This window comes from Cajanus cajan, chromosome 8 (genome assembly GCF_000230855.2).
Source record: "Cajanus cajan strain Asha chromosome 8, NIPB_CcT2T_4, whole genome shotgun sequence".
Taxonomy (NCBI): Eukaryota; Viridiplantae; Streptophyta; class Magnoliopsida; order Fabales; family Fabaceae; genus Cajanus; species Cajanus cajan.
Genome location: NC_138524.1, coordinates 11,025,792 through 11,097,880, shown reverse-complemented (window position 1 = coordinate 11,097,880; position 72,089 = coordinate 11,025,792). Strand labels below are relative to the sequence as shown.

General features: G+C 30.4%; 5 protein-coding genes across 8 annotated transcripts; 2 read left to right on the top strand and 3 right to left on the bottom strand.

Annotated features, from left to right (window-relative positions):
- Positions 1 to 15,031: 15,031 nt before the first annotated feature.
- LOC109814257 (mitogen-activated protein kinase kinase kinase 18) lies at positions 15,032 to 16,729 on the bottom strand. The gene has a single exon (XM_020378636.3). The coding sequence runs from the start codon at positions 16,425 to 16,427 to the stop codon at positions 15,411 to 15,413; it is 1,017 nt and encodes a 338-aa protein (XP_020234225.1). The 5' UTR covers positions 16,428 to 16,729; the 3' UTR covers positions 15,032 to 15,410.
- Positions 16,730 to 25,485: 8,756 nt separating this feature from the next.
- LOC109814248 (putative WRKY transcription factor 31) lies at positions 25,486 to 28,749 on the bottom strand. Its single transcript, XM_020378621.3, has 5 exons — positions 28,200 to 28,749; positions 27,787 to 27,885; positions 27,095 to 27,661; positions 26,886 to 26,999; positions 25,486 to 26,464 (listed from the first exon to the last, which is right to left on the bottom strand). The coding sequence occupies exons 1-5, from the start codon at positions 28,557 to 28,559 to the stop codon at positions 25,772 to 25,774; spliced, it is 1,833 nt and encodes a 610-aa protein (XP_020234210.2). The 5' UTR covers positions 28,560 to 28,749; the 3' UTR covers positions 25,486 to 25,771.
- A 3,859-nt stretch (positions 28,750 to 32,608) lies between these two features.
- Positions 32,609 to 37,722, bottom strand: LOC109814265 (uncharacterized). The gene is made up of 5 exons (XM_020378646.2): positions 37,479 to 37,722; positions 36,807 to 36,949; positions 36,574 to 36,703; positions 34,651 to 34,842; positions 32,609 to 33,010 (listed from the first exon to the last, which is right to left on the bottom strand). The coding sequence occupies exons 1-5, from the start codon at positions 37,611 to 37,613 to the stop codon at positions 32,801 to 32,803; spliced, it is 810 nt and encodes a 269-aa protein (XP_020234235.2). The 5' UTR covers positions 37,614 to 37,722; the 3' UTR covers positions 32,609 to 32,800.
- A 2,255-nt stretch (positions 37,723 to 39,977) lies between these two features.
- LOC109814264 (cellulose synthase-like protein H1) lies at positions 39,978 to 52,581 on the top strand. Of its 3 annotated transcripts, none has more exons than XM_020378643.3 (9): positions 39,981 to 40,322; positions 40,994 to 41,324; positions 46,693 to 46,815; positions 47,941 to 48,057; positions 48,382 to 48,594; positions 48,742 to 48,850; positions 50,262 to 50,449; positions 51,289 to 51,639; positions 51,934 to 52,581. In XM_020378643.3, exons 1-9 carry the CDS (start codon positions 40,066 to 40,068, stop codon positions 52,486 to 52,488), a joined length of 2,244 nt encoding a protein of 747 aa, XP_020234232.1. In that variant the 5' UTR covers positions 39,981 to 40,065; the 3' UTR covers positions 52,489 to 52,581. The 3 variants fall into 3 exon arrangements, with proteins under 3 accessions (XP_082917914.1, XP_020234232.1, XP_020234233.1); XM_020378644.3 differs by having other exon boundaries at positions 39,982 to 40,322; positions 40,997 to 41,324; XM_083061788.1 differs by lacking the exon at positions 48,382 to 48,594 and having other exon boundaries at positions 39,978 to 40,322.
- A 7,156-nt stretch (positions 52,582 to 59,737) lies between these two features.
- On the top strand, positions 59,738 to 66,780 carry LOC109814263 (cellulose synthase-like protein H1). Of its 2 annotated transcripts, none has more exons than XM_083062784.1 (9): positions 59,738 to 60,061; positions 60,468 to 60,795; positions 61,857 to 61,976; positions 62,119 to 62,229; positions 62,512 to 62,724; positions 63,144 to 63,252; positions 64,309 to 64,496; positions 65,335 to 65,685; positions 66,062 to 66,780. In XM_083062784.1, the coding sequence occupies exons 1-9, from the start codon at positions 59,805 to 59,807 to the stop codon at positions 66,614 to 66,616; spliced, it is 2,232 nt and encodes a 743-aa protein (XP_082918910.1). In that variant the 5' UTR covers positions 59,738 to 59,804; the 3' UTR covers positions 66,617 to 66,780. The 2 variants fall into 2 exon arrangements, with proteins under 2 accessions (XP_082918910.1, XP_082918909.1); XM_083062783.1 differs by having other exon boundaries at positions 59,740 to 60,061; positions 62,119 to 62,235.
- The last annotated feature ends 5,309 nt before the right edge of the window (positions 66,781 to 72,089 follow it).

Here is a 72,089-nt window from a genome sequence, read left to right as displayed (position 1 = left end):
TTTATGTCTAATTTTCTATTTAAATCATATATTAACAATAATAAATGTTTTCATATGATTTAAGGTGGTCTCGTCCGATGGAAAAAACTAAATTCCCACATATGCAGTAAAATTGATATGTATCTGATGGAGTGAAGGAGGTGAAGTGATAGTTGATGTTCCTTTGCCTTACTCCTTTAACACAATCTTCTTCCTTCAATCTTGAATTCGGAAAGATGAACTAGCTATGAAGACAAGTTTAGAGTGAATCTAAACTAAGAAGGAAGCACTCAAGCTAGAAGCACAAATGAGTGCTCACGGCTACCCTTAGAAGCTTTAGGATTCCTTAAGCTAAAACGGTGACTTTTGGAGAGAAAATGCTTGAAGTGTATACTCAGATTTCTCAAATGGCAAAAGTGATTACAAATGTGAAGGAATGAACTATATACAAGACCAGAAGCTAGCAAGAGTGGCGTAAATCACAAGCTACACAATTGGCGCCAAGAATTTGAATTTCAAATGAGATTTGAATTTAAATTCTCGGCCACCATGTGCATGGCCGTGATCTTAGGAGCCTCCATGCATCTAAATATCATTTAGGATGGATTTGGGCGTGCACATATTCAGTCACACTTGGCTTAAAACATGTGACCCAAATTCATCTTAAATGACTACTAAATGAAACATAGATTTAGCCTCACTTACCTATTTTAGTATTTCTTCAACACTCACACTCTAATGGCCTAAATCCAATGACCAATCAAATACAAACAATAGGAAATAATAAAAGGAACAAAATGAGCCCAATATTGGGTATCAAAATATTCAAGACCCATAAAGCCCAAAAATAGGCCCACTAAGCCTATGGCCTAAAAACCCTAATCTAGATGGTCCAAAATACAAGACCAAAAATGTAAAGCCTATACTACATATTGGAAACAATAATAATGGTAGTCACTGTAAAGCCCATGTGAAGAGTACCCTAGGCCCACAAAGCCCATTGCGTCCACCAAGTTCTGAAGCAATCAAATCTTCATGTAATCTCCTGGCCATAGCTCTAGTGGTTGGACCTTTGGTCCATACTCTTCCATCAGTATCTTATTTGATCGATTAAATCAAAAAGAGGTTGACTTTATTTATTTTTTTAATCATTTATGTATTTATTTGTAAACTATATTGACCTCTTATGGTTTCTATGGACGCCATATCGAAAACCGCCGCTTAATTAATTTTAAGGTTTCTCTTGTTGTCCGTGCAAGGATATTTCTTATATGTTTTACAATTGTAGAGTGACATCTAATCGACAGGATATTGAGACAATTTAGGTTACAATAAAACATTCCACAAGACCTACCAAACTTGGACCAACTCTACAAAATTGATATGCATGGTAAAATAGATAAATATTGATCAGACTATCATCTTCTTTTTCATGTGTCTGGTAATTAATTTAATTTCTTTCACTTAATGTCAATTTATTTCAAGATGAAATCTATTATAATATAATAGTTTTATTTTGTAAATCATTTATAAAGTATCTATATTATTATTGATGATTAATTTTTATTAAAAAATTTAATTTGATCATTTTTAATAAGATCCGTCTTCTTAATTACTTTTTTTATTCACAAAATTTAAATTTAAAATCTTGAATCAACTAATATTAGATGACTTATTAATAGCTTTCTTAAAAGAACAAATCTAATTGTTTTGCTCAAAATTAGATTTTTGAATTTCTATTTTGTGGTTCCTTTGGTGATAATGTCAAACCCAAAATCTCTTGTACAAAATCAGAATCTTTTTAGCCATTTATAGTTTAATGTACTTAGAGGTAGCTATGAATAAATATAGGATGGATATCTTGGTTTAATTATTTCTTAGACTATATAGAAACAAATAAAAGTAGTGATTACCTTTGTGTGTACTTTTTGAACAAACAGGTTTGAAGGCCTCTGGTATTTAAGAAGGTCGATGAAGAAGTTCAATGTGGCATGGTGAGCTTATTCTTTTCCTCTTACGGCTTTGGCACTGGCTTCAGCAGAGTATGCAGATGAAGTTAAGGGAGTCGTGGCTCATGCAATTATGTTTCTCATATCTTCTGTCTCACTTTTGGTGTCTCTGATTTTAATGCTTATTACTGCTCTCAACATCATTAAATGTTTTCATCTAAAATATATATTCTATTTTATACATATATAAGAATTTAATTTTTTATACATATTTAATAGGAATTTATATTATTGCCACATCATCCTATTTATTAATATTATATAGTGGTGGAGTAAATTCTTATTGAATATTTGCGAACAATAAAGCTTAATTTTTTTTTAGAGATCAAAATAATTAAAATTATAATGTGTAAATTAAATCACATGTAATGAATTTAATAATTTAATCACTTATGAGTGAGTTTAAACATTTAATGATATTATTTAAAAAATAATAATAATTTTTATGAAAAAAATTGTTGAAACATCTGCTAATAAATCCACAAACATCTAACATGCTGATGTACTTATTTTGCACTTTCACACCCATGAACATGACATTCATACGTCTTCATGTAGTGGGCTCCTTCTGGGTAGGTTCATGCACTTTGTAAAGCCCAAACCGCTGTGGGCTATTGCCATTTTATTATCATCTTGTCTTTGTCCAAAATTAGATCATGGGCATCGCCTCATTAAACAATTGCTTTCTTGTCTCATGGATACAAGAGTAAATGTTGTTATAATTTCTAATAAAAACTTTCTACTTGAATTAGTTGAGGTGAAATTATATATACATTTTGTCGTAATTTGTCATTTTTTTTTCATTGTCATTTTACTAAAATCAATGATTTATTAATTTTTTCTTCTTTTTATTTTTACTCTTAATAATTAATGTATGTTTATTGAATAATGTGTTTATTTATTTCTAATATTTATTTATTTTTTCTCTAAACACCTAAATAAAGTTAATGTTGTATTTAAAAGGGTAATATGTTTCCAACAAAATACTATAAAAAAATAGAGGGTAGAATATAAAAATAAATAATAAATATTTTTGAAAACTAAAATATCAATTATTTTCTTAAGTTCTATAGAAAACCTTAAATGACTATAAATAAAAAATGAAAGGAATAATATATTCTCACATATTTTTTTTAGTTAAAATATGTTAGCGACTACGTCAACCTATGATCGTATTTCGTATTTTGTGTCTTTGTTCTCCAGAAAACCTCATGATTTAACATGCAATCAATTTCTAGATTTTGCTATCTTCTGAATCAATGCAAGCATGTAGCTAGCTTGATTGAATAGCATGCCATCATTTCAACGCCAAAAATTGTCGTGTCGTACTTCAAAAAATAAAATGTCATGCACTTTTAGTCAGATTATTGCTCCATATATATAACCTCTATTTAATAAATTTATTTTTTTAGCATAAATATTACAATTTTATACTGATAAAACACTGTATTAAACTAACAAGTGTTAATTACACAAGTTAATGGATATCAGTTGTTTTAGTTTAATTAATAGTCTCTGAGACATGTTTAGGTGCGAGATTTTGTCTGATTCAATTGGCAAAATTGTCTTCCATAAAAAACACATTTTTTTTATAAAAATTATTGCTACAAAAAAAATCTCTGCCAAAATCCAACACAAGAAAGGCTAATGATTATTCGGATAACTAGGTCTGAGGTGGAAAGGACAAAAATGGAATGGGGACGAGGAAAATACACGTGACTATGGTTGTGGAAAACTGATACGTGTGTCTGATTTCGTAGCAGAAGAAGGCATCTGAATTGAGTTTGCTTTTTCAGTTTTTCTTAAACATGATTTTTATAAAGATTACTTTTGCATTGAGTTGAAATTTGAAAATTTTACACCAAGTAATTTAGAAAATTGTTAAATTGAAATTAAATTTAAGGCCACTAGGCCAGTAGTATAAAGTTTTGGTAAAAGGTCATCAAAGTGATGTTAGGGAAGGTTTACCGAGGAAAATTGTGTAAAGGCTTCAACAGACAGAAAGTGCAACTTTGGCAATAAATAAATGTATCACATAATACAATTTGTTAGTGATATATTTCATGAAGCTAGTTAACCCAAGTGTGATTAAATTAGTATATGTTTATGTACTTTTTGGTCTTCAAAAAATGATGGATCAAGTAACTAGGGTTGTTTCCGATTTTCTACGATATGAGGGGTATTGCATTCCATGATGAGAGTGTGCTTAAAAGTGATGAAACAACAATATTATTATCGAACAAAAAAGAAAATACAAGAGAAAACCTTGCAACATAATTGCAAATTTTTAAATTCGAAATGTTTCTACTATAAGTCTGCTATCATCGGTGACACCGTATTCAAGGTATTGTCCGCTTTGACACTTGTTGGGCCGTCACGATTTTTTCTTTTAAAAGGTACCTCGGTGGAGCCCCACAGTCAATGTTAAGGGGCAAAAGTGGCCTAAGCCTTCCTTGTAGTGCCAAATGTTCCTATCGTAAGTTTGCTATCATTGTTAGGGTCACCAACACTTGTTGGGTTGTCACAGATTTGTCCTTTAAAAGACATCTCAATGGGTTAAAGATGGAGGATGTTTATAAACTACCTTTAGCCTGACTCCTAAGCAATGTGAGACTTTTAGGCATACTAGAATAATTTCTATTCTTTTACCTATTAAAAAAATAGAGGATATCAATTATCAACTACACTATTAAACTAGCTATTTCTTAGAGATTAAACAAGTGTCACAAATATATTTCAAAGAGTAATGTCAATTATCTTCCCCAGTACGAATTTAAGAAAGAAAAAAAAATAGTTTGAACATTATACAATAGACAAGTACCAAATTATTAGCTTGAACATTAACTATATACCGTATGGGGGCCGACCTGGCCGAATACCCGACCCCTCGAACACTTGGGTCGAACACCCGACCCCTCAAACACTTGGCCGAATACCCTAACATACCGACCACCTGAGAATCGAACGGAGTACGTCGGTATGCTCGGCCAAAACCATGTGCCGGCTCCAAGATGATTTCAAAGAGTTTAATTAACGTAATGCATTGGATTAGCCCCCTAATTTCTCGGGGCCCAGTCCCTAATCACGGCCCAATAAGAAGTCCTATAAATAGAGTCCCAACGAGGTACGTAACCAATTTTTCAACTACCGCATTTAATACGCCGAGCACTTACTTGAGCGTTGGAGTGTCTTTGCAGGCACCCCCCCTCATTTCGGACTACTCGGAGAAGGACGAGAAGACCTAGACCCTGGACCCGACCCGCTACAACAAGGATAATTGGAGTGTGTATCCTAACACAGGAACATTTGGCGCCCACCGTGGGGCCGAAGAGACGTTTTCAGCCCCTTTTAACTCTACGACTGAGACTGAGATATGGTAACAACGCGCAAAGGACAATCGACAACGACTCACCCGATTCCTAACCCCGAAAGCAATCCCGTCATGACCCACCAAGAGCGCTACCCGTACGGGATGCCTCAGACCCAACCGGAACCTGTGATACAGCAAGTCCAGTCGAACACCAGTCAAACTCAACCGAACTTTCAAGACGACTTGCGAGCACTTCGCGAGGAAATGGCGGCCATCCAAAGGCAAAGAGAAGCCGACGCCCGGGAGCTGGCCGAGCTACGTCGGCAAAATGCCGAGCTCCGGCATCTGAACCAAACATACGTGTCGTCCACTCCTACACTCGTGGAAGAGTCCGCCTATCACGCCCCAACAGACCAGGTCACCCGAACCCCGGTCACTTCTTTGATAGCCAACAAGGCCGACACCACCGTTCACTCCCTAAGGCATCCTTTTTCTAGAAGAATAATGGAGGCAACACTGCTGGACCATTGGAAAAGCATGCCGATTGAGAAGTACGACGGATCATCCGACCCAGAAGAGCACTTGAATGTTTTCTTGACTCAAGCAACTCTCTCCACTCAAGACGACTCGACTTTGTGTCGAATATTCCCCACGTCTCTGAAAGGAAGGGCCCTGGGTTGGTTCACAAGGCTACCGAGCTCTTCCATCGACTCATTCAACGAACTGTCGTCCCAATTCACTCTCCAGTTCGCAACGAGCAAGCCGTACAGGACGACCTCACTAGCCTTAGCGGGGGTTCGTCAGGAGAAGAAAGAGAGTCTGAGGACTTTCATGGACCGGTTTAATAAATGGTGGAGGTGAAAAGACGTCCCGACACCCAAGCCGTTCGATTTAGGTCATCCAACGGTCCAGATTTAGTAACCGTTGGACCCGTAACCGCTAGGGCTAACCTGGCAGGCCACACCCGCCGAGGCCTCGGCGCAAACTCTAATAGCTTGGGACCTCGGCGTAGGCTTTGTCCATCGTAGTCCTCGACATATCCCCATCCCTAAACCTCCACCTACATCTCTCTCACGTGATGTCAGAGGTCTCAGCCTACATTTATCTCACCATGAGATCACGATATTCGCGCCACGCGTCAGAGGTCTCGACCTAGATCTATCTCACAGGACGTCAGAGGTCTCGGCCTACATTTATCTCACCATGAGATCGCGATATTCGCTCCACGCGTCAGAGGGCTCGGCCTAAGATCTCTCTCACGTGATGTCAAAGGTCTCGGCCTACATTTATCTCAGCATGAGATCGCGATATTCACTCCACGCGTCAGAGGGCTCGGCCTAAGATCTCTCTCACGCGGTCAGAGGGCTCGGCCTAAGATCTCTCACGTGATGTTAGAAGTCTCGGCCTACATTTATCTCACCATGAGGTCGCGATATTCGCTCCACGCGTCAGAGGGATCGGCCTAGATCCCTCTCACGTGGTCAGAGGTCTCGGCCTACATTTCAATCACCCAAGGCCCTGACCCAGGCTACGCCATGCCGAGACTTGGCAAAATCGCCCCTGCTTCTCCGCCGACAACCAGGATGTCACACAATTCTTACCGTCTTCGTCTTTCACATCCTCAACGCTGCGGGGGTTGTATACCGTATGGGGGCCGACCTGGCCGAATACCCGACCCCTCGAACACTTGGGCCGAACACCCGACCCCTCGAACACTTGGGTCGAACACCCGACCCCTCAAACACTTGGCCGAATACCCTAACATACCGACCACCTGAGAATCGAACGGAGTACGTCAGTATGCTCGGCAAAAACCATGTGCCGGCTCCAAGATGATTTCAAAGAGCTTAATTAATGTAATGCATTGGATTAGCCCCCTAATTTCTCGGGGCCCAGTCCCTAATCACGGCCCAATAAGAAGTCCTATAAAAAGAGTCCCAACGAGGTACGTAACCAATTTTTCAACTACCGCATTTAATACGCCGAGCACTCACTTGAGCGTTGGAGTGTCTTTGCAGGCACCCCCCCTCATTTTGGACTACTCGGAGAAGGACGAGAAGACCTAGACCCCGGACCCGACCCGCTACAACAAGGATAATTGGAGTGTGTATCCTAACACAGAAACAAACTATAAACCAATCCTTGGTCTATTTCAGAAATAAATATTTTAGACATATTAGATATTTAGATTTATCTAATAATGATCTCTTTGGAAGTATTTCTCCATCATTTAACAATCTAAAAATCTAGTTTCCCTAATTAATATTAAGTTTGAGGTTAACGTAGGGCTTGGTGAGGAAATAGTTCATCCTTGCTACATCGGAAAAAATATGGGCTTGGGGCATCATTAATTTTACATATAATTTTGTGGGAAAATTTGGTAAACAGCAATGTTCTTGGCATAACAATTAACCTAAACAGAGGCCTTACTCTGTTTCTTGCAATTTATTTTGCTAAAAATGACAGAGAGGGATGAGGAGCTTAGCTGGCCTGCCAAGATACCTGAGGCACTTGTTTCTTTAAAATTGGTGCATTTTTGGAATTCAGATTGCATTGATCTCATAGCTGCATATTTGTTAAAATCCACAAACAATTTTAGCCCAGCAAATAATATATTTGGTTGTGATGTAGCTTGATCTTGGTCTTGTCAAGAGATCAACACGAGAACTTGTTTCTGTTAAATTTTAATTTTAACTAATAATTTTTTTATTTATATCTCTCGTCTCTTAAAATAAGATATACTCTCATTATATACCGTCTTATCTTATATTATACTTTTGGTCAAAGCAAAGTACATGGTAAATTTGGCTTAATTGAAACTTGGAATTTTTCTAGAAGATACATGCCTTGATGACCAACGTCTCTGGATCATTGTAAAGTAGAGGACCAACTACTCTGCAAGCCAGAATATAAGTTTGATTTATATATAGGTTGACTTGGTTCTGAATTTTCTTAAGAGATATCTCAACGTATAGTGGGGTTGACCAAACTGATCCTAATGCCTTTCTACTTGTTTTTGGGTGCTGTATTTAGCCTAATACACCTCACTAGAAGAAAAGTCATGATTATCAATTGATTTAGCTATCGGTCAAATACGTTTAACAACTGAATATGCTTAGATTGACCGTTATTGACGTGTTATTTTAATTTTTTTTTCAAGGGAGTGTTTTTCTTTTAATTCTTCGAAAAGATTACAAAGACATTGAATTTGAGTTATCACGTTTTTACTCCAACCCCTTTCACCTTTCACCTAATCACTAGATTAGCTGACATTAGTAGTCAAAGGAAGTGGTTGATGGGCAAAAACTCCACATAACGTAATATTTGTTGCATATTCTGTTAGATCCATAGAAATTGGAAGTAAAAAATATATTATTTATCAATAAATTATATTAAGATAAATATGAATTAAATTAATAAATACTAAAATAAATAAGAATAAAAATTTAGAGAAATTTGAATTGAAAAACGTTAAACATTATTCTTAAAGGAAAAACACTCTATTACACTAAAAAAAAAATAATAAAATTAAAATAAATCTCACATGATAAATCTCATAAACTTACATTAAAAATAAAATAATAAATAATAATAACGAAAATTAAGTGGATTGACAAGTCAACTCGATCCAGCCCATCATTTGGCCCAATAAATTAGATAAAACATGTTAGGGTGTCCAACTTGATCCAATAAATTTTGGTGAGATAACAAGTTAGTCCTTAGAGCACCTCCAGCCAAGTGCTTAGAGTGTTGCTTGTTGATAAGCAATGGTGCTTGTTAGAAACTGTCATTGGAGTGATCTTACGTGACATTTGAGTTGCTTAAATTTTTTTTGGTATTGCTTGTACAAGGCACGGTGTAACACCCCAGTTTTCAAAAAGGTTATTGTTATTATTATTATTATATGATATTTGATCATAATTATTTTAATAATTATATAGAAATACTATTTTGTACGTTTTAAATAATTATTATTTTGGACAATTATTTTGTACGTATTAAATAAGTATTTTTATTAGTATTTTTAAATAAATATTTATATGTTTTAAGAGAAGGTTGATTTTATATGATATTTTGTTATTGAAATTTATTATTATATTTTGGGTCAGAAATATATTATTATTATAGAGGAAAAATATTTTATAATATACATGTATTTATTTTATTTAATTATTTTGAGGAGAAAGAGAAGTGGGTTAGAAGAGAAGGAAAATGGGTTGGGTTGACCCAGCCCAATAGATTAATTTTAAGAAAGGAATCAGGTAGTGTTAACCCTATCTGCCTCATTTGCATTCTGAGGAGTTAGAAAAAAAAAGAGGAGAAACAAAGAGCTCTAAGGAAGAGTACTCAGGAACGATCTTAGATCACATCAAGACCATCCGTCTTCTGCTCATCCAGGTAAAGGGGGAGTGAGAAACCTCGCTCTAGGTGTGAGATTGTATGCTGGGTAGTGAGATTGGCCCCCAATCCTGTGTTTGTTGCATTTTTTGTATGCTTATGTATGAGGAGTTTTTCCCAATTGTATCTGTTTTGCCTATTGTTTTCTTATATGTAATTAATCGTATGAATTGAGATTTCTATGGGTTCCTATGGGAAACCCTAAGGGAATGCATTGATAATTGTAAGAGGCAAATTTTAAATGTTTTCTGTTTTACCTTCTGAGTTTTCTGTTGTGTTTCTTGATATTTGCTGAGTGTAAATATGTATATAATCTTGAAAATAAACAAGTTTTGATATGAATTAGAGTGCTCTGTGGGTTCCTGTGGGAACCCTATGAGAAACAGGCAAAATATGAATATTTTCTGTTTTGCTTTCTGATTGTTCTGATGTATTCCTTGTTGAATTAGATGTATAAATATGTGTTTATTTTTGAAAATAGATTAGTTTTGATATGATTTTGAGTGCTTTGTAGACACTATGTGAATATGATGAGATGATGTGAAAAATGATGATTATGTGAATATGATGAGATGATGTGAAAAGTGATGACTATGTGAATATGAAGAGATGATGTGAAAAGTGATAATGAGACATGATAATGTGATATGGGAATGAGAAATGATAATGAGATATGAGAATGCATAGAGTCTTGAATGACATGCATCATTTGCATAAGTGTTTTAAGGGTACGATATGGAATACACTGCCAGAGAAGGCCCCCTAGTGTAAAAGCTTTGGGGATTAGTCCTTGGGGATAACTCGGTTTGGAAGTCTCAGTCTCGCCCATTGTGTGCATGGGATGTATCTTGCGCGGCTTAGCTATCCCGACGAGACTCTGGTAGTATATCCTTCTAGTGAGAGTGCGCAGAGGGTGTGACCCGGCATGAACTCCTAGACTACTCTTCGTGTATTGCTAGCGGCAATATGCCATGTGATGTTTTACTGGCGCCACATGCATGATAATATGTAGTCCGTGTCCATGCATATGCATTCTTAATGTTATATGATAAAGTGGTGGTTTATGTCTTGGATGAGTGTGATGTTATTATTAATTTATCTATGTTATACTTATTTTGTTTGTGTTTGGCTATTCGGCGTATATTTCTACACTGTGAGCCAGAGTGAGATGTTTCTCACTCCCTTTTCTCGTGTTGTTCTGTTTTGACTGTTATACAGGTGGTCATGAGGCTGAGGATGTTAGTGATGAAGCTTAGGCTTCTATGTTGGGTTTTGCTCTGATAGGACATGTGACATCGGGACATAGATAAAATTAGTTTAAAGATGTTCTTATTAAATTATTTTAGAAAATTCAGTTTTATTTCTTTGTAATTTTACCGGCATGTTATTTGGATTAAGTTTATGAATGTGAACTCTTTACCCTTACGTGGTTGGAAATTTGATTTTTATTGAAAAAAAATTCTATTTTTTTATAATTACTGTATATGTATGTTGGGGTAGAGGGTGTCACACACGGTGCTTAGCACTGTCAAGAGAATTTTGATTGGTTAAAATGATCTACGTGGAATGTGGAGTAGATTTATGAAAATAAAAAAAAATAGAAAAAAAACATGTTCACCTCATCTTCGTTCGTCCCTGGAGGTCTGCCAACGCCGTACCGTGTCGCCGGTCGCCGTTCGCGCGTCGTCGATTGCCGTTCACGCGTCGCCGGTGGTGTGTCTCCGCGCGCGACCCCCTAAGCCCGCGATCCTTCCGCGCGCGACACCCTCCGCGCGACCCAGTCAGCACGTTCATCTCCTCCGTGCGGCCAGACCCCTCCGCCACGAGCGCGCGGCTCCATATAGCCAGACCCGCCACCGGCGCGGGAACCACCTTTGCCCCACGAGCGCCAGAAGCCCCCAGCCGAACCCCTCCGCCCCGCGTGCGACCACCTCCGCGCGCGACCCTCCGCGCGCGACCCCTCCACGCGCGACCCCTCCGAAAGATCAACACCTCCGCGCGCCGGTCGGAGAAGAGAGAGTGAAGAGAGAGTGCCGATCGGAGAAGAGAGAGTGCAGGGAGAGTGAAGGGAATACTTTTGGTATTTTTATTATTATGTAATATTTTTTTTTTATTTGTGATATTCACGTAGAGTTGTTTTTATTATTAAAATTTTTTATTTTTTTTATTATGTAATTTTTTTTATTATTACAATTTTTTAATTATGTAATTTGTTTTAATTATTAGTTATTCATATTTATATATTATTTATAATAATTAATTTTATAAATTTTTTTTTATAAAATATAATGTGAGGTGTCAAAAAGTGTAGTATGAGTTGTAAAAAAGTTGAGGTGCTTATAAGCAATTTGCATTGGAGCAAAAGTTGTAAAAATATAGTATGAGTTGCTTATGAGTGATGTGGCACAGTGGGACCCATTTAAAGTGGTTGGGCACATTGTAGATGCTCTTAGACACCGGAACTCATTTTGTTGTCTCTATATGTAATTAGTATATAATATCAATTAATCATATTATATATTTTATTATAAAAAAATAGATTTATTTTTTTAATTTGGCTAATTTGGTCTTATCACCTAACATGGACCAAGTTGGACAAAAAAATGACGGTCCAAAAAAATATAAATCAAACAAACTTAATCTAAAATAACATTTAGTCCGTGTAAGTTAGACTGGATTAGGCCAATCTGACCTGTTTGACATATCTACTTATTATTGAATCATATGATCTATCATCCATTAGATTGTCATTCTCCACTATCATCTTCATATTTTCACATGGTTGCACGATATATTATTGATTTCTCTAAGAAAAATTAGTGCATTTATATTTCTTTACAAGATGTTTATCTTTTAGCACGTCAAAACAAAGTTCATCAAATTATAATCAATTCATACCATTGAAATCTAAAGTAATAATTTCTATATTTTTTTCATCATAAATATATTTTTATAAAAAAAATATCTAATTCATAATCATCAAAGTTTTTTTTCCTAAGATTGTTAGATCCATGGAAATAGAAAATGAAAGATACATTATTTATTGATGAATTATATCAAGATAAATATCAATAAATGATAAATTAAATTAATAAATACTAAAAATAAATAAGAATAATAGTATAGAGAAACTTTAGTTGAAGCACGTTAGAGAAAAAAATCCTATTATATTATTATATTAGTTGGATTAATTTTTTGTGTCTCAACCAAAAAGTACTCTAAAATATTTAGTAACATTAGAAATAATTTTAGGAGAAAAAATAACTTTGACTTGTGTTATATCTTGTATTTTTATGTGTATTAATTCTACTAAGTAAGAGAACCATATTTATAGCTAACAAACAGCTAAAAACCACACAATTTACAATAACCCAATATAAGTTCAGTTGCTTAACTTGCAAAAAGGATAACAAACAAAACTAACCCGTGGTTAGTGCAACGTGCAGATAAAGAATTCGTCAAAGTAATAAAAAACATAACGGGTTTAATCTTTGAAAACGTTAATTAAACTAATTAAAAACATTAAAACATAATTTAATTAAATAAAAACATTTTAAAAAAAACATTTAATTAAATTTTAAATTATAATAAAATTTTCCAACATATTAGGGTTACTTTAAACTATGGGACCTGTATAAAGGTTTAGTGCAATAGAGTGAAATTCAATACTTGATAATTTACCTTTTAACCAACTTAGGGGTTAGGGAATTTCATCTCTAAACCTACCAATATCTTAAAAAGGGAAAAAAGACAAAGCAAAGCCACCAACTAAGGACAATGAGGGACATTGCTCCAAAGGGTGACCACGTTGGCTCCCTATGCTTATGTCCATTGGAATCAACCATCCCTAATAATTGAAGAGAGGTTGAGGCCAATTTACTACGACATGATGGGATCGGTTGGGTGTCTTTAGGAAATAGCCCTTCTTGCTTTGTTTTGTACCAAAACAAAACGATTGGGACATGCCTTGCTACCTTGTTCTCTTTCCCTGCCTCAATTTGTTTTATCCGAGTTAACTTACTTTTTCCACCAAATAAAAAAAATATATAAAAAAATTCAACTTCAAAGGCTCCCAACATACACCACCTACCAAGTTCCATTTTCATGCTTTTCTTACTTTTGAACAAAAGTTACTCTCTTGTTTTGTGAGGAAAGATACACAAATAAATCCAAAAATGTCTCCAAGGATGTTTGAGTACACTAATGTTACGGAACAAGCTCAAATAACACACATATTTCAATCTTTATTTTTAATTTATTTCCCATGTGAAAAACGTTTTTAGATTAATAATTATATGAAATTCTTCTTAAGATAGTTACTGCTAGCTATCACATATAAAAATTAAACTGCTAGCGTGTAAGGACCATATCAATTAAATAGAGAAGGACTTAGTGTATAAAACCCGATTTAATTCTTCTCGTGAAAATGATATAAAAATAAACGTGAAATATAAAATTAAAAGTTTAATTAAACACTGTACATTAAATACACCAAACATTAATAGAATTAATGTGCATTTAAGTTAGTTTATTTTGATAAAATATTTTTTTTTTGTTTTCAACTTCTAGAACTTTAAAATAATTACTTTTTGATTTTTTATCCTAATGCATATTAACAAAGTTGGTTATTAACATTAAGTTTTATTATTTCATAATTTTTTTAAATTATCCTTATTATAAATGTTAAAAAAATAATACATAAATGTTATGCATTAAAGTAAAAATATCACTAAATGATATAAAAATAATTAAATTTATTTATATTTAAGAAAATAATTTCTTGTAATAGAGAAAAATAAATAAATAAACCACTGCCCAAAGTGAAAAATATCCAACTTTTTGCCAAGACATATTAATCCTCTTATATTAGAATTTGTTTTGGAAAACTGATTAATCAAAGTAGATACAAGTGAACTTAATTTGATTTTCGTTTTCGACATTGTAATATTTTCTACTGCTATTAAATATAAGAAGAAAACAAATGGAACTAAAAACATGTTAAAAGTAATATAATGTTACACAGAATGAAAAAAAAATGAGGTGAAAGAAGGGTGAAAATATTATATACTCATGATTATGAATATGGTTGTTTCACAGCAGGGACGGAGCCAGGATTTCAATACTGGGGGTGCCATATAGGGGGTGCCATATAGTAATATACATATGAGTTTATATTAAAAATATGAGTTTATATTAAAAATAGGGGGTGCCATATAGTAATATATATGTATATAAAAAAAAATTAAAATTGTTGGGGGGGCCGTGGCACCCGTAGGTCCCCCCTTGGCTCCGTCCTTTTGTTATCCAAGGTTAATGAGAACTGATGGAACAGGGAGAATGAAATTTAGAATAATTGAATTATAGAAAATCTAATGTTAAGTGAAAAGAATCCAAGCACCCCTGTCAAAATTGAGATCACTAACTACAACCCTAGCACTCTACATTTGTGATCAGGACAAGCATGCCACTAATTCTACCACTGATATTGCTTTTCACCAACTCCTGCTGAGACACACCATGACTATCAGAAGCTGTCCCTGCCCCACAATTGCCCAAACCTTCAACTCCAATCCCTCCTCTAATTGTAGAAATTATTAATATCAAATATTTATGATATCCGTGGATTTTTATATGACATGTTAATTTACAAAAAAAATTAATAATCTTTAATTACATGTCATATAAAAACTAGTTAAAATTGCAGTCCAAAACTACTAATTTTCTGTTGGATTTTCTCTGGTTGTGATCCAATTCTCATCATCATCATCACCATGTCGTGCCCAACAGGGCACCCCTGAACAGAGAGCCAGCATTCTGACCCTCCCACAAGCCGAAATTTCAAAACTACTTGTGTTGTGAACCAAATTGCCAAAACTTTCTGATTCTTCCACACAACTCCAAAAGCCTTGCTCAAGAACACTAGTCGGGGAACTTGAAGAATTAGACCCCAAAACTTCCTTATTGAAACATAATTCCCCAAGAAATGGATGCTTCAAGAGTTCACTAGCCGTCCACCTCTCTTGTGGATTCCTCCTCAAGCACTTCCCCAAGAAATCCCTTGCTTCATGGGACAGAAAAGAAGGAATTGGAGGCACTTCACTAGAATATGAAATATGATAAAGCACAGAAAAAGGGTCTGCCACATTAGGCCATGGTGCACCACCAGTGGCCATTTCAATCAAAGTGCACCCAAGTGACCAAATGTCACTAGCACACCCTTGATCCTCCCCACGCGCCACCTCCGGCGCCATGAACATCGGCGTGCCGCTGATCGCCGCTGCCTCGTCCGCCACCCTCTTGGCACATCCAAAGTCACCAATTTTGGCTCCACCTTCACCAATTAAGATGTTGGAACCCTTGATGTCACAATGCACCAACCCTCTTGAATGCAAGTACTCTAGCCCTTGCACAATTTGTCTCGTATAACATGCGATGGCCGGCTCTTCAGGTCGGTCACCGTGATTACGAGAAGTATGTGCAAGGGTACCAAAGGGCATGTACTCCATGAAGAGATTGAAAAAGGGCTTGTTGTTCTCCATGGTAATGTCACACCCTTTGTATGTAACCACATAAGGACTACTTAGAGAGGATAAAATTTTTTGCTCCTTTTGTAGAGGCTCTGATTGTGACAGCTCCGACGACTTCACGGCGAAGACAACGCCGTGGCATGTGGCGGTGTAGACGGTGGCGGATGAGCCATGGCCTATGGTGTGGCCTCTTTGCCACTCCATATTTGTGAAGAGGAAAAAAAAAAGTTAAGGGGTTTTGTGGAGAGTTGTGAGTTGGATGTTGTGGCCTTTTATATGTTTAATTGAATAGATATAGACACTTTTGAGCATAAGGTTTTGATGGGTTGTGTTGTCTGAAAGGTTGTTTTTATTGGTTGGCTACTTAATTTGGTTGGCGCTCACTCTCTATCTTTTATTATTCTCTCTCTTGAGTTGTCAACGTGGCCAAATTTTGATGGCACAGGTTCTTCGTCGGCAAAGGCTAGATGGTTTACACGTGAGAATGGAAATGGGTTTTAATTATGATTGAAGGTTAAGTGTGTGCAATTTGGGAAAGGCTTTAATGTTGGTGCAAATTAAAGGGGGTGAAGAGTTTGGATGAGGTAGATGGGGTGGGAATCAAGGGTAGATTCCTTCTTTTGCATCGAACTTTGAAAATTTAATGTGGGAGTGCGTGTGCCAAGTTGGGTGGGTTGAAGTGTTGAACAACCCAAACGATTGAAAGTTTGGTATATTATTTGGAGTTAGTTTTGTGGTAGAGGGTTGAATTTTATTCTAGTTGTAGTGTGAATGTGTGGCCTTGACAAATTACAAGTCGTATATGGTGAGGAAGAGTACAAGTCAACTAGTGCACAGTTGTTTTTCATAGCAGTCAAAAACAAAAAGAGAAAAATTCCTTGTTTTGCCCTTTTATAAGATATTTATTTGGGATGACCGTCGTCGTGTCATGAGTGATTCCACTAATTTCCCATAAAAAATATGTATGAACTTTCATATATTATTATTATTATTATTATTATTATTATGAGCAAGTATGCTAACTATTATCAAATGATTTTAAATTTAATTATAACACAAGATTGATATATAATAACAATATATTTGTATACTTTAATTAACCACCAATTAACTTACATAAAAGCCGGTTAAATATGCAAAGCAACAAAACCCACTTCTAAATGCTTCAACTATATAATAAGGTCATCCCACTTGTTCTTACAAAAATAAGGAAAAATGGTTGATTACATATAAAAAAAGACTAATGATGAAGTTAGTTCTCTTTTGTGTGTGTATATATATATATATATATATATATATATAAACTTTTGTTAACAGTTCATTTTTAGTTTTCACCAGTTTTCTTTGCATTCCTTCAAGTTTTGTAACTATCAAACTTAGGGTGGTTTTTAGTAATTATAACCGACTTGTTCAAAGGTTGACAAATAAGTATGCGTTAGTTTGGTTAGTACACCATTCATATCTTAACAGTTTTTTTTTTTTTTTTTGTGATGGAAACAGACATTTATAAAATATTAATAAGTATTTATAATATGTGGACAAACTAATGCAAAGTTATTTAAATTTAACTAATTATATTGAATTTGAATCTTAAAAAATATGTTATGATAAATATTCAAAAGAACTTTGATGTTTATAGTTGTTGTAGTCCTAGCGGGTTGGATCAAAATTTTCTACTATAAAAAATACTTGTAATCTTGTGCCATAAAAAAGATACTTATGCATCCTATAAGACACCAAATGCGAATGAAAATTTTGTTGCATTCAAATTGATCGTGATTTCAACATATATTTGAATACAATGTTTTTTTTTACACGATACTTATTATTATGAGAAGAGAAAAATATTTTTTATTAAAAGTATTTTTTAAATTATAAAACTTATTGTAAAGATTTTTTTTTATAATTTTTACAGATCATGTATATCTTATATTGAAGACAGTTATATCTGAATCAGATAAAAAACTATCATTAAAACTCTCTCCAAATGTGAAGCGTTTTTAAAGTAAAAGAGCTTAACTTTGTTAAAATCAATCTTTATTTATCTAATTAAATAATAATAATAATAATAATAATAATAATAATAATAATAATAATAATAATTTTTTTTTGTTCTGAAAATTGTGAACAAAAGATTTCCTTTTCTGACTATATTTTATTTTTCATGTGTGAAACTAAGACCAATTTGCTGATTCAATTATGAAACTAATTTATAAATAAAAGATGCCACGTATACCTCAATTCGAGAAGTCCTTTTATAGAAAACTTTGAAACTTTGTTACTGCCTTATTGGGACAACTTAGTTTCACCCAAAGTGCACCCAATGTCATACACATTAGTTCATCCCTTCTTCTAGAAGCTCGACAAAGACAGTCATAAAATCATCTAAAAAATAAAAAAAAAAAACCCTTATGAACGGGTACTATTACCCCTAAGTAAAGTAATCAACTAATCATGATAAACTTAACCAAATAAAGATAATAATGATTTTCATAAGCACAAAAATGAAGTATCGAGTGTCACACGATATGATGGGATGGTTGTAAATTCTATTATAATAATACATACAATAATCGAAGCATGGAAAAAAAAAAATTTAAAATTAGAAATGAATGAAACAATTCAAAATCATTCGAATGTGAGTGTTCTTTTGACATTGATTAACACCCTTTAACCTAACGTGTGATTGTTTTCATCCCTTGATACAACATTACACATAGATGCCCAAAATCTTAGGCGTGAAATAAACGTTATCTTTTTGTGTAACACTCATTCACTCACACACACACACATATTCATGCATACAAGAGATGTGGAGAGTAAAGATTATTAACATGCCAAACATACCCAACTGAATGCTCTATAAAACACATTGAATGAAGGAGCTTATATTTTATAATAATAAAAAGGGGTTTGGTGACTTGATTGTGTGAAATGTAAGTTAGAGAAAGGTGGTATTTAAAGTGTTGATGAATTTTGTGAGTGAGGAGTAGCAAAGAAAAGAAGGGAGGGTTGGAGTATGAATTGGAATTTGGAAGAGAAAAGGATCATTTATGACATGTGTGATATATTGCGCAGCAAAAGCACAAGGGAAGTTGAATTGTGATTTGTGTTTTCTAGTTGTGCAACCCAATTCAGAGTTAGATAAGTTGGTTGGAGCAAGGTGTGGATTCTTAATTCAAGAGAGGCTTTCATCACACGCAACTCACGTGGTCCTCTTTTTTCATCCTCACTTCTTTGCAATGTGGGTCCCATTCTCACGAAATCAATACAACACGTGCGAATTAAGATCATAATCAGCACATTTTGTAAACCAGGGAGGATGTGGAACTGGAACTATATCTTTTCTTCTTCTAATTTTTTATTTATTATTAGTTCAGCAGTAACACTCACGGTTTCTACAATTACATTTCATAAAATGTTTATATGATAACGAAAACTCATCTTTAATTATATGCTGAAACAACAAAAAGAAAATCATAACAAAATTTGATATAACACAATTTTATTTAACCTAATTTGTTTTCATATATATAGTTACCATAACATCTCAATAAATATTTATTATTTAAAATTTATTTACCATGATCTAACTTCTCTCTACGAATTTAGTATTTCTTTTAGTCTTGAGAGTGCATACTTATTAATAGGAATGACATACATCAAGTGAAATTTTTTTTATTGTCAATGATTATCGGTTACTATTGTTGTAAAAGTTAAACTAGATAGTGATGTAATATATTTTTGTTCAACAACTTTTCATAACATAATCAATAGAACCTCTTTGTAAAAATTTGTTAGTAACGTATCTATCAATTTTTATAATAAATTTATAAAACTTATTATTGACATGAGAAACTTACAATTATCATTTATAATCTTTTTTTTTTTTTAAATGGATGCTTATAAATATATTTTTAATTTATGTTAAAAACACATAAATATAATTATTTAAAATAAAATTTAACTTTTATACATTTTTTAAATATATTTTAATTTTTAAAATTGCATCCTTCGACCATTTCATCCTAATTTCGTTTCTGTTTTTGGATTCAACATCCTAATATTATAAGAAGAAATTGATTCTTAAAATCATTATATTTTTTAATTCTAAATAATATCCTAATGATAATATAATATATTTTTAAATATAAACAATATCTTAAAGATCTAAAATTGAAATTTTAAATTATTTTCCTAATAATTCTTTCTTTAATTAAAATTTTCAAATTTTGTCTTCAACTTGTGTTATCATGTATGAGTATATTTCAAACTTTTTAGTGTTCCTTCCTTGGTTACACTTCATGAGTATATTTAGGGATAACAAAAAATTCCTACCTACAAATAAAATTCGCAATGAATTTTAAATAGACAATTAAATGAATATTCGCTTAATAATTAGACAAGGACAAATAATAAGGTTGGTAGATGTACATTTTAAAAATATTAAAAATACTCTTAATTATGTGTAAAATATTTTAGTTAAATTTATTTTTACACTAAATATATGTGTCATAATTATTTATTTTAGTATAAATATATGTTACAAAATTATTTTTAATATAAATATATGTTTTAACATTATTTTATTTCTTATCTTTTTATTTAAAAATTGTATATTTTTCAAATATCTACAAATACTCGTGAATACTTGCAAATATATAAAAATTTCATGAATACTTACTAAATGAATATATGCACTAAATGGGACAAGTGACGGGGAGTTATTACCTACCCCTTGTCCCACTTCGTTGTCATCTCTAAATATATTGGATGAACTTATATTGTTGTTAGTTATCGTCAATAGAACACGCTACTTAACTTCCACAACACTAAGAAAACTTTGGATATCAGGATCTTACGTTAGCTTCATTAAGTTTCAATCCTTGTATGATAGATCATTTGGCGGTACAAACCATCAACTTTAATACTATTGTTGATAACAAAACTTCTTTTTACACACATTAATGAGATAATAGAAAAACAAAACTATAAAAAAAATTGAGAAAGACCAAAAAAATTTATTTAACGTGGTTTAGCTCGTCATGTCTACATTAACAATAATTTCTCAATAAATATTCATTTTCTCAAATTTATTTAATGTACTTGAGTCCCTCATGCCTATATCTACGATAACATCTTATATGACCTTCATTTTTCATTTAGGATAGTAATCATTAATTTTCATTTTGATCTTAAGAGTCTTTATTTATTTATTTAGAATCCTAACATTATAAGAGGAAATAAATTTATAAAATAAATATATATTTAATTTTAAACAACATTATAATGATAAAATAATATTTTTTTTAAATCTAAACAAGATCTAAAATTGAAAATTTTGAATTATTTTTCCAATGTAACATCAAATTTGATTTTATAAACGATTTCTAGAATTAGATTTCATGAAATACTTATAAACAATTTCTAGAATTTGATTTCATAAAATGTTGGATATGCTACTTTATCCATTTCAAAAATATTGTTTAGTTTTTTTGGGTCGCAAAAACACACTAATCTATAATATAAGATAAAATATAAAAGCAGGTTAAAAATAATTTTTAGAGCAATCATAAAACAATTATGCACATGCAAAGCGTATTCGTGAATAATAATAATAATAATAATAATAATAATAATAATAATAATAATAATAATAATAATAATAATAATAATAATAATAATAATGTAAATTGTGGGATGTAATGCGACTAAACTAATAATATTTTAGCTTATATAAAGTGTTATTGGTTCATAAAAGTTTATTATTTTTATACATTGTATATAACTTTAATTGGTCTATATCTATAGTTGGCAAAACGGATTCAACTAACCAATTAGACTCAAATTGTTTAATAAAATGGAGAGATTCAACTTTTAAATTTTAAGTTCCAATAAAATGTAAACTATTCAAACCCAATTTGATCTTGACTTGATTCAAACTTGCAAGAACTCACTAAAATCCTAACCTTTTTAGCCTAGTTTGCTAGAGTTCACAATCTACATTAAAGTTTTGGGTTAAGTAATCCATTTTTCCACCTTTATCTAAAACCAATTCATAGTCCAAATGACATAAAATATGTCTTACACTCGGTCACAAATTTTCATGGTGACTTTTGGGGTCACCATTATTTTATAGATTATAGTGAATTATTTTCATAAAATTATTTTCATGGTCATAAAAAATAATTATGGCATACATTTATAGAAAAAAATAAATCAGACCAAATTATTTTATATATTATTAAAAGTATTTTTAGTAATTCCTAAGTGCAAGTACTTACAAGTATAATATCTTATTACTTGATTTCATCTCATTATTAAATGAATACTTATTTAATTATTTATTTTTAATCTATCGATTATAGTGATTTTTTTCTGTGAGTATTTATGGGTATAATTTTTTTCCCCTCCTGATACTAATAAAAAAATTCGAGCTTATATAAACACTTGTATGAGATAGATGGGCTTGTGCTCCACATATGATAATTGGGCCGATAGAATTGATGGATTTACTTATACATTTATTATTTACATTTCCACACACATTCATTAACTTTATTTTCAACACTTTTTTTATACATCTTATATTTAAACATTTATTAACGTTGAAATGTAAATCCAAAAACAAGGATAGTTTTTTTAAAAAAAAATCACGACTTTTTGTTTGTTTTATTGTGGCATCGCTGGCTTGTTTTGGACCTGGTGAATTGAGTATTTGTTGTTTACTTTTGTCAGAAATGTAAGCCCAAAATTGAGAGGCAAAATTCAAACCAAGTTTTCGTTTCAAAACATAAAGATTTGCCCACTAAAAGTTTCTCACACGTTTTATTCGATGAATATTTTTGTTTTTTTATATATATTATGTATTACTTGAGAGGCAAACGTATTTGTGAAAATTTTTAATTGTTTTATTTATTTTTTAAACGTTTCATGATACTGGAACCTTCTTTGCTAAGGGTATTACCGAGAAGATCATTGGCAACATTAGTTACAAGACAACATTTCAAGTTTTAACCTACAATTGCTTCGTCCACCACAAATGCAAAATAAATGCATTGATTAAGGTACACGATCTTATTGATAGTTTGAGTTTGTATGTGCATAAATCTATTATTGTTATTATGATAGTTTTAGTGCATTGAGTTTACCAAGAATCTTATATATCATATAAAAGCATATTGATGTTAGACTGAATTCATTTAATACGTGATTGAAGAAAAATTATTCTTCATAGACGTACAAACAAACAAATATGTTGATTAAGACTTTACGGATAAAAATGTTTATGTTGACTTGGTGAATGTTTGCATATCTTGAGATTCCAAGATGTGTTGACAAGAAAATTGTTCTTGGTTCTTAATGACTTGAGATTTGGAAAAATTCAAGTTAAAGTGAAGAATTGTTCAATATATAAGAAAGGAGAGTTATTCTTTATGAATGTTTAATATATAAGAAATGTAGTAAAAAAGTGAGATGTTAAAAAAAAATAGAGATAGAGAAAAAAAAAAGAGATGGAAGTGAGGTGGAAGAGTAAGTGAATGTATGATTATAATTTTTGACAATTCTTTTACTACATGATCTTAATATTAACATTTTGATATAAAATATGGTTTTGGTTTTTGTTAAAAGATCATCAACAAAAAGGCCTATTGGCTCTTGCCTACATAAAAATCAACCTTCGAAAACTAAACATAGAGAATCATATCATATAAATATAAAACGACGTGTAAAACCTAAAAACGGTAACGAGAAAATTTACTACACGCAATCACAAAAGCTAACGTTAAATAATCATCCATACCATCCAAATGAGAGTTTACCAATCAAATTCAATGATTAACTTATTCAAGTCAAAGTAGATATATGCATGTATATAGTAGCATGATAAATCAAACATTGAATTGAACGATCACAAAGGGCTCGTGCTGTAGTGAATTATAATCTTTGCTCATGATGGCACAGAATTTTGAAGAAAAAGGTCATGCTTACTTTTGATGCTGCGTAGCAACACGAGTCAGAAGCATGGGAATGGTCAATTAGCCTGAGCATTGCAAAAATCATAGCCTATTGCTTACTTGAGCTTTCAATTTGCCAGTGAAGGCATGCAACAAATAAATGATGAATCCCACAAGTCACAACCAACCCATCAAGACTTTACTATCACCAGTTACAGCAAAAGCATTGCACACAATCTAGCTACCATTCTCGAATACTATAGTGGATTCGGTAATGTTAGGCTTTGGCGTGTAGTACACAACGACAAAAAAGCTTCGATGAATAGTAATCTAATTAATAGCTTGATCAAAAGCACTATATATGTTGATGTTGATAAAATTGGAGGCATCTCTTTAGGTCTTACTACCATGTTAGGTTTAGTATAGTAGCTCTCTAACGTATACTATATACCCCTCATGCACCTTCACATTTTAATTTTCTTTATCCACAAATACTTTTTGCATAAGATAAAACAAATATTGGTAAACACGGGCTTTGGGCATTAAATTTCACTCTCTCTCACATGCATTCGTCTCCTGCAGAAGGTTTGAGAAGAAGATTACGTAGTATATTAGTCAACATTTCTTGTCTATTCAAAGTTTGGACTTGACAAAAGATTAATATGATCTTTGCTTTATCATCTTTTGTGGATGAATGATTAATGGGAAAACCCAAGTTATGTATGTTGGACGGGATATAGTAAATATACAGCCATGTATTCACATGGAAAATGATTTTTAGCGTCAAAATTGAACAACAAAATGCTATTCCATTTGATTTTGAGCTGTATTTTTGAGATCTAGGAATAAAAATAAATAAAAGATAAAATCATGTCCGAATTATATATGATGTCAACAGATCCATGTCTTATAATTAATGTTAAAATAATATTTTAATCTTTATGCAAATATAAATTAATTTTAAAATATTGTGTGAACAGTATAGATGAAAAAAAATATATGTTGTCAACTTTTTAACGTTATAGCTAGTGAAACTGTGTTCACATAGCTGTTTGACTAGTGATCTCACCATAAAATATCCTTAATTACGCGTCCAAGGAGTGACATCCTCTTCAACCACTCTCAGACGATTTTCTTGAATTCTTTTCCTTGTTATATAGTGCCATTTGTTACCCGCAACTACTACAAAGATCTCTTCTTTTGTCATCCCAATTTTTCTTTCGCAACAAGATAAAGTAGCTTCAACCACGAGAAAAATTACAAAGGAATAAGGACATACATTTGCATATATCCACATAAAAAAATGAGGAAACAAAAAAGTGATTTCTTTTATGTGTAAATTTTTCGTTGTTTTTGTATACAGTTTTCAGCGAACTACTGAGGGATAACAGCTGATATATATTAAGTCTATAACCAAATAAAAAATTGTCTATGTCAAATAGTAAAACTTTCCTGAATCCCAAGATTCAAAAGCAAATGAACAAATTAATTAAGAAAAAAGACATAAAATCAACTTAATTTAATCAAATTAATTTCGTAAAAAATAGAAAGGCAACTAATTCCCTCGGAGAACTGTTGGAATTGCTGATTTTATTGCCTTGCATTGGTGTTGTTGTTGCTACTACTTGAGATGTTGCCATTGCCATTGTTGTTGCTTGCTGTCATGTTGACATTATTGTTATTATTATTATTATTATTATTACTGTTGTGTTGTTGCTGAGCACCACCAATAATGGAAGTGATAGCAGCTGCCAAAGCTGCAGTGAAGTTTGGGTCAGCAGCAATGGCAGCACCAACTGTGTCAGCAAGGTGTGGTGGAACCTGCTGAGAGTGGCCACCAAACTGTGAAGGGTCTGCATCATGTGACATTTGAATACCAGAAAACTTTGATTGGTTGTAAAGGGCTTGTCCAAATATCTGAGGCATTAAAGATGCTGAGGAGCTTGCAAAATTCTGAGGGAGGCCTTGGAGGGGAATTTGAAGCTGGTTTGGATGCCTTGGGAACTGTAGAGGGTTTGGAGATTGAGTTAGGTCCAATGTGACAGTTGGAAATGGAGCAGATGCTGAGATAGTAGCCATGCTTGAAGAGCAAGGAAGGAGTGTCCTTGTGAGGAAGTTTGCATTCATTAGGCTGTCAGCACTTGACATTGACCCTGAAAGCAGCATTCTTGCTGCTGAGGAAGTGGTCTGTGCCATTGCCATAGCTGCTGGAGGCAAAGGGTGGTTGTGGTTGCCTTCATAGGTTGTGATAAGGACTGTTCTATCTTCAGCACACCTTTGCACCTGTGGAATTTAAGTGCCAAATATTGGATTAGAAAAACCACTTGTTTTTTAACCCTACCATTTTTCTTCAATTTAATAGGGTTTTGTACTCTCATCCAACATTAAATGAATCTCAAAATCATCATAATTATTACTATGTTTTGGTAATGCAAACTTATCTTGCAATACATAAAGGTAATAACGAGTCTAATGACTAATAATAAAGGTAGTGACTAATAATACAACCTATTTAATTAGAATCAAATTTTGATTTGTTCACTCCCCAATTTTACAACTCGTGTTACATCTTTCCTTAACTTTCTCTTCCTTTTCTATATATATTTTTCATCCAAAGTGTATTCAGAAATGTGAAATCATCATTTTTGCTTTAAATAAGGAGATTAATCAAGCTTTAAAGAGGACATCACATAAATATATATACCTGTTTTCTAACTGGACAACCAGCAGCCATAGTACACCTATAATAAGCTCTAGGACATGGGTTTCCTTTGGCCATCTTCTGCCCATACTTTCTCCACTGGCACCCATCAGTGATCTGAGACAATTAAAAACTTCTCTATCAGCTAAAATGAACAACAATTTACTATGAACAGTTTCCCAAAATTGAAGAACATGAACTCTTATACGTACCATGGGTGCCTCAGATCGAGCTCTAACAGAAACTCTTGCCTTCCTCATGGTAGCCTCAGCCTGATCAACATTATTATTATTCTTTGGAGGACTGAGCCTTGGAATTTTATTATCACCAGCAAAAGCATGACCTGAGGGACTATCCTCTCTTTCATTCACTCTACCATATTCCTTCTTCTCTTGTTCATACACAACTCCTTCATCATTCTTACTAGTCCCTAATTCCTTGGAAGCCACTTCTATGTTGTTATTCCCAGATGATCCTGATCTATCTTGACTTCTTCCCCCTGATGAAGACGAAGGCTCATCAGTGTCAGCATTAGTAGCCAACCCAAGATCCATAAACTGCCTTGGCACCAATACTCCACCACTCTCACCTTGCTTCTTCTCTTCTAGCTTTCCACCAAACACTTCTTGTTCTCCAACTTCCTCAGCCTTCTGCTGCTGCATCAAATCCATAAAATGAATCTGAAGTGCATTGTAATCCGCGTTAACCTGATCAAGCATGTCCCTCAGCTTTTGATTCTCCCTCTTCATTCTTTCAAGCTCAGCTTGAAGAACAGCCAGCTGAAAAAAGTTCATGACAAATGCTCAATTTTAAAAGACCCCCCCAAAATGAAAAGGTGAAGCACCCAGTGACATGTAATCTCATTAAATAAAACTACCTGTTAATTAAAAATACATATATTTACCTCATTCTTAGTTCTTTTGTCTTCTGAATTCGGTGATATCTCATCATCCACCATAGATTGATCGCTGCTAGTGTTGGTAGTAAGAAGATTCAGACCAGTCTATTAAAAAACAATTACAGATTCATTAGCACACCAACATGATGATGAGATGATCATACAAAAACTGATCGAGCTCAATTTTAGAACCATAAACCATATAATAAAAGGAAATACTTTTTAATCAGAATTGAAATTTCATGGGTATCAAACATTCGCATTAAATGTTAACACAAATAAACATAAATTATCGAAATAAAACACTAATTCTGGTCGAAGAATAACGTCAAAAACACGCAAATATCTGTATCTAAGTTTTTATACTTATAATATAATATATAATATTGAAAATATGATATAACGGGTCGATCACTCACGTTTACTTTGAATTCCAACGTCGGTGGAGTGGTGGAACGATGATGATCATTGTCAGGTACAGAAGCAGAAGCGAGAACGTTGTCATCTTTGAGGATGTTTTTGTCGGAGAAGAAGTCCATCTCGGTTCTCATGTGGTTGTGAGAAGGAGGAGAATTGGAGGCATGGTTGTTTGAGGAAGAGCTAAGGTTGACTTGGAAGGGTGAAGAAGAGGGTTTGGTGGCGTCCATGTTATTACTAAGTTTCCACTTGGGGTGGTTTGTGTCTTCTGTAGGGAAAGAGTTGAGAACAATTGGCTTATTGTGGAGGAAGAAGCTCCCAATTGGATCTGAATCCATGGAGAGTCCACCACCTCTAACCATAAATTCCAACAGAGACTGAAGAGAGAGAAGTCTGCGAAGTCTTTATAAACGATGCAATGGACTCGGCAATAAAATGGGACAGCTGAGACTTGAGAAGATGACCAGAACTGTTGTTGTTGTCTCTCTTACCTTTGAACGTTCAAGTATTATTACATTTCACTTTTACATTCACATGTGGACAAATATATACTTGTCATGAAAAAATATATTCTTAGTTGTTTTAACCTTGCGTACGTGTATATATGTAATATTTTCATTTCATTTCTTAGCTGAATATTACTTTCTAATGAATAATGAATGGAATTTTTTTAGTGAGAAGATAAGTACGAAAACTGTTAATGTAAAAATAGACAAATTTAAGAAGCGAGATTATTGTTAACCGTTTGCGCAAAGGGGGTAACACGTAAGAAAATTCATGAGAATAAAAATGTATTTAATTAATAATAATTATAATTATATATTTTATAACTCCCATGAATATAGGTTTGAAAAGCAGGGATGATATTGCTTTCCCAAGCCTAACAACAACATAGGGGAGACTGGGTACCCATACCCTTAGTTATCGTATAAAATAATTACAAGATTTAATAAGTTGGAAAGAAATTTAGGGTTAAGTCCCGGAAATTAAGTTGGTTGACCAAACGATATTCAAGAATTGCGACCAATGAGATGGGAAAAAAATTGTGGAAATTAATATGGGTAGGCGTCTAAAGAAAAATTGAATTTGCTTAAGAAATTGGAAGATTCCGTGAGAAATGCGATGGTGTTGTTTTGATGGTGTAATGAAGGCAGGAAGAGGAAGGAAGGAGAAAGAGCAAAGGAAGAGGAGATTGACGCGTTCCCAAAATTGAGAAGCCCTATTGGTCCGGCGCCTCAAACTCGTGAAAAGTGCAGACTCAGTCAACACTTCTAGTGGGGCCCACATGCTCACCACTTTCTGTGGGTCCCTGCATCTTTCTAACCTTCACTTCGATACATACACACTAGATGCCACATTTCATTCAATTTATTTTATATATATATTCAAATAATAGATCCGGAACAACTTCCCATGACTTCTTGAAAATAATTCACAAATAATATTATTTATTTAGTCTTTAGTCATAATTTAATAATATCTAACTTAATCTAAGATTTTTATTTGTTATATTGAAGTTTGACAAACACTTGTGAGAGGTATTTTAAGTTTGATGTTAAGGGATTTCTTCAAAATGTATGTAAAAAATAATAATTTTAATTAATTTTATAATCATTTGATTTTCAACAATGTTGCTTACTTGAGTATTATTTGCTATTTGAAATTTGGAGAGAAAAATATAAAATAAAAAAAAAGAAGTATAAATATAGAAGTTGATATGAAGTAATAAAAAAAAGGAGAAATAAAATGTGTTAAATGAAAGTTTGTTTAAGGATGTTGATATATGATTGTTATTTGATTTTGGATTCTCCATTTATTTTTCTCTTTTTCTTCGTGAAAAGAGTAAATTGCATTATTGATTTTTTTTAATTTTAGAAACTATATTTCTTAACTTAAAAAATTAGTATATGTTATAGTTTAGTCTATTTTGATGTTTTTTATACAGTAGTCTATTTTGATGTTAAAAATTAATTTTGAATTCTTATAATAAGCTTTGAACTTTGAGTAATCAAACCATCATTTCATTTATTATAGATAGAAAATCAATAATTATAATGTTCAAAACTGCTTACCGGTGACTTTCAAAGTTGAGCAAAAATAGAAAATATTCTTAGAAGGTTCGTTCATAGATATTCACAATTACTAATTCATTTATGCTAAAATAGATTAAAATATGTTAAAATAAAATAGGTCTAACTTCGTTGATCCAGCAAATTACATGAATTTTTGTAAAATTTTTTATAATGTGTTTGATTCTCACAAATAAAAAATAAAATATCATAATATATCACATATTAATTTTAAAGAGATGGCGAAGGATAATATAATATTTTTTATTTATAAGAACCAAAATTAATACCAAAAGATTTATAATACTTAGTCAACATACTCAATCAAGTAGATAAGGTAACAATTTACTTAAAAGTTATAAATAATTATGTATTAAAGTGAAAATAAATATTTCAATTTATTAATAATATACTTAATGATTTTTAATTATTAATTAAATATTTTAAGATATTAATACTTTCCCAACGAATGATTAAAACCTAAACTCAAATTTTAGTTTCTAAAGCATTTTCAACGAGTTTTCTAACTTTGTGCTTCACTTTTTGCTGAAAATAAAAACGAGTTTTCTTTCATTTTCTTAAATAAAAACTTGAGTAAAACTTTGACTCTTTTTTTTCCCAAACTTATAATCTAAGGTTTTTAATTCACTTCTCCCACCAGAATCCTAGTGGCAAGATCATCTTGATTGCTACCTATAGGCTTTAGTAACATGTCTTTGTAGGACTTAGGTGCTTTGTTGCCACGGTTGATGCTTTCATCCAAGGCTACGTGGTCACCAACAAGGCAACAACAATCCAACATCGTGTTCTTCTTTTGAAATATTTCCAAGTAAATAGTATAAATCTAAATATAGTACGTACTACGCAATAATAGATTTACAAACAATTATCTCATACACTATGAATTTATAACAATTCTCCAACTGAATTGTATTAAGAATCAATGCAACTTTTTATGACTCCTTTTGGCTTATTATAAATAGAATATGAGTTTATGTTGCCAAATCTAGCCAGCTAATTTTTATTTTTATTTTTTTATTTTGATTATGATGTATTGGTCGGTTTTACTTGTTCGAGTCTTACATCACGGAAAGAAAGTGAAGCTCATAATATTTTGCCAACCTATCTGAAAGTGATACTAGCTTTTGCCTCGTGTTTTCCTCTTATAGTCCCTCTAATTTCTTGAGAGCGAGGTTATAGACGCGTAGCCAAAAAAACCATGTGCTTTGGCTATGTAGTTCAAAGAAAATGGATAATGTCCACTCCATTTTACAAAGTATATTTATTTATCATTGAAATAAGTAAATAATGGTCTAGACTTGATTTATCCTCAACGTTTATAGTATGTTATTAACACAATATATCCAAAATTGAATTCAAAATGATCAATTTGTCATTATTATGCATAAAGAGATTGGTCGAATTGTAGCTGTTTTAAGTTCTATTTTATATTAGTCTTTCCTCACGTGATCCTTTCCTTCTAATCAAAGTCTTCAACTCGTCCTCACCATGTCCATGGCACTAGCAATGCGTTCACACTCTCACACAGGCACCACAAAAAGCTAGAGTACCCACAAAAGTGCCAACATTTTCTTCCAAGTGCAATTAACATATCAGCATAATAATCAAATTTGACTTCAACTTTGGTTTCCAAAGCTGTCGGAGAAGCCGAAATAATTGGTTGTGAAAAGTTACGTCGCGTCATGCTGAACCATCTTATGACAAATAAATCAAAGGTGGACCCAGGATAAGCTCTTTGCATTAGATCATGAACAAACCCCGTGGGCCGTGGCTAATTTGCACGTTGAACTATTCGATTCATACACTGATTGGATTATCTCTTAAGATAATATTATAATGTAAATTCAAATTAAACCAAGGTTTATAAGTAGTAGTCACCATTAGTCAGCTTAAACAAATAACTCCCTATTTGCGGGATAAGAGTGAAAACCAACGTTGTTTTGTATAATGTCAAAGTGTGGACGTAGCATATTACACGAAACTCAAACGTATCCACAAGCTATCCATCCACATTATGACTTTGATTTTGATGTCGTTTCTTCTCTCTCTACCACAAGATTAGGCACAAGGATTGATAAAAATAGCTAAACCAAATTAAATTGCTAGCCAAAAAAATTGTTTAAAAAAGGACACAAGTATGGATGGAATCATAAATCCGATGATTTGTTGAAATAAGCAATACTTAAATGGTGTCCCAACTGTTGAAACCTGTCCAACACTCAAAGGATCACCAGCTTTGATTCAATTGTTATTTCATCAAAACGGTCGGTTCTTGCACGCGTTAAAGCTAGACAAAAACGAGACCATAGAATAGAAAGAAGTGACACCAATAAACAAAGACCATATTTACTTATTACTATAGTCTAGACAAACTTGGACCATTTCAAAATTATTAGTGAAATTTCCCAAGGGTGTATCCACCCTAAGGTAACAAGCACCATATTTAGAGTTTATGGGGCCATTATGTGTTACACTAAATTACTACCTAAGAATATAGAAGCATATCATACCATTTAGGCAGTTAAGTAATGTGTCATCCATGACTGGAAGCGAGACCAGGCAAGCTGAACCGCAGCTTCGTCTTCATCAGGCATTCCCATGCTCTTCCTCCTCTGGATTCCTTCTGGGGATCTGTTCATGAATGCATGTGCATTGCCAGGATATATGTGTACCTCATGTGGAACACCAGATACCTTCAGCTTCTCCTCCAAGGCCTTCGTGGCCTGAGACATCAAACAATGTCCAAACATGATATAAATATTGCTTGAATTAAAGAATTTGGGATTCAGAACATCTACAAGTGTTCCCTCCCTCTCCCCGTTCCTATTTCCAAACGAATTATGGAACTGTGGTAGCAATTAAATGGCGAAAAAGGCCTGAAAATGTACAACTAGAGGTTGCATATAAAACTTAATAGTTAAGGGATTAGCTATTATCAAAGTAACCAAATTTTAACATTTATAGCATTTTACATCTTGTGTATTGGCAGCATGGGAATGACAGGAAGGTTAGAACCTATTAGGTTTTGTTTCTTTACAAGGTAAAGTTCTAGACTCATAAGGTGGGAAAATTCATGGCCAGTAGACTTCATAGTTTTGTACTTTCTCAACTTTATGCTTTGCTTGGTTAAGAAAAGTGAAAAATAAGATGATTAATATGCTTTGCTTGGTAAAGAAGGTGAATAATAGAAAAATGGAAAAATAGAGAGAAGAATGAAAATGAAAAGGATAAAAAGGTAATAATCTTAACTTGTTGAAGCTTGTTAAAGAAAAGGAATGTGCATGACTGAAATTTAATTTTGCATCTTGTACTAATGTTGATGAGTTGGTACAGATGAAAGTAAGAAATATATTTGAAAGATGAAATATAAACAATGGACAAATGTATGAAAAAATAGAATGATATTGATTTCTCATATTTAGCCCTCCACTATTTCACTAGGAGACATCAAAAGCTGGTTTGTTAGATTTAAAATAGGAGTGGCAAATGGATGGAGTGGATAATTTTTTAGACAGATCATAATGAATTGAATAAAAATAATTCATTGATCCATTTAAATTGATTAAAAATTCACATAAAAATTCAATTCATCTAATTTATTTAAAGCAAAAAAAATCATCTAATCCATTCATTAATAATTTTTTCATGGATGAATATCCAATCCATCAATAAAAGTAAGGTTTTAAAAATTAAATAATTTTTATTTTTAGGGTTTAGGGTTTAGGGTTTAAACCCTAAACCCTAAACCCTAAACCCTAAACCCTAAACCCTAAAAATTCAATTCATCTAATTTATTTAAAGCAAAAAAAATCATCTAATCCATTCATTAATAATTTTTTCATGGATGAATATCCAATCCATCAATAAAAGTAAGGTTTTAAAAATTAAATAATTTTTATTTTTAAAATATTTTATTTTTCTCTCTTTTCTTTATTAGTCATTACATTATTATATAGTCATTTAAAATCCACACTTTTTTTAATGTCAATATAATCTCTTAAAATCTCAATCTAATAAACATACCATATCTAATCTAATGGATTATGAAAAATTGGTAGATGGGTCACTAAGTATCGATAAAATTAAATGGTAGGAAACCATCCATCATTAACCAGAAAGCAGATCATAATTTTCACTTTTCATTTAAAACCATCCATCATTAAGTTTTATATTAAGAACATCTGTGTAAGATCAAGAGTCCCTCTGCATATTGATCCTCACCAAAAGAAACTACATGTATGCTTTAGAAGGTAGGAAACCCCACCTCCACACAAAAAGAAGCAGAAGAAAACAGTGATATTCAATTGGGAAAAAGCCAGCTTAAAAGAGGTCAGCAATGAGTATCAGAAACATATTATCATACCGTAACATCTGAAAAGCCAACAAAATTATCCAGCTCTCCAAAGTGGGCCTGAACGGGAGCCTTGGCTTTGGCAGGGTCTGCAAGCTCAGAAGAAGGAACTCCATAGAAAGCTACAACAGCATCAACATCTGGAACCAAGACTGAGCTTGCAATGGCGAGAGCACCCCCCATACAAAATCCAGTGACACCAGCCTGTTGCAATTAAAGATAAATTCACTTTTTTTTTTTTAAATCAATTACTAACCTCTAATTTAAGTAAAATGGTATTTTAAAATTTAGGAGGGAAGAATTACAAAATAAATAAACAACCAGACTCCGTTTTATCTACCCTTTTGGCATGTAATCTATGAAAAATAGAGGACTTGGACTATCTGATTCATAACAGAATTAATAATTAAACATGCTCCCTATCGATAAAAATTACCTTTAATAAGCTCTTTTACTATCAAAATACATTAATAAACATTGTTGATAAACTTATCATGTCATCACATGACAGTATAACACACAAGCTCATCAAAATTACATACTATACGTGAAATGTTATAAAAAGAAGTCTGGAAAATAATTCCCACCTATTCAGATGAATCCATTGTCATGATTATAATGCCAACTTTTCCAAATAAAAAACAAAAGGTAGATGGATCCAAATTACCATAAGTAAATTACAAGTTCGAACAATGGTTATGGGACTAGAGGACTAACCATTAGTGCCTCACTTTAAGTAAGACTCCTGACCTATTAGATACACATGATAAATAAGGCCAGATATTATACCCACTTGATAGCACAGGGCTTGATAAATTTTAAAACTATCAGGAATTGGGTTTTCAACTTTTCATGGGGAAATTTTTTCATGAATTCGTACACCAAAATGAAATTAAGCTCAATCCCTCCCTCAAGTCTAAATTAAATTGTCTCACAATTTTAATGTATAAGAGGGGTTTGATGAATAACCTTATGTAATACTTCTTGCACCAAAAATAACAAACAAAGTACAATGTATTGTATTAGCTTATACCTATGATGCACCAATACGATACGCGTATCGGATACGACACGTATCCGATACGGCGATACGATTATTTTAAAATATATAGGATACGATACTTGTAAGATACGTGTCGTCATACATATCAATGTTCATACAATATAATAATTGTGTACTTGTAATTTTGATCAAAATTTATAAACATTAAATATATAATTGCTATTTTGCAAATCCAAATTAAAAACATACGTATTGTACATTACTAAAAATAATTATAAACCATTTCATCATAAATTAACTTTTATTATTTACAAATAGAAATAATATTACCAATTTCATTCATTTCTTAAAATTATCTATGTAGAAGACAATTTTCATTTACAGTTTATCAAGGACCAATATTTCTATGTTTCTATATTAAAAATGTTTATATATCTTATTTAGTTGTAATGGATATTTCATAATTTTTCAAAAATTTGAATACTTTATCGATACGTATCACCAATAAATATCGGTGAAGTATCTGAGAGTATCGAGATTATATAAAATTTTCATAATATTTTCAAAAGTTAGGATACTTCATTGACAAGTATCGGTGAAGTATCCAAGAGTATCGTGTCGGATACGTATCGGATACGTGAAGCAAGTTGAAGTATCGGTGCTTTATAGGCTTATACTATGCCTATTTCACACTATCAAACCCTCAAGCCAACTCAATGAATCATAACAAAGACTAGTTTATGCCATCATGAGTTGATAAAGCAGAAGAACCTTCTGCAATCACAGAATGGCAATAAAAACAGAATGATCCTTCAGTTACAGGTCAACATATAAATATGTCCATATTAACCAGGGCAGTGTGGTTAAGACTTAAGAGGGCATTCTAAAAATAAAGCAGATTTTATCTTGACAACATATGAACAGGGAGAAACCTTCTTTGAACCATTTGCCTTAAGCCAATTAACTGAAGCATGGATATCTTTCACAGCACCCTGCCAATCAAGACCATCAAACAAATGTTGTGCTTCTGCAACATCCAGACCAACCTTTCCTCTGTACAAACTGGGAGAAAAAGGCAAAAACCCATTAGAAATCCACAGAATACGCTACTGCTCAACACACAAAGACAAAATACTAGGAAATTTAGATGAAACAACTATCTTACTCCGGAATAAGAGCTTTGAATCCGCGACCAAGTTGAGAAATCATCACAGCATGATTTTTAATTTCAAAGTCCACTCCCCACCACTCCTGAAGCACAACAATTCCAGGTGCATCGGTTTTGCCAACGACATATGCATCGAATGCCTAATCATTGAAAACAGAAATTACATAACAGAAAATTAGCAATGAGGTCCCACTACAGATAGCAAATGGCATAAGAAAACTCCAGGCCTAACATCATCACTAAAAATGATATCTTATCAATCTAGTCTAAATCACAACTTTATTCTGCAAAGTGAAAACCACATTAAAGTTGAAATGCACAAAAATTTTCAGCTATAGTCCAGGATAAATATTGGCACATCATTAAATAATCAGTTCTAAGTTCAATTCATTGTTTCCAGATAATAACTATCCCAACACATTGATGATAAATAAATAAAAAAGTTCCAAAATTTATCTTTTTCCCTGCAGAGGCTCGTCAATACCCTCCTAGTTCAATTCAAAAACCCATTACTCAACCCCCATTCAATGGGGAAAAAAAAGTCACAAAAATTCAATTTTTCAGACAAAGGAAAATGGAAATTTATGAACGCGGCAAAACAAAGCAACCCCATGAGCGAAAAAACTTGATATGAAAGAAATGGAATTGGAATGGGTTGCAATGACTGACTGTGTCATCCCTTTGAATGCGGATTTTGTTGAAAGGAGCAGAATCAGCGATAGAACGAAGTGAGAAGCGACATGCAAAGGGTGAAATGGTCCGAAGAGGGACACTGCTGAAGAATTTTGGGGCAACACGCAACATTACTCACTCACTCACTCCACTTCTGAACGACGCTAAGAGAATAACAGTCTAAATGAGAATGGAGATTCGGAGAAATGTGTCTTACAATTTGTCTGGAAAGAAGAATTAGTAAGAAGAGGAAACCAGGAAAAAAAAAAACCATTTAGTTGTTTGATAAATTATAAAATTAATAAAGAAAGAGTGGAAGCAAAATAAAAACTAATATATTTATAAAATGATTAAAAAAATATTATCAAATAAACTAAAATATATTAATTTTATTTATAATTAGTATTTTAACATTACAATGTATATGATAAATTTTTATTTTATGTGATTAAAATTTATAATAATTAATAATTTTGAATATATAAATTATATTATAATTAATATTTGTAATAAATAATATTTTGATCATATTAATTATAATTTAAATTTATGATAAATAATTTATATTATAATATAAGATTATATTTATCTATAATTTAAGATTATTAAGTACGTAAAGAAACATCCATTCTCAAAATCTTATTTAAAGATACTTATTCCGAAATTGTTAACTTGAAACACTAAATTCAAAAAAAAAATATCCAAAACAATTATAAATACTACCTTCATGATCAAATAAATATTTCCTTCAGTCCTAATCATAAATAACATAAAATAAATCATCAATTAAGTTTATTATTTTTAATTAATTTTGTCATAAATTTCAATTTACTAAATATTAAAAATACTCTTTATTTTAAATAGATGTTATATTTAATGTTATTAGTTATAAGTGAATACATAAAAAAATAAAATTTAAAATTAATTATAGGTATAAAAAAAATTACCTTTAGATAACTTTAAAAATTAATAATTATCACTTAAGTTTAAGAAAAAAAAATGTTATTTCTAATTAGGATCAATTAATACCATTTTTTAGAATATCCATTTTGAATAATGAATCTTTTTATTTAATTTTTTTAAAAATTACTTATTTTTAATAAAATAAATACTTTTTATTTTTTATATGTTTGTCTAATTTTTTAAATATGTAGATTTCTGTTTTTTTTTAAAATAACTCTTATCTATTTTTTAAAAAAATACTTATTTTTAAATTTATGCAAATAGATCCATTATTGTTCCGCATTGATTGTTTCGTATAAGCATTGTTCTCGATTGGGGTGTTTTGGAACAAATAAAATATTGGATAGAAGGGCATGAATGGGAAGAATAAGTGAAGGGTGAAAGGACAGAAAGGGTAATTTGGGAATTTGGAAAATTTGAAGGGTGTACGACGCAATCTGTATGGTGCAGGGAGCAATTTTCGGTGTGTTTGTCAGCATCTAGATTGGGCTTTCCTTCACTTCCGCCCACTCCAACCACTCAAAGGCTCCTGGTATATACACCTCTTTTTTTTTTATAAGTACATCTCCTTTTAAAAAAATATTATAAAATATTATAATTTTTTTTTAAAAAATAATTTTATATTTTAAATTTTTAATTTGCTACTTTCTTCTTTTTATTCACACACTTTTTTTTTTCTTTTAATTTTCACATGTTACCAAAATAGGTGGGGTGAAGGAAACATAAGGGAATGTATGTAAAAATTGAAAAAAGGAAGAATATTAAATTAAATGTTGTGGATGTAAAATTAAAAAATTTAAAACAAAAAGTTAAAAATATTTTAAAATTTTAATTATTTTTTTAAAAGAAGGTGTGCTTATAGAAAAAAAGGAGGTGTATATATCATGAACCCCACTCAAATTGCTTTCAAAAGCCCAACGTAATTGCTTGACATGGTCAGATACTATCCTTGTTATAAAAAAAAACAACACTTGAACTTCAACTTTTCTGAATGAATCTTAATGACAAACAAGTCTAAACTCGTGGAGTAATGAATAATGATTAACCTCTCACTCATTTACCGTCCATCTCGACATGCAATTGATTACATGATTACTTTTATAAATAGTAATTAAAAATAAATAAACATAATTACATATAATTATTGATTTATGTGTGTTTCACTGTTCTTGTGCTACAGAATCGTTGGCTAAAAATTTACGAAGAAATGTCATGGGTCCCAATTTTTTCTTTTGTATGGCATGTGTCTATATTGTTTCTGGTCTATCATATGTGGCTGGGATGCTAAAACTGGAAAATCAACAGTAAATAACTGGAAAATGCTTGGAAGCAAATAAATCAACAATAAAACCTCCAATAATTGAGCTCTAGTGGCATAAAAAAACAAACGAAAAAAAATCTACTAGGACTGGCCAATAAGCGTTAGTATTATCTGTCATTTCTTGTCTCTTAAATTACTCACAGGTGAGATAAATCAAATTTTTTTACCAGCTTATACAAACCACCCATTTATATAGTATTTGTTATAGATATGGCGCATATAAACACCTTGGTTCACTATCATCATATATATCATATATTATAGAGTGTTTTCTTATCGCCTTGCTCAAATCAATGTTCAATGGCCAACCAAAACTCTCTCCCCCTCTATGAAAAATACTGGTACAAGCACAATTACAAAAGGGTAACAGATAGTTTGCTCTTAATCCTCCTCTTACTGCTGCTTGGTTATCGCGTTATCTCTTTTAACAGCTACTCTTTCCCTTGGTTTGTTGCCTTTTTGTGCGAATCATGGTTCACCTTCTCTTGGTTTTTAACCCTCACCACTCAGTGGAATCCAGCTCTAATCACAACCTACCCAGATCGTCTTTTGCTAAGGTATCTACTATCTAATTCTTGACTCCCTTTAATCAACGATATCTATTATTCATTTCAATTTAATGCTTTCCAGTTTAATTATCAACTGTTCCTATTACTATCATTAAGAAATTCATATACGTACGAAGGATGAGATATTAGACTTTATCTGACAGAAATAAATTGAATTTTGGTATACGTATTAAATTTTTTATATAAGATAGTATAAGTCCAAACTATGTATACTGTAATACATTTGCCTCTATTCTATGGAAGTAAATGCTGGGTTTTAAAGGGATATTTAAGAGAAAAGGATGAGTGTTAGTAGTAATGGAAATGTTAAGTTAGATGTGTGAACATATAATAATTAACAAAGAATAGAATTCGAAATAATTGTATACAAAGAGATATTAATATGACAGAAGTAGTTTAAGGTGTTTGAACATGTATAAAGAAACTCAATTAAAAGCACAAATAAAGAGATCAGTATATAGCATGAGTTTTACTCTTATGAAAAAGGAGACTGATTAAGAAGGACATTGAAAAAAGTTAAAATAATCTTATAAAATCACAATGCTAATTACTAGTCATTAAGTCCAATAACATCTTAAAATCCATGTAGCCGAACTCAGAATGTAGGATATTATATATATCTGTTATGTACTTATGTATCTTTGGTACATTATGTTTAGCAGCGTGCAAGAGCTTCCAGCAGTGGATTTGTTCGTGACAACAGCAGATCCTGTGCTTGAACCACCGATTATCACAGTGAACACTGTATTGTCTCTGTTGGCACTTGATTACCCATCTCATAAGCTAGCTTGTTATGTTTCTGATGATGACTGTTCCCCTCTCACCTTCTATGCTCTTCAAGAAGCCTCCAAATTTGCTAAGTTTTGGGTACCTTTTTGTAAGAAGTATGAGGTGCAAATTAGAGCTCCACTTAGATACTTCTCTGGAAAGCCTGAGTTCTCCACAAACAACACCACACCAGAATTCAGACAAGAATGGTTACAGATGAAAGTAAGTTCCACTATTATATCGCAATGCAACATGGATTGCAAGCTTTAGATAAGCATTGAATTTGAGGACAATATGTTAGGAAAAAACAAATCACGCTGATCTTTCTCGTAACTTCAGATTTGAAAATGGAACAAAATAACTGTGGACTAATAGCACACACAAAATTGATAACGGAGTTCGGCCAACTCTGCCTACGTCTCCGGGCTGCTGCAGATATTTTATTGAAAAGGGAAATATAAGCAGTGTTTACAAAATACTCACAATCTCTCTCCAAATACTCACAACCCCTCACAACCCACAACCCAACTATACCCAAGAATTAAGAGTTTCTCTCTCAATTTTTCTATTAACTCTCTAAGTGTTTTTGCTTTTTGTTGGGATCAACCTTCAAAATGAATGGAGGGGCTTGCTATTTATAAGGAAAGATTGTAGTGTGAACGCTCCACATTTTGGTGCCTCCAATTTTGATTTCTGTTGCCAAATTCAATTTGATTTTGGTGGCTGTCTCCAAATTTGATTTTGCTTTCTCTTGCCACCAATTTTGACTTTTCAACAATCTCCCACTTGAAGACTGATTTCAATCTGTCTTCACACTTTGATCAATGCAGCAGCCTTCCCTGTTCTGTTACTCTAGCAGGCCAACTGAAGTTGAGCACAACTTCAGTTTGTCAACGGTCACCACCTTTGTCAACATGTCTGCTGGGTTCCTGCTTCCTAAGATCTTCTTCAATGTTAACACCTCATCCTCTAGCAGAGATCTGATAAAGTGATAACGAATATCAATATGTTTTGTCCTAGAGTGAAATGCTGAATTCTTTGCCAGATGTATTGCACTCTGACTATCACTATGCAAAACACTCCTCTCTTGAATGAATCCCAGCTTTGTTAACAATCCCTGAAGCCATATCAATTCTTTACTGGCTTCTGTTACTGCTACGTACTCAGCTTCTGTAGTGGATAAAGCGACAATCTTCTGTACCTGCGACATCCAACTAACAGCTGTAGTACCAACGGTAAAAATGTAACCGGTGGTACTTCTTCGGTGATCGACTTCACCTCCATAGTCTGTATCTACATATCCTTGCACCTTTATTTTACCTTTACCAAAGTGCAAACATCTTTCTGTGGTGCCTCGTAGATACCTCAAAATCCATTTAACTGCTTCCCAATGAGCTTTTCCTGGATTCGACATAAACCTGCTAACAACTCCCATTGCATGGCCAATATCTGGCCTTGTACAGACCATTGCGTACATCAAACTTCCAATGGCTGAAGCATATGGAACTTTAGCCATAAAATATCTTTCTTCCTCCGTCTGAGGGGACTGATCCTTGGATAGGCGAAAATGACTAGCCAAAGGTGTACTAACTGGCTTGGCGTCGCCCATGTTAAATCTTTGCAAAACACGGTTGATGTACTCTGCTTGAGATAACTGCAAAATCCCTCTTTGCTTATCTCTAGTGATTTGCATTCCAAGAATCTTCTTTACAGGACCTAAGTCCTTCATGTCAAATTCTCTTGACAACCGCTGCTTCAAGCTTCTTATCTCATCCATATCTAAACCAGCTACTAACATATCATCAACATAAAGTAGCAGAATGATATAACTGGACTTATATCTCTTGAAGTAGCAACAGCGGTCAGCATTGCACTTATGGAAGCCTTCTTTGTGCATGAAGCCATCAAACTTCTTGTACCACTGTCTTGGAGCTTATTTCAGACCATACAAGCTCTTCTTCAACCTGCACACCATATTCTCTTTTCCTTTCTCTGAGAAGCCTTCTGGTTGGTGCATGTATATCTCCTAATCTAGATCTCCATGAAGAAATGCGGTCTTCACATCCAACTGCTCTAGGTAGAGCTCTTCACTAGCAACAATACTCAACACTGTTCTGATTGTATTGAGCTTCACAACTGGAGAAAAAATCTCTGTGTAGTCAACTCCTTCCTTTTGCTGGAATCCTTTGACGACTAATCGAGCTTTGTATCTTTTGGAACCATCATGCTCCTCTTTTACTCGATACACCCATTTGTTGTGAAGTGCTTTTTTATTTCTGGGTAACTCAGCTAGTTCCCATGTCTGATTGGAGATCAAAGACTTCATGTCGTCTTTCATGGCATGCTCCCACTTGCTGGCATCTATGGCCTGACATGCTTCATCATAATCTTCAGGCTCTCCTCCATCAGTCAGCAATATATAGTTCATGTATCTCCTGTTAGGTACATGAGGCCGAGATGATCTCCTTACAGGAACTGAAGTTGAAGACTCTGGTGTGTCAGACTGTTGTTCACAACTTTGTTCTGTTGATTCCTCTGGCTGAGAAGTTTCAACTATAGGACTTTCTGGGACCTCATCCACCTCTGCATACACTGGCCAACTCTTTTCTGACTTGCTGGCATCAGTGCTATGTTTGTCCTTGTACATCACTTTCTCATTGAAGATTACATCTCTGCTGCGGATCATCCTTTTGTTTTCATCATCCCATAGGCGATAGCCAAACTCATCTTCACCATACCCAATGAGAGTGCACTTCTTCGATTTTGGATCAAGCTTATTTCTGCCTTGATCACTGATGTGCACATATGCTACGCAACCGAAAACTCTAAGATGTGTGAGTTTTACCTCCTTTCCGCTCCATACCTCTTCTGGTATTCTATACTCCAATGGTACCGATGGACCTCGGTTGATCAAGTATGCTGCTGTGTTGACTGCTTCTGCCCAAAATTGTTTTGGTAAGCCTGACTGCATACGCAAGCTTCTGGCTCTCTCAGTCAATGTTCGGTTCATCCGCTCAGCTACACCATTGTGTTGTAGTGTACCAGGCACGGTTCTCTCCATTCTAATTCCGTGCTCATAGTAGAACTTCTTGAATCTGGTGTCTTCATATTCACCACCATTGTCGGTTCTGAGCTTTTTAATCTTCAATCCTGTCTCATTTTCAACCATGGCTTTCCATATCTTGAAAGCCTCAAATACATCTGACTTATGTTTTAGAAAGTATACTCATACTTTCCGAGAGTGATCATCAATAAAAGTCACGAAGTATTGCTTCCCACTGATGGATAAGACAGTTGTTGGACCCCACACATCTGAGTGAACAAGCTCAAGTTTCTCCTTCTTTGGGATTCTTCCACTTGTCTGAAAGCTGACTCTTTTCTACTTTCCAAGTATACAGTCTTCACACATTTCAATTTCTACTGACTGAAGACCTGGTAATTTTCCCTTCGAGTGCATGATCTTCATCCCTTTCTCACTCATATGGCCAAGTCTCTGGTGCCATAGATTGGGATTGTCATTTGCTGCAATTGCAATTAAATGATATGCTCCAGCTGTTTTGTAAAGAGTACCACTCTTTTTACCACGAGCAATCGTCATTGCACCCTTGGAAATCTTCCAATTATCACCATGGAAGGTCGTTGTGTAGCCTTCACTGGCCAACTGGCCTACTGAGATTAAGTTCTTCGTCAGGTCGGGAATATGTCTGACATTCTTCAATTCCCATACAGACCCTTTTAGCTTAATCTTCACTACACCTTTACCAACAATCTCACAAGATTGTTCATTACCAAGGTAGACTTTACCAAGGTTTTCGGGAACATAATTCTCGAAGAATTCTCTCTGCGAAGTAGCGTGGAAAGATGCTCCAGAGTCTAACACCCAAGACTTCTCCTTGCTCTCCAAAGAGCATATTAATGCATCATCTCTTTCTGAGGTGGAAGCAATATTTGCCTCTACTTTCGCCTCCTGATTCTTCGGTGCATTCTTGCACTGATTTTTAAAGTGTCTGGTCTGCCCACAGTTCCAACACTTGATAGTCTTTGAGTTGTTAGAATTACGATGATTTCTGGATTTGGACCTGTTATTCCTTGATTTTCCACGTCCATTTCCTCTGGTTGGAGTCCTCCCTCTTGACTCTGTATGTAATACTGAAGAGGTTGAGGATTCACCCGACTCTCTCCGTCGGATCTCTTCACTGAGAACCAGATCACGAACATCGTCTGATTTCAACTTATTGCTTCCCGATGAGCTACTCACAGCTGTGACAGTAGCATTCCAACTTTCTGGTAGAGAAGACAAAAGTATCAATGCTCGTACTTCATCGTCAAATTCAATTCCAACTGAACTCAACTGGGTTGTGACTATACTGAGTTCATTTAAATGTTGCGCTACTAATGCGCCTTCCGTCATCTGCAAGTTAAACAACCGCCTCATCAAGTGAACTTTGTTTGAAGCTGACGGCTTTTCATACATACTGGAAAGAGCCGTCATAAGACCCATCGTGGTCTTTTCCTTTGCAATATTGAAAGCAACATTACGAGATAATGTCAAGCGGATAACTCCAAGGGCTTGTCTGTCAAGAAGGACCCATTCATCATCCTTCATGCCCTCTGGTTTCTTTCCTTCGAGAGGTTGATGTAGCTTTTTCTGGTACAGATAATCTTCGATCTGCATCTTCCAAAAGCCAAAGTCCGTACCATCGAACTTTTCAATTTTCACCTTTCCTTCATCTGCTGCCATTGCTCCTACTCAAATCTGACTTCTCGGATCGCTTCTGCGAACCAAGCTCTAATACCAGTTGTTAGGAAAAAAAAATCACGCTGATCTTTCCCGTAACTTCATATTTGAAAATGGAACAAAATAACTGTGAACTAATAGCACACACAAAATTGATAACGGAGTTCGGCCAACTCTGCCTATGTCTCCGGGCTGCTGCAGATATTTTATTGAAAAGGGAAATATAAGCAGTGTTTACAAAATACTCACAATCTCTCTCCAAATACTCACAACCCACAACCCAACTATACCCAAGAATTAAGAGTTTCTCTCTCAATTTTTCTATTAACTCTCTAAGTGTTTTTGCTTTTTGTTGGGATCAACCTTCAAAATGAATGGAGGGGCTTGCTATTTATGAGGAAAGATTGTAGTGTGAACGCTCCACATTTTGGTGCTTCCAATTTTGATTTTTGTTGCCAAATTCAATTTGATTTTGGTGGCTGTCTCCAAATTTGATTTTGCTTTCTCTTGCCACCAATTTTGACTTTTCAACAGACAAACGGTAAATTGAGAAATAGGATTAATATATTTAAGCTTCTGGTTAAATTAATAAGGTTTAATTGTTACTTATTAGTTCATATACTTACACTTTATGTTAGTTAAATTTTTATAATTAATATTATTAAAATCGACTCAATTAAAATAGTGGATAAATGAGTTCCTAATTAAACCGAAAGATTACTGATTGAATAACATGAATTGAGATTATTAAATATGTAAATTTTATGTAGAAGACATTTTATATATTTATAGCCAAGATTTACTCCACACAATAAACTTCAAATTGGCTTTTGTCTTGGTGTGTGTTGACAGGATCTGTATGATCATCTTAGCCACAAAATAGAATTAGATGAGTTACAAAAATCAGATCCATGTCATGGAGACTTTGCGGTTTTCTCAGATACTGAGAAAACAAATCATTCAACAATAATCGAGGTATAACTTCAATACTCCATTAGCTTCATCACTTGTTTTGAAGTTTTCAAAGATATCAAACAAATGTTATTCTTTCTAGAAAAAGATAATATAATGGGTAAGTTATAAGGAGACAAAAATAAACTAAATAAAAAATATATATTAGAATAAGAAGAGTGATTTCCAGATATTTATAAGCAAAAAAAAAAAAAAATGTGTGCGTTAAAAAGGATATTTCTTTTATGTTATTAGTATAGATAGAAATAATATACCCAAAAAAAGTATAGATAGAAATATTTGTTCTTGTCATAATTGTTTTAAATCGTAGGTCTTATTAGGGTAAAATGTTATTGCTATAAAAATGGTTTTATTTTATTTTAAAAAATAGTGATTTTGATCCTTTTAAATTTTAAAATTATAAAAACAATCCTTTTTATCACTTAAGTTTAGATTTAGCCTTTTTATTTTTAAAAAACCCATCTTTAAACTGGAAACATAAAATAAGAGTTCTAATAATAAAGTGAAAATTACGTGGCAGATTTTATTTTTATTAACTTAAAATAGATAGGATAGATACAAGAAATTTGAATCTTTTTTTAAAAACATCTTCACCCCTCTCTCTATATATAGAGATAATAATAAATAAATAAATAAATCAAACGCCACTACCTTCACGTAGTTAACTTTTTTTTTTCTTTCAATTTTTTTTATAGAGAAAACTTGCTTAGTTTTGAAACGTTTATTAAAATTGCATTTTACTCGGCTTCCTTTTAAGGAAAAGAAAAAAATAACGGTTAGATTAAACAATACCTTAGCAATGATATGATAGGTAATATAATTATATACCCAACCACATATCACATTGTTGATATAATATGATTAGATACATGTCATAAATTCTGTGTAACGATAGAAGTTATTTTTTTATAAAAAAAATTAAATTGTGATGATCAAAACTAATAAAATAAATTAAAATAAATAAAATTATGTTTTTAGAACTAAAACTTAATTTTTTTTATCAATGGGAATGACAACTAAAACTTATTTATTATTATTTATCCAACCATGCATGCTCTTTTTTATAAGTCATAAATAAAAGAAATTACATTTAACAAAATATTGCTTACAATATTATGAAATTTTAAGGTGATATGGGAGAACAGGGAATACCTTGTAGATGGATTGCCACATTTGATTTACATTTCTAGAGAAAAGAGGCCGAAACAGCCACACCATTTCAAAGCTGGTGCCATGAACGTGTTGGTGAGAAATTCACTTTCTTAATTTCTTGGCATTTTTCATATATGAATCTCACTTTAATTAACTATTTTACCATATATAATTAGAATTTGGTTAGTTTATAGTTCTTAATTTGCTGAATTAGCTAGTTATGTAGTTGCTATATATATACTTGATAATATCATTTATTCAATGTAAGTCGCATGTTGTATGCATTTGCATATTCAGTTTGTGATTTATATTTTTTTTTCTTTTCATTTCTCTCATCGTTCTCTGCCATGTTTTTCAACACAAATTCCATGCACCTTTTTTCTTTAAATTAACTTCCCCATTTTATATATATTTCAGACAAGAGTTTCCGGGTTGATAACCAACGCTCCCTTTATGTTGAACGTGGACTGTGACATGATTGTAAACAATCCAAAAATTATTCACCATGCATTGTGCATTTTGCTTGATCCCAAAGGAGAAAAAGAAGTTGCATTTGCTCAATTTCCCCAACAATTCTATGCTACATTGAAAGACGATCCTTTTGGAAATCAAATGGCAATTTTTATTAAGGTGATTGTAATTAAATGCTAATCCTTAATTATAGAAGAAAACTCATTTCACTCTTATAAGTTTTAAAAGTCAATTAACTGCTTCTTTAAAATATAAAAAAAAAAAAAAAAAAAAAAAAAAAGTAAAGCCATTTTCCAAATAATGCAGTACGTAACTGCTGGAATAGCTGGACTTCAAGGACCTTTCTACGGGGGAACAAACTGCTTACATAGAAGAAAAGTTATTTATGGTCTTTCTCCATGTGACATGGAAAAGGGTATGTTATTCTACAGACATATATTTATGTTTTCATTTATTTTTATTTTTATTTAGTGGTATGTATGTCTATTATATTTATATTGTATCTTGTTTTAAAATAAAAGTAAAATTCAAGTGTACACTATAGCCTTTTAAATAATTGTAACATTACTACTTTAATCTCTCAATTTATAAATGATAATTTGATCCTCTAAAAACTATTAACTTATCTGAATAACAAAATATATTAATATAAAATCAAATTTCATTAATTATTTAAGCTCCAACTTCTTACATGAACATAAAAACATTTTTCATGACATTCTTCTTAATCAAAAACATTATGGCACATTTGGATTAGAGTTAATCATCTATACATTGTTAGTGTAAAAAATTTTACACTGACAACCAATCATATCTTTTAAATTATTTTATTTTATTTTTTTCATTAAATAAGTAACTGACATGACACTATTAAGAGATATGATTGGTTGTCAGTGTAAAAAAATTTTACGCTAGCAGTATATAGGTGATTAACTCTTTGAATTATATCAATATTTAGGAAAAAAATTACTTTGACAATAAAACATTTCGACAAACAAGTATGTAGATTAATTAGCGTAAAGTTATTTTAATTTAACCAATAATTTCAAATTCAAGTTTTAAATATATAATTGTATTAAATATTTAGAATTTGAATTTTACTATCCATATAATAGTTTTAATGAATTCGAATAAGATTTTTTCACCGTAAAAGATACCTATGATCTGTACAAAAATAAATAAAAAATTGTACTTTATTAATAAGTTTATTATTATTATTTATTATAAGTTGATTGGAATATGTGCTAATTTAATTTAAATATATTAAATTAATATCAGAATTATTTTTTAAAATATATACATATAAAAAAAATTGAGTATTCATCCTTAAACGTGAGAACCATTAATTTTAGCAAATTCATATTCGAACCATTAAAAAAAATGTAATTTTTGAACGTTAAAGTGCATTTTTAAGCGAGTTAATCATCCATACACTGTAAGTGTAAAGTTTTTTACACCGACAACCAATCAAATATGTTAAATTATTTTATTTTATTTTTATTTCATTAAATAAGTAACTGACATGACATTATTAAAAGATATGATTAGTTGTCAATGTAAAAAACTTTATATTGACAGTGTATAGATGATTAATTCGCAGCAAAAAGTTGTCATAAGTGTTTTTCTTGACGGTTAAAATAGTTGTTACTTATATATATATATAGGAAAGTCGGAAAGTGATTGTAACAAATTTAGAATAGTTGTCTGGCAAATTCACTAGGAAATCTTATAAGTTTTATTAGCTGCTGGTAAACCCAATTAATTTAATATAATCTGTTGTTTTCTATTGTTTATGTATCTTACACACCTTCAAGCTAATTTTTCAGGAAACAGCATATCGGAGGAGGAATTAAAAGAAAAGTTTGGAGTTTCAAAGGAGATTATGAAATCAGCTGCTCGTGCTTTGGAAGGGAAGACTTATTTGCCAAATGATATTAATATTTCGAACGCTGTTGACATAGCAAGTCAAGTTGCTAGTTGTGGATATGAATATGGCACTGCCTGGGGCAAACAGGTCTTTAAAACAAACATTTTACAGATTTTTTGAAAATTAATTATTCCTTAAAAAGATTTATCCAACTAAGCATGCATAAGTATAGAATAGTTAAACAATAAGTTGTTGGTTTGTGGGAAATTGGATTCGAATTTTTTGAACAAGATTATATATTCAAGTGTTGTGCATAAAAAAAATAGTTTGAAGGAGAAATCTCATTAAAGATAGGAAATCAGATTCTTTAAAGAAGATTAATTATTAACGAAACTAATAAATATTTTGTATTAATAATATAATTAATATATATGTGTAAAAAAATCTTTAAAATTAATAAGGATCTGGACCATTTTAACTTATAAGTGGTCAATATTAATTGAGTGTGTATGCATGTGAGGGTGTGGGGACAAAATTAATTGTTGGTGTAGACAAATAATTATTTCTTTTATAACTGTTTAAGATTAATTTTGTGTGTAGAAAAATAATTTTTCCAAACACGATGCATTAGTCGATCAAGACTATTTAAACTTGTAAGTGGTCAAGATTGATTGTGTAAGAAGAAAAAAAAATTATTCCAATCTAACTAAACATGTATAAGTCTAGACCTTTTAAACTTTAAGTGGTAAAACTTAATGTGTTTTAAAATTAAGATGAATTGATTTTGATTATATAATTATAAAAATGTTGATCTTATTTAGAATTTTAGTATTAATTATTTAATTTAATTATACATTGAAATTTGGTCTTTTCATATTCTCATCTATCATCTAATATGTGCATATAGAGAGATACAGAAGAAGAAAAAACTATTTTTTTTGTCAAATTGTAATTGAAATTCAATGTGGGTTTTATGCAAATTTTAGGTGGGTTGGATATATGGATCAATAACAGAGGATAAGCTCCTTGGGCTGACAATACACGAAAAAGGTTGGAGATCAGAATTGTGTACACCAAGCCCAATTGGGTTCACAGGTTTCGCTCCAGGAGGTGGCCCAACTGCAATGATCCAACAAAAGAGATGGGCCACAGGATTGCTTGAAATCTTCTTTTGCAAGCATTCTCCTATTATTGGCACCCTTTTCCGTAAGCTTACTTTGAGACAGTGCTTAGCATATATGTGGATTATCAATTGGGGCCTACAGCCAGTATTTGAAGTATGTTATGCATGTCTCATTGCATATTGCATCGTCACCAACTCCAATTTCTTACCCTTGGTGAGCATCGACAAAATATACATTGAGAGATAAAAACACATAAATAAAACAAAGGCTACTGCTATCATTTAATTTTGTTAGAAACTATACATTTTTCTTGAAATTAGTGTTATTGCATAATTATTTTTTACTTCAAAAACCATAAAACATCTCTTATGTAGTGAATATATATATATATATATATATATATATATATATATATATATATATTAGTATCAAATCTATATCTCAAATTCATATTATGTTTATTTTTATTATATAAATGAAGTTTAATTTTGTATTTTCTCAATGCAGGACATGGGCATATGTATTCCTATTGCGATTTTCATAATTTACAAAGGATACACTATATTAGAGTATTTAGAATCAGATTTGTCAATTCGAGCATGGTGGAACAATCAAAGGATGTCAAGAATAATATCTATGAATGCTGGTTTTTGTGCATTTCTTAACATTCTACTTAAGTTATTAAGGATATCTGAAACTGTGTTTGACATAACAAAGAAAGATTTACCCCCAACAAAAGATGTTGAAGATGATAAAGATGTTGGTAAGTACACCTTCGACGAGTCCCTAATTTTCTTGCCAGGAACTACCATTTTGTTGTTGCAATTAACATCAATGATTATCAAGTTACTAGGATTGCAACCACTAGTGTCAACTCTAGGTGGAAATAGGTGTGGACTAGGTGAGGTTTTTTGTTGTGTATATTTGATAATTTGTTATTGGCCATTTTTAAGAGGATTATTTGAGACAAAAAAGTATAGGATTTCCTTGTCTACTATATGCATATCAACTATCTTAACATGTCTCTTTGTGCATATATGTCAAAGGATCATGTTGGTTTAGAGGGTTTAGAAATTAGAAAAAATAAATTATGATTATCAATATAAGGATTGTTTTGTTAAAATTTAAATGGACAAATTTCTAGTGTTATTGTTATCTACTTACACATTGTTAGTTACTGAGATGACTAAGTAAAAACTACCTTAGCATCTTAAATGATAATAGATCACTTTATACAATTTTTTTTAGTGTTTTGCAAATTCACAACCACCATTAACCCATTATACTCTAACACTGAGGCACTTCCATCACACTTCAAACCATCTTCGAAACCACCATCATGTATGAAAAAGACCACCTTAGCACCTTAAATGATGATAGATCACTTTATACAATCTTTATCTTAGTCTTACTTTTGCAAATTCACACCACCATTAACTCATTATATCCCAATACCAAGACCCTTCAATCACACTTCAAACCATTTCTGAAATCACCATCATATAGCCATATATGACAAAAGAGGAGTGGTAGCAAAATACATTTTAACGCACTCCTCTTAATACACTTTTTTAATTAGTTAAAATTTATTGAAAATTACAAAATTAAAAAAGAGAGAGTTATTAAATAAGATGTAGAACCCACAAACTTTTATATTTTTCAATAAAATTTAACTAATTAAAAAATATATTTAAAAGAATGTATTAGAAAATATATTCCTAATCTTTTATATAACAAAATCATTGTCTTCCTCGTCTCCAAAACCTAAACACTACTAAAGCACCTTTACTTTTCCTTAGTATGGTGCCTCCAACAAGTCTCTGTTGATGAAGAAAATCTTGGTATTATTTAAAATAATCAATATTTTTTAAAGAATGTGAAAAAATTAGTAGCATTCAATTGAATTTTTTTTTTAATTATAAAAGGTCTTCTGACATTTAAAATCATATTAATTTTTGTTTTCTTAATTACTTACATTTTTTAATTTATTATTTTCATCTTTATTTCTAAATTGAATTTTATTTTGTTTTTATAAAAATATTAAATATTTAAAATAACATTATATCATAATATAAATTATTTATAATAAATTAAAAATATAATTTATATGTCAAAAAATATTTATTTATTATGAATTTTAATATGATATAATTTATATATTCAATAATATTTATTTATTATTAATTTTTGTTATACAAATATAAATATATATATACTTGAAAATTTTAACTGGTTATCTATTAAATAATCTTCTATCATAATATAAACTAGTTTTTATAAAATATAATTTATATGTTTAAAAATATTTATTTATTATAAATTTATCTTAAAATATATTATATATGATCACAAGTTAAGATATTAGTTATTAAATAGTTTAATAACATCTATTCTTATGAAATAAATTAGAATATATAATTTGAAGTTATTATCTCCTTCAATCTATCATTATTTTCTTTTTGAGTAATTTATTACCCCTCATCTGAGAGATAAGATTTAAGAGTATTACATTATTTTTTTCTTTTATGTTAAAATATATAATTTACTTTATTTAATTTAATATCATTAATATAAATTACATTTTTCTCGCCTAAAAAATATAAGTATTACATTATCTACCTTTTATATATTAACATATAACACAAATTACACTTTTATCGCTTAGAGATACAAACATTATATATATTATTACTTTCTTATCATATTAACTTAACACCACTAAGAATCACCAAGATCAACTTATAGTGGTGAAAGGTTGAGATAGTATACATAAGGTCTTAGGTTTGAAACTTAATATTATTATTATAATTTTGATACATAAAAAATTTAACGTCACTATTGAATAATCATTATAAGATTTAAAACATATTTATAATTTAATTATTTATAAAATTATACTTGTAATTTAATTATACTTCAAAAAAAATATTCAAAAAAATATTTTGAAATACTTTTAGTTCATTGTCATACATTCACTTAATTAAAAAAATTATAAATACACAATTAAATTTAAATTAATATATTAAAATCATAAATAAAATAAAAATTATAAAATAAATTATATATGTCTATTTTTATATTTACGTCAATATATATATAAATAATCTTTTATTAATTATATTTTATTTAATAATAGATTTTTAATATAAATAAATTTATTTAAAAATTATGTATTTAATATATATATATATATATATTTAACATTAGATTAATTAAATATAATAAATAATATTTTATCATCAAACACGAATTTATTTAAATATTATTAAAATATTACATTAACGACATCAATTAAGTAATACCTTAATAGTTACATATTATCTTTAATATATATATATATATATATATATATATATATATAATTAATACTATATAATGAAAATACTATTTTATTTAAATGTTTATAAAAATATTATATTAACTATATTGATTAAACAACATCTTAAGATTTTATTATACTTTTATTTATTTATATATATATATATATACATATATATAAATTTAAAATATTTTGTAAAGATAATAATTGAAATATATTTTTTAAAATATATATTTAATTTTAACAAAATTTATAATAATTTTAAAATAATAATTAAATATGTATATTAAGGGATAAATTGTTAAAGTGAACATGTTTGAATTTGAAAAAAAAAGTTCATTTTAACATAAGAAGGAAGACTAATGTAATATTTACATTTTAAGAGAATTTTTTGAAAAGGATATTTTGGTGATAACATTTTTTATAATAGAAGTTAATAGAACTTTAACAAAAACTTTAAAAATAGGTAAAATGTCATATATTAGAATTTATCAAAAGAGAACTGTAATTCTTAACATAAAAAAATAATAATATAATATTCATATTTCTTAAAAGAGAAAAGTGTAATTTATTTTTCTTACTATTAAAGCTATATGTCTGGATAAAAGTTAAAAATGTAGATTTAGAAAATTTCTATACACCTAAATAAAAATACTTTTTTTATGAACATGATTTACGCGGACCACTTCCTCACTCTCGCCCGAATTTAGAACAACCCACAATGTCTATTCAGTTAAGTCAGCTACACCCCTTTAGTTTTTTCCCTTAATTTAATTGAGAATAAAACATTCAATTCCTTGTATGAAATTGTGACCTAAAAGACGTTAAAGTTACCCATGAAACAGTTAAAATTTGTTTGGATCAACTTGTTTATTAGAAAAACTCTTAAGTATAAACTAAAATTTTGGATAAATTAATAAAAAAAATCTATAAATCAGCTTAAACATAAAAAATTTAGTTTATGTAAAAGTTTTTTTAAATTTTTTTGTTAAAAAATATTTATAAAGAAGTTTATTAATGGGCAGGAAATAGTGAGTTGAAGTGTAAAAGGTAGGAAAAGTGAGATAGGAGGAGAGCATATAGGTGATAGCCATGACAGTGTCAGTGACATGAAATTTAGATCTTTAGCCTCTTGCGGTTCTGCCACAACACCGCCTGCTCAATGCATGTGAGCTAATAATTTACGTAACGTAAATGCAATGCAATGCATCACATTGACATGCGTCTCGTTTCTCGGGTGATTGACTATATTGGGTTAGTTCCCCAACTTAATTACGTAAATAGGGTTGTTTTTAAATAATATACACATTTGAGTACTTTTAACGGTGTCGTTATGACTCATAGCGATACTAGTGATACGTGACATTTTTGTAACTCCAGCGAAGCCATGAAAGTCATATTGATAATGTTGCTATAGCTTATAGCGACACAAAACAGCTTCACTGAAGTCACTATAGCTTACAGCGTCAAATATTTAATATAAAAAAAATAATTTTATTATAAGTAAATAATTTTTAAAAAAATAATTTGTGAAAGTGGTACTATGGCCTATAGCGACATTATGTCGCTATAGCCCATAGCGCCACCCAGTTAAAAATTAAAATCATAAAAAAAGAAAAAATATATATTATAACATAAAAAAAAATAGAAAAGATAATTATATAAATATAGATTTATATGAAAATCAGAAAATAAATTAAAATCTGGAAAAAATTAATTAAGTTAATAATTTAAAAAAAAAAAGTCAAAAAAGAAGTGGCAGTGTCCATAGCTACACTGCTTTTAAATTTTTTTTTCATTTTTTTAATTACACATTTTTGGTTTAGTATTTTTTAATTAATATATAAAAATTATTAATACACTTAAACAATAAAAAGAAATAAAATTACCTAAACCATAAATATATAAAATAAAATTTATATTAAACAAATATATAAAAAAAACGTCAAAAAAGAAGTGGCAGTATCCATAGCAACACTACTTTTAAATTTCTTTTTCATCTTTTTTAATTACGCATTTTTTGTTTAGTATTTTTTAATTAACATATAAAAAAAATTATTAATACACTTAAACAATAAAAAAACATAAAATTACCTGAACCATAAATATATAAAATAAAATTTATATTAAACAAATAAAAAAAACGTTAAAAAAAGTGGTGTTATGTCGCTATAGGCCATAGCGCCACCCAGTTAAAAATTAAAAATGATAAAAAGAGAAAAAAAAATATATAACATAAAGAAAAAAAAATAGAAAAGATAATTATATAAATATAATTTTATATGACAATCAGAAAATAAATTAAAATCTGGAAAAAATTAATTAAGTTAATAATTTAAATAAATAAAAAAAGTGGCAGTGCCCATAGTGACACTGCTTTTATTTTTTTTTTCATTTTTTTTAATTATGCATTTTTGGTTTAGTATTTTTTAATTACATTTTTTACTTAATTTTATTTTTATAAATATATAATAAATACTTCAGTTTATTTTTTTATTTTACATTTCTATTATTTTTGTTTTTTTTTTATTTTTTTCTTTACAAAGTGTCGCTATGGACTACATCATTTTGCTTACTCCATCAACTGTGGTGATCCAGCCTATAACGACACTCATGTGGCTCATTCCAGCCCAACAAAGGCCAAAAACAAATGTCACGTGTCACTGGTGTCGCTATGACCCATAGCGACACCGTTATAAACAGCCCCAAAGGCGTAAATACTTTCAAAACAGCCTCATTTACATAATAAACTTTTAAAACAACCCCACTTTAGTCAAAAAGCCCTCGTTTCTTCTATTTCATGCCAAAACTCTACATTTTCCATTGATAACACCAAAACGGACGCAAATAAATTAACCCTAAAACCTCTAATAATTCATCTCTAGTCTCTACTGGCATAATGGTAACAAAGAAAGAAACATCCCAATAAACGTCACTCTTATATGTCATTTCTTCTCTCTTAATTATCTCTTATATTCTCAGCCTCTTTTATAAGATGTAATTACTTTATTTATTAAAATTAAATATTCTAGTTAATTTAATTGTTAATATTAAATTTATCTTAAATTTACATATATTTTTCAAAACTACCCTCATGCTAATGAGATTCTTACTCTACCTCTAAGGATTACTTAATGAAATAAGAAAAGTGTATTTAATTAAAAAAAGAATTTGTCAAAAAACAATTATTGAAGAGACATTTTAAATTGGATTTTATAAAAAGACGCAAACAATATTTAATTATTATTTAGATACTACAAAAATGACTTATTGATTTGTTGATAGCATAACAATTAATTAAAAACTTTTACGAGCATATGGGAAAACCACCCATTAACTTATTCGGAGCATATTTTTTTATAGATAAAGCACATAAAAGATTGATTATCACGGTATCGTATTATATCACATATTATATATGGAGATTTCTAATTATTGTTCAAATGAGAGGCCGACTTATATTCTAATATGGACAAATTCATCCTTTTACTTTAATTAAATTATCAATACATATTAAAAATATTATATTTTACATTCTTTAATTTTATAAATTTTTATATTTATATTTTATATTTATATTTATATCTATTTTATTATAAAGAAGATATTCTCTTTTTTTGTATATATAATTTTAGATTATTTTATTTTTAAAATTTTAAATAATAAAAAATAATATTAAAAATTAATTAAATTTAAAATTTGATCTTAAAACTTTGAAGTTCCAAAATAAAGTATAACATCAATTAATTGAATATATATTAATAATTTTTAAATATTTTTAAATAAATATAAAGATACAAAATGTTTCGATGTGATTAATATATAATAATAATTATTATTATTAATTTTAAAAATTATCTCATTGACTTATTAGGATATGAGATCCACCATATCTGGCTCAAATCATTATTCAATGGCCAACCAATTAAAACTCTCTCTCCTCTATGAAAAACACTAGTACAATGCTTTTTCTATGTTCATTTCCATTGACTTGCAAGTAGGGCCTTGGTAATGGAATATTAACTCTTTAGAGAAAAAAATTTATGAAAAAAAATGTATCTATTATGCTATAGAATATCTCTGTGAAATCGACAGAACAATTTTCTAAACGAGATCGCCTTCCACAAAAGCTTTTACAAACTTGTTTGTTATGTGTTTGTGTAGTTTTTTCTTTGTTCTGTCTAATATTTTGGAAGGCCATTTGGCGACCTTTGCTGCGGAATCCAACTCTAATATGAGTGATCTTTGATAATCGTTGGCTGACATACAATAGGTCATATTGGCCATGAATTAATGGTGTAATATCTATGGCGTTAATTTTGGTATTCCTGTATAGATCCAAAATACTTCATGCAACATCACATGTCACTTCCTTGGTTTGACGGTTAGATTGTGGCGTTATTTTAAAAATTGACGCAATCTAACTATTCTCCACCCCTACTTTTAAGAATATTTAGCAGCAATTTTGTGACCTGTGAGGTCCGAATGCATAGATAGAGAAGCACCGATAATTACGAAATTAACTTCACAGAAGATATTTAGCCTCTAGTGGTCCTGCCACTACACCGCGTGGGTGTCTCCATGTGACAATATATCTTTCGTCATAGAATCGTGGACTAATAATTTACGTAATGCTGTTTTCTATGACACATATCTCTTGTTCCTTCTCTTTCATGCGTATGGGATGCTAAAAGCCTAAAACCTCTAGATGGAGTTATTTCTATAAATGCAAATAAATTAACGTATGGTAACACCAATAATTGATCTGGCTGCTAGCTTAAAAACAACAACAACAAAGAAACGTATAGGGCCGGCCAGTAATAAATGTTAATTCTTAACTGTCATATAATATATATTCATTCATATGACATAATTTTTTGTTAATTAAACATTATTTTAATATGGATGATGATTCAACGTGAATTAGAATGTCTTCCAACCAAATGACTAAGAGCCTTAGTTAAATCTCGCATTTATTTGTTATAAATACAACTTGGTTCGGTCATCATATTCACACACACCCTTTTATTCATATCTCCTTAGCTCAAATCAATATTGAATGGCCAACAAAAACTCTCTCCCCCTCCATGAAAAAAACTGGTACAAGCACAATTATAAACGAGTAACGGATAGTTTGCTCTTAATCCTCCTCTTATTGCTGCTTGGTTACCGCGTTATCTCTTTCAACAGCTACTCTTTCCCTTGGTTTGTTGCCTTTTTGTGCGAAACATGGTTCACCATCTCTTGGTTTTTAACCCTCATCACTCAATGGAGTCCAGCTGTAGTCAAAACCTACCCTGATCGACTCTTGCAAAGGCATTTAATTCTTGAACTCGTAATATCTAGCTAGTTTCAATTTAATGCATTTCCAGTTAAATTATCATCATCTGTTGCTATTATATATTATCACCGAAAAATATTCATATACTAACAATCCGTTGTTAGCTAGGCTTATCCATGTTAATATAAAAGAATGGACTTCATCCAAAAGAAATGAAATTATTATCATATGATGGAATGTATATATCATTATGATACATTATTCCTTTAATATGAATTATTTTCATGAATAGGTCACAGTCTAAACTAATAGGAGACAAGCTAAAATATATGGAATTAATTAATTGTGGTTTTTTAGTGTATACTGTATTCATTGTTGTTGATTATTTTTATCCATGCATGCATTTGGTATTTGTTGCTGATTAGTGAGTTTTGTGAGCAGTGTGCGAGAGCTTCCAGCAGTGGACTTGTTTGTGACAACAGCAGATCCTGTGCTTGAACCACCGATTATCACAGTGAACACTGTGTTGTCTCTGTTGGCACTTGATTATCCAGCTAATAAACTTGCTTGTTATGTTTCTGATGATGGATGTTCCCCTCTTACCTTCTACGCTCTTCAGGAAGCTTCTAAATTTGCAAAGTTTTGGGTACCTTTCTGTAAGAAGTACGAGGTCCAAGTTAGAGCTCCATTCAGATACTTCTCCGACAAACTTGAGGTTTCCACGACCAACAACACACCAGAATTCAATCAAGAATGGTCACAAATGAAGGTAATTAGTTCCACAATAATAATACCATATCATAATGCGAGGTTTTAGATAAGCATTGAATGTGAGGACAAAGGACAAAAAAGGACAAAGAAATAGAAGCAGTCTATTTAAGTTTTGCGGTTAATTAATAATTTTGCTCAAATCCATTTCTACGACATGGATTTCCAATAGACGTGATTATCTGTAATTATGCATGAGTCAGAAAGTATATAGAATTCGATGGCATGTTTTATTTGTTGCTATTAGGAGAAGATGTCTCTTTTACTGTCCTGAGGAAAGTTATTCATCGGTAATGCGTGGAAGTACATTTGTTTTTGGCCGAAAGTCATGGCTTGTCCAATTACCTCGGACTTCATGTTAATAAAATACTCTTGTTCGCTGAAATTAATAATTTGAACTGCTCCCCAAATTATGAATAAGTAACTCTGGTATATATTATGTATATAAAGAAGGCAATTAGAATTAAATAGATGGAGAAAATTATGCAGTATTACTTGAGTTAAATATGATATTTTTATGGACAAAAAAATTACTAGAAAGATTTTATGTGAAAGTATTTGATTATGATTAAAATAAGATTTTTTTAATTACATGTACTAAAAAGATTAGTTTTAAATTTGAAAGACTAAAAATAAATTTATCTTAAATTTAAAAAATTAAAAATAAACTTATCTTAAATTTGAGAAACTAAAAATATATATAAATATTATTTTTAATTGTAATGATTGAATAAAACATAAAAGATCAAATTAAAATAAATAAATTTAAAAATAAAAATGTTATTTATTTTTAAATGTTAAAATATAATTATTGTGAGATATAGATGAAATATAAATATTAACACCATTAGGATTAGTTATTAATTGGGTGAAGAGGGACTCAGATAGTTAGAAGCGTAGAGACCTAAATTTAATCTTCATTTTGATTATCTTTATAATTTTTTTTATTTTTATCAAAAAAAATATATGAAGATTAAAATTAAAATCAATAAATAATAACTAAATTATTAATTTGACTCTGATCACAAACTTCAAAATGGTTTTGTCTGAATGTGTTGGCAGGATATGTATGATAATCTTAGCCGCAAAATCGAATTGGCATCCGGAGAATCGAATCCATGTCATGGGCAATTTCCGGCTTTCTCAAACACTGAAAGGACAAATCATCCATCCATAATTCAGGTATTCAAGTATTCAACCATATCAAACAAATTTTTTTCTTTCTATATTTATTAAACAGGTAAGAAGTAAAAACAAAACGCATTTAATATATATATATATATATATATATATATATATGGCTCACATTTATGATCATTGTAAGGTTATATGGGAGAACAAGGAACAACTTGCAGATGGATTGCCTCATTTGATCTACATATCTAGAGAGAAGAGGCCAAAACAGCCTCATCATTTCAAAGCCGGAGCCATGAATGTATTGGTCAGAAACTCACTTAGCTTCTTTTATTTCTCAAATTAAATCATGTGAATATTCTTACTTCATCAAACTACACTAGGTTAATTAGTTTAGTATACGTGTTAAAACTTCTAAAGTTATGTAATTCACATGGTTAGCTATTGTTGCATGCACTTGCATGTTCAGTTTGTGAATTCTTTCATGTCTGCCATGTTTAATTTTCAACACAAACTCCAAGCATCTTTTCGTTTTTATTTACTTCTTTAATTAATTCAACTTTGCCAATTACATAAATTTCAGACAAGAGTTTCCGGGTTGATAACCAACGCTCCATTTACGTTGAACGTGGATTGTGACATGATTGTAAACAATCCAACAGTTATTCTACATGCCTTGTGCATTTTGCTTGATCCCAAAGGTGAAAAAGAAGTTGCATTTGCTCAATTTCTCCAACAATTCTATGCTACATTGAAGGACGATCCTTTTGGAAACCAGATGGCAATTTTGTTTAAGGTGATTGTAATTATATATACAATCATTACTCATTTCACTCTTTGAAATAATTCCATCACTACAAGAAAATTGTCATATACTGATACGCATTATACAGTGACATAAAAATTATCATTAAAAATTACTTTTACCTACACAATAAATATAATATATGTTAGTATATTGTTAAAAAGTATAGATATAGATTATAGTGATACATAAAATATATTGTTAAATTTCATTTAAAATCAACACTAAAATTATGTGTAGTTATATGTCAGATAGATATATATCTACATGTATTATACTTAGTGACATTTTTTATATGTCATTATATGTAACATTTCTCCACAACTTACCATTTAATTTTAATACCTCAAGTTTTTAACTCAATTTCATTACTAATTCTAAAAAAAAAATTCCCTTTCTATATAATGCAGTTCATGGTAACAGGGTTAGCTGGACTCCAAGGGCCTTTCTACGGGGGAACAAATTGTTTCCATAGAAGAAAAGTTCTTTATGGTCTTTCTCCATATAACTCGGAAAAAGGTATGTCATTAGACAGATATATTTATGTTTTCAATTTTTCATTGATTTCTATTTTTGAAGATAGAGATAGCTATGGATAGGTATGTATGGGGTATTATAAGTTCCCAAATCTATATCTGTTTTTGAAAAAAGAATGCATATTAAGTTAAAATTGTAAAGGGAAACTTATATTCAATATTTTATTTGATATTTTATTAAATACTATTTTATGTTTTATCAACTATGAATATTAAGTATTTATAACGTTTCACCATCAATATATAAACGAAAATTTCATTCAATTTATCATTTAAAGTGACTAATAATAATATATAAGTTGGAAACAATCATCATCTTATAAGTTTAAGATTTTGTAAGATTAAATTAAGTTTTTAATCAAGTTTTCTAAGATGTTATTAGAGCATAAATTCTAACAATTATTAATTATGATTAAGTTTACCATATTATTCGTTATCAAGTCGTTATTGAGCTCACAAATATCTAATTTTACAAATTTCACATTTGATAAGTCCAATCCTGGATGTGAGAAAAGTTATTAGAGATAAGGTCATAATAACGGGTGAATGAGTAATTATCTTACAAACTAATTTTGTAAAATTAAGTTATACTTGTAATTCACTTTCTTAGTAATCCTATAAAACTAAAACTCAAGTGATAAATCTTTAATCTTTTAAATCATTGTAATATTACTTTAATCTCTCAATTATAAATATGTATATATATATATATATATGACATTAATTAGGTAATTTAAAACTACTAATTTAGCATTTCAATAATAAAAAATTGAATATATTTCATCAATTTGATTATTAAAAAAAAATCAAACTTCATTTAGTTTTTCAATAGTAAAATAGTACATAAACATAAGTTGATTTGAATATAAAATAACCTAATTTAAGCATATTAAATTAATATCAAAATGCTTTCGACTTGAAAGATTAATATGAAAACAATTGTATTTTTTGAGTACTCTCCTTTGTAAACCATTAATTTCAGCATATCCGCACTAGGGCATAGCAAACAAATTTTTACACCTTCTAAACAATTTTCCAGGAAACAGCATATCAGAGAAGGAATTAAAACAAAAATTCGGAGCTTCAAAAGAGATTATGAATTCAGCTGCTTATGCTTTGGAAGGAAGGACAAATTCGCCAAATGATATTAATATTTCCAACGTTGTTGATGTAGCAAACCAAGTTGCTGCTTGTGGGTATGAATCTGGCACTGGATGGGGCAAACAGGTATTCATAACAACATTTTAGGGTTTTGGAAAGATAATTATTACTTTAAAATCAATATTCCAACTAAACATGAACAAGTCCTATTTAAGCTTAAAATTAATCAACAGCAATTTTAATTTGAAATTTGTTTTGCTATCTTTATGCAACCATACAATAATATAGAAACAGTTTTCTTTAATACGTGTTTGCGTGTATAAACTATAAACATATCTACTGAAAAGTTAGAGATGAAAAAAAAAATATTATTCAACTAAATATATACATGTATGGTTAAGATTATTTGGGATAATACTAATTATTCATTTTAGTTACACAATTAATATATAGTAGTTTTTTCACACTCTCAATTTCTCACCCAATATGATTTATTGGAACATATCTAGAAAATAAAAGATGAAAGAAAAAAATCTTTATTATTCAACTACAGTCAACATATGTGAGTGAGATAATATGAACTAATTTGTTTAAACTTTTTTCTTAAAATAAACATTTTCTTCAATAAAATAGACATTTTTCTATATATTTTTTAGTGCATTTGTCTACTTTTGTTAATAAGAAAATTCTATTTGCTTTTCAAATAAAAAAAAAAAATTAAAGAAGTTTTTTTTTATTAATCATTTTTTAAAAAAAAGTTTAAAGAAATGGTCTAATAATAATCATTCATTTTACTTAACGATTGATAAATAGTTCTTTTACACTCTCAATTTCACTTGATATGATTTACACACATATACACACATGCATAGAGAGACCAATGAAGAAGATATTTTTTTATATTCTTTGTTGTCAAATTGTATTGAAATTGAAGTAAACATGATTTTCTTGGAAAAAATTTTAGGTGGGTTGGATATATGGATCAGTAACAGAAGATGTCCTCACCGGGCTAACGATACACGAAAAAGGTTGGAGATCAGAATTGTGTACACCAAGCCCAATTCCGTTCACAGGTTTCGCTCCAGGAGGTGGCCCAACTACAATGACCCAACAAAAGAGATGGGCCACAGGATTGCTTGAAATCTTCTTTTGCAAGCATTCTCCTATTATTGGCACCCTTTTCCGTAAGCTTACTTTGAGACAATGTTTAGCATACATGTGGATTATCAATTGGGGCCTACAGCCTGTAGTTGAAGTATGTTATGCATGTCTCATTGCATATTGCATCGTCACCAACTCCAATTTTCTGCCACAGGTAAGCATAAATTTAAATATAAATGTATTGAAAACAAAACAAATTAACCAACAACAAGAACACACAAAAAAAAATACTACTAGTACCATTTGGTTTTGCAAGTAACTAGACAATATTTTCCTTGAATTTAATGCTTGTTATATTTTTGCATGGAAAACTACAAAATCATCTTATTTAATGAATTTTGTACATAATTTTTATTGAAATGCAAGAATGAAGAGCTATAATGTCATTTGTGCATAGTCTTACAACCTTGCATTTTGTTTAGATTTAACTTTATAGCAAGGTCAACATTATATTATGCTTATATTTATTTTTAATATTTCTAATATATATATATATATATGAATGATAATTTTGTATTTGTTTAATTTAGGATCTGGGCATATGTATTCCTGTTGCTCTAGTCATAATTTACAAGGTATATACTATATCAGAATATTTGGTAGAAGGGTTATCAATTCGAGCATGGTGGAATAATCAAAGGATGTCAAGAATAACGTCTATAAATGCTGGTTTTTGTGCATTTCTTAGTGTCTTACTTAAGTTACTAAGAATATCTGAAACTGTATTTGAAATAACAAAGAAAGATTTACCTACAGCAAAAGATGTTGGAGATGATACGGATATCGGCAGATACACTTTCGACGAGTCTCTAATTTTTTTACCAGGCACTACTATTTTGTTGTTGCAATTGACAGGAATGATTATTAAGTTATTAGGATTGCAACCACCAATGCCAACTCAAAATGGGATTCATTGTGGATTAGGTGAAATTTTTTGTAGTGTTTATTTGATAATTTGTTATTGGCCTTTTCTGAGAGGATTATTTGAAACAGGAAAATATAGAATTCCCTTATCCACAATATACAAATCAATTATCTTAGTATGTCTCTTTCTACACCTATGTAGGAAGATCATTATTAGTTGATGAAGTATAGAAACTAGAATAAGATATGATTGATATAAGAAAATGTTTTGTTAATATTCAAATGGCATGACAAACAATTGTATTATTATGTTTTAAGATGTATTTTTAATGTGTTTATATGAATAAAATAAAATAAAAATACATATGATTTTTTTATATGTTTAGATAGTGTAACTATTAATATAAAATATTAATTTTTTTGTTTGTTTACAAATCATTGACTTAACAATGGAACTCACAAAGCATCATTAAATAACTTTTTTTTAACAAAGTCACTTTTTTAAAAATAAGAAAAACATAGGTTTTAAGAAAATTACATGTGTCATGTAGTAATTTGTAGGGCCTTAGTGTTGACATTGTGCGGTAGAAAAGCCTCAGTCGATTCCGAATCTACAACATCATGGAACTATATTTCTTTTGTGAAACTATTGCATAATAGTATTACACTATTACTGTTGACTATAAAATTAATTGTTAGCTTAGTATTGTTGATGCCACAAATCTTTATACAATTATCATTATAATTTAGTTTGTCAAAACTACTTAAAATACATTTATAAATACAGATGAGTCTATATATACAGTGGTGGCTCTAAACATCAACTAGTGAAACAACCATCCAAAACTTCATTATCGAAGTAGTATAAAAAATTATTATTTATTCTATATAATATAGAAAATATATAATTAAATTATTAAAATTTATTAGAAAAATAAAATAATTATGAACAACTAATCAATTTTTTTCACTAGCCAACAAAAATATATCAATAATTTTAAGAAAATAAATTGATAATATTGAATATAAAGAGGAACATTACTGACCTATTTCTCTTTTTTCTTTCTTGATGTGAACTTCCGTAACTATTAACACAAAATCATAAATAAGAATTATCTTTAATTTTATATTTTCCCTTTATCCCTGATTATTTGATTTTATTTTTATTTTTAAATTATGACCTATATTACTTTGACTCGAAATTAAATTATAAATCTCCACCTTTTCATCACAAGTTTCTTTTAATGTGTCATAATTATTGAATTATTTTCTATCGCATAATAATTTTTAATGGTAATTCATAGTCTCGTATGAATTAATATACCGTATGTTTAGTTATTTTTATGCAATTGTGTATTTAATTGATTGTATATTTACACTTTTAGGGACGATCTTGAATCCATCAAGTCTTCAAGTTTTAATGTTCAAAAATAGGACATTTTTCTAAGAGAAAATGCTTTTGAGAAATATAAATCAAACTAAATATAAGGCACAAATTGTTAGATGGACGATGTGTCATCAAACGAAGCATGTCGTCTAACTTCATAAAATCTTAAGTATATACCATTTTATAATGACTAGCAACTACTTGTTGCATGTCTAACTAATTTCTTAACAAATCGAACTAAGAAATTTTTTTGGAACTCACAAATCTATTAAAGTGAATGAAGTCATGTTTTGCACCAAAACCAAAGACAAACAAAACAAATCCGTAAAATCACAAAAAAAGTTAGCAAAAGTCGATGTAGAACCTGCTTCTCACTGACACAAGCTACAAATAGTTTGTTTGGTATCCTAAAGTCGATAAGTAACCTTTTTGATCAAATAAGAAGTGACAACTTGGTAAAATACATTTAATGCAAATATTTAATGCATCAACGAACAATTCCCACCTCAAAAAACCTAAAGCAAAGGCAGACAAAGTAAGCTTGTGAGAAATCCTCAAAGTTTTGCAATGGTTATTTCCATCCGAGTTATTATATAAGAAGTTTCTCGATCAAAAAGAAAAATGAAATTTTTTAAAAAAACTTTTGAAAGAACTTTTGTAAAAAATATTTTTCATCCATTCATTCTTTCTATAAAAACTTGTATTCTTAATTGGTTGTATCACATCTTGTTTGTAAGATGAAACAATATCTGTAAAACCTTACCCATATATAACTGTTGTTATAGGATTGAGCATGAAAAGACTTGCTTGTAAAAGAATATCTGTTTGAGTCTAAATAGGCTTGCTTGCAAAGTAATATTTGTTTGAACCTAGAGAGACTTGATTGTAAAAGAATACTTGGTGTTGAAGCTTCAAGAGGCCTTGTGTAAAAGGATACTTGGATAGATTGCTCAAAGAGATAATTTAAAGAATACTTAGATTTAAGTCAGAAGTGACTTCTTGAAATAATACTTGTATCTTGTTTAAGATAGTGGAACTCAATCTCATTAGATTAAAAATTGGATGTAGTCTCAGTAGTTGAAACGAACCAATATAAAAATATTGTGTGTTTCGTCTACCTCTTCTCTAGCACTCTTTTACGGTTAGCATTACTACTACTTAAAAAATTAAAACTTTTTGATCGACATTATTCAACCTCTCCCTTCTAGTGTCTATCTTTTCTCCACAATATATATAACATGCTAAAAAAATCATCTTATTAAATTGTCTAACTTGGTAGTATTTTTATCAATTAAAGAGTTAATTAGTATAGAAAAAAATCAAAATATTAGCTCTTTCTTTCTCTCTCTCTCTCTCTCTCTATATATATATATATATATATATATATATATATATAGAAGAAGGTTATAATAACACCGATATAACTTTTACTAAGTATTACACCGCTCAATAACTTTATATTAAATGTGAATTTTGTAAATCCAACCATTAGATTAGAAGTTCTTTACTCCTAGATCATGTGTACAAAATTTTATATTAATCCAAGATGATTTGATACTTCATTCTTATAAAACAAAATTGACGTAATATATACATTTCACAATATACCAAAATATGAACACTTTGATTACCTCCAAGTTGTTATTCAATTTTAACAAAATTTGATATAAATATATAAAGTGTTATAAGCTTTCAATCTAACGATTGGATTTACAAAATTTATATTTAATATAACGTTATCGAGCGGTGCAATACTTAGTAAAAGTTACATCGGTGTTATTATAACCCTCCTCATATATAAACTTCTTTTTGAATTATTAGTATATAATCATTCATATAACATAAAATGAGAACTAAATAAAATATAATTGACCAACATAGTGTACTAAACACAATGATAACTTGGAAGCTTAAAAGTTCGTCAAAGTATAAGTGAAATACAACTAGAAATTCTAAAACAAAAAGTAATAAAAGAGACTAATTAAAGATTTTCTACTATCTCATCAATATAATTGTATTGAGCATATTAACATTGTGCAAGGATCCTCTATAATGGTATAAGGTGGAGTAGGAGTTCGCCTAAGAAGCTCAATCTCAAGGTATCATAGTATATATAATGCATCTTCTCATCATAGTAATTTGAGGATGTGTCGAGTAAAAGAAGTCATCGCTCAATCTAAAAAGGTCATGTATGTTTTTCTTCACATCATTTTTAAAACATGTAAAATAACTTCATTATCATTGATGGAGGTAGAACTAGAGCCATGATTCACCTAAGAAGCTTAATTTGAATGCTCCATAAAATACAATGCATCTTCTCATCATAATAATTCGAGGACATGTGTAGCCAATGAAGTTATCACTCAATCCAAGGAGACCATGCATGTTTTCCTTCACATCATTTTTAAAATTGATAAATTAACTCCATTATCACTCATAAAGGTAGAACCAGTGTCCTCTATAGATGTGTCTTCTTATGGGACTTGTTGTTTGATCTTATTTGCATGTTTTTTATATCTTTCCTACAAAATAAGGTCAAATATTATTTTTTTACAATTAATAATACAAAATAAACTTTAAATTATAGTAAAAAAATGAATAATTAAGACCAAAGTTAATCAAGGATCTCATAGTGAGAGAAAAACAAAAAGAAGAAAAAAGTGTTTCTAAAACTACCTAAGACCAAGTTAAAGAATAAGGTAAAATTAACTTTCAAAAAATAAAGATAAGATGAGACTCAATCTAAAACACCAAGTCACTTAAACTAATTTAAGTTAAAAACAATTTTGATAAGTCACTAAAATAATTTTCTATAATTTTAAATAAACATATTTACCTTTTGAAATATTCACTCAAAAGTTCAATAATTCTCCAATATTTTAAAAGATTCAAAAAAAAGTTTTAAGAGAAATGTATAATTTTTTGGATTATCATTTTTTATATAATGTGTTAAATCTAATGTAGTAAGTTATATGAATCACCCCCTAAATTAATATATTATCTTTGTTTAATTAAGTAGTTGTTATATTTAATATCAATTATAAATAAATGCCTAGGAAATAGAGTTGACAATTAATTAAAGATATGTAAGATATTTATTCTCGAGTAATTTTAAAAATTAATAATTTTTACTTATAATTTCACTTGCAATAAGTCTTCTAATAATAAAAAGGCATTAAAAAAATAAATGAATTTTGTAAAATATTTTAATAAATTTCACACACATATACTCATCCAACAATTTCACACAAACTCTTTGAAATTTCATGTGACTTTTTTTTTTCTTTCCTTTTCCTCATTTTTTTTCTTTTATCTTTCTTGTTTCTTTTTCTTTCTTCTCTTTCTTTTCCTCATTTTTTTGTTTTATCTTTCTTGTTTCTTTTTCTTTCTTCTCTTTCTCCTTTTTGTCTGGATGTCTTGCCCTCTTTCTTTTTAACATTTCTCTTCTTCCCTTTTTACTCCATTTTTTTCCTATCGATATTTCAATGCTGACATAAAATTACGTATTAAATATTAAAAATAATATTAAATTTTTTTTAAATATTATCTATTGTTAAATTATTTTAATTATCAAATATTTAAAATTTAACTAATGTTTGTTTTAATTAAAATTTAATATTAAAATTCCAAATTTGTAAACATATATTAAAGAATAAATTTTTTATATTGGAAAAATTAAATTGTCTTGTCTAAGAGAGTTGAAGAAATAGTATGTACATGATTTTATGTTTTATAATTTTTATAAATAAATAAAAATTATCTTGCCTAAATTATGTATTTGATATTTAAAAAATTTAAATTAACTTACCAAATTAAAATAACTATAAAATGAAGAAACTTTAAAGCAAAACAATTTATATTTCAAGAATTTCAAATTTTAAAATTTATCATCTAATATCAACTAAAATTTAACCCATAAGCTTATTTGTATGTTTAGTGCTACCACTTAATAAATATTATAATTTTGAACATATAATTAAAATCGAAGAACATAAATAAAAAGATGACATTACGTAGTGTGTTAATATAGTTTTAAATATTTGAAAATATAAAGAAATGTTATTTAAAAATAATGAAATTAGAATCAATTATTTCTAAAAGATGAAAATAAAAAATTAGTTACACTTTTTTATTTTATATTATTTTTTGTTAATCATTATAAAATTGAATGTTTTTAAAATAATTATGTTATCCTTTGAAATGTTATATATCCATATTTATTTTATTTTTAATGATACAAATCAATTAAAATCTAAATTGCAAAATTTTAGTTATAATTTTTATAAAAAAAAACCTAAAATATCATT

Coding starts and splice junctions, on each gene's coding strand:
- LOC109814257 (XM_020378636.3), bottom strand. CDS start 16,427: ATGGAGTGGCAAAGAGGCCACACCATAGGCCATGGCTCATCCGCCACC.
- LOC109814248 (XM_020378621.3), bottom strand. CDS start 28,559: ATGGTTAGAGGTGGTGGACTCTCCATGGATTCAGATCCAATTGGGAGC. Junction 27,886..28,199: donor CGTTGGAATTCAAAGTAAAC/GTGAGTGATCGA, acceptor GTTTTTTAATAG/ACTGGTCTGAATCTTCTTAC. Junction 27,662..27,786: donor ACAAAAGAACTAAGAATGAG/GTAAATATATGT, acceptor AACTTTTTTCAG/CTGGCTGTTCTTCAAGCTGA.
- LOC109814265 (XM_020378646.2), bottom strand. CDS start 37,613: ATGTTGCGTGTTGCCCCAAAATTCTTCAGCAGTGTCCCTCTTCGGACC. Junction 36,704..36,806: donor TTCAAAGCTCTTATTCCGGA/GTAAGATAGTTG, acceptor TTTTTCTCCCAG/TTTGTACAGAGGAAAGGTTG. Junction 34,843..36,573: donor AGGCAAATGGTTCAAAGAAG/GTTTCTCCCTGT, acceptor TAATTGCAACAG/GCTGGTGTCACTGGATTTTG.
- LOC109814264 (XM_020378643.3), top strand. CDS start 40,066: ATGGCCAACCAAAACTCTCTCCCCCTCTATGAAAAATACTGGTACAAG. Junction 40,323..40,993: donor CCAGATCGTCTTTTGCTAAG/GTATCTACTATC, acceptor CATTATGTTTAG/CAGCGTGCAAGAGCTTCCAG. Junction 51,640..51,933: donor ACTCCAATTTCTTACCCTTG/GTGAGCATCGAC, acceptor TTCTCAATGCAG/GACATGGGCATATGTATTCC.
- LOC109814263 (XM_083062783.1), top strand. CDS start 59,805: ATGGCCAACAAAAACTCTCTCCCCCTCCATGAAAAAAACTGGTACAAG. Junction 62,236..62,511: donor CCGGAGCCATGAATGTATTG/GTCAGAAACTCA, acceptor CATAAATTTCAG/ACAAGAGTTTCCGGGTTGAT. Junction 63,253..64,308: donor TCCATATAACTCGGAAAAAG/GTATGTCATTAG, acceptor ACAATTTTCCAG/GAAACAGCATATCAGAGAAG.